Source organism: Centrocercus urophasianus, unplaced genomic scaffold (genome assembly GCF_019232065.1).
Source record: "Centrocercus urophasianus isolate 14NV4802_14NV808 unplaced genomic scaffold, USGS_Curo_1.0 seq_2, whole genome shotgun sequence".
Classification (NCBI taxonomy): Eukaryota; Metazoa; Chordata; class Aves; order Galliformes; family Phasianidae; genus Centrocercus; species Centrocercus urophasianus.
Genome location: NW_024884755.1, coordinates 9,155,380 through 9,227,468, shown reverse-complemented (window position 1 = coordinate 9,227,468; position 72,089 = coordinate 9,155,380). Strand labels below are relative to the sequence as shown.

At 41.4% G+C, this 72,089-nt stretch overlaps 1 protein-coding gene across 2 annotated transcripts; it reads left to right on the top strand.

Annotated features, from left to right (window-relative positions):
• The first annotated feature begins 28,372 nt into the window (after positions 1–28,372).
• Positions 28,373–57,100, top strand: CDH5 (cadherin 5). 2 transcript variants are annotated; one of them, XM_042821649.1, is made up of 12 exons: positions 28,373–28,568; positions 44,245–44,445; positions 46,747–47,035; positions 47,126–47,242; positions 48,172–48,336; positions 48,729–48,916; positions 50,208–50,461; positions 51,022–51,164; positions 51,937–52,061; positions 53,016–53,124; positions 53,400–53,645; positions 54,463–57,100. In XM_042821649.1, exons 2-12 carry the CDS (start codon positions 44,257–44,259, stop codon positions 54,954–54,956), a joined length of 2,319 nt encoding a protein of 772 aa, XP_042677583.1. In that variant the 5' UTR covers positions 28,373–28,568; positions 44,245–44,256; the 3' UTR covers positions 54,957–57,100. The 2 variants fall into 2 exon arrangements, with proteins under 2 accessions (XP_042677583.1, XP_042677584.1); XM_042821650.1 differs by lacking the exon at positions 28,373–28,568 and adding an exon at positions 39,370–39,445.
• Positions 57,101–72,089: the final 14,989 nt, after the last annotated feature.

The window sequence follows — 72,089 nt, the reverse complement described above, 5'->3', positions numbered from 1 at the left end:
TAACATTTGATCCCCAATTTTTTGTTTGCCTTAGAACTGTCAATTAGTTTGAAGAAGGCCATTTGATCAGCACGTACTCCTTCCTGCTAGCAGCACACAGCTCAGCTCTTTCCTGACTTGAAAAACACAGGCTGCAGAAGTCTGCATATTCTCCTCTTCACAACTTCAGGAAAACAAACAAACCAAGCTCCCAGCTCATTCTTTTACATCCTGGGCAGAGACAATATAAGCCAGACTCACCATTCCAAGACCACATTCCAGATCACCACAAGCAGGGAAAGCAGAGGCAGGCACATTGCTGAGAAAGGCCTCACACAGCCTGCATGGCAAGGACAGGGCTCAGCCCCAGCCTTACATAACGAATACTGCAGTGTCCTCTTAGCACATGCTGTGACTTCTTCCTGCATTCTTGTAACAGTTCTCCTCATGCAATAAGATGTTTATCTTTTCAGATATTTCCAAAAAGTTGTCTCATAAAACTTATATACCACAGACGTTTCATTAACAACTAGCATTTTATCTGCAGCTTCTTCTTCCCCCAGGTGACGAAGAGAAGAAGTCAACAGCTCTTCAGACAACTTGAACTTCCTTTGCCAGCTCCATCACAGTAGTCTGTGTGGCATTGTGGTGTCCTCAGGACACACAAAGCTCAGATGTTCACTTGGATGAACTAACTTTGCTTAATACCTTACACTGCTTTGCATTCTTAGAATATCTTATTTCTCCTACGTACTACCAACTGCAACCAGAACAAAAGAGCAAGAAGCCATTTTCCATTCACATTCAAATTACTTTTGATCTAAGTTAAAAAATACAGTATGGTTTTACTGCAGGTTTTAAGGGGAATGCCAAACAGACTGCAGTCCAACAAGAACATGAATGTACTGTCACTTTTGGTTTGTTGGTTGGTTTTTTAGGAAGGACTTGCTCGAGTCCACTGGTGACAGCAGGGTCAGACTCAAGCCCAGTCACTCCCCCAGAGAAGAAGAGGAAACTCATTTCTGAGCTTCCTCCCTGGCATCCACAACAATGCGCAGAAAGCTTTGCTCTCTGTTCCAAGGGGAAGCAAAGGAATCCTGTTTTGCTCATGTTTTCCCAAGCAGTTTCCTGTGAATATTTATAAGGGAGGCTTCACGTCAATATGTTTTCAAGCAAACCCAAAGAGTAGATCAAACAACATAAGAAGGCACACACTAAATGCTGAGGTACTGAGGCCTCGAGAGAAATAAGCCACAGAATTAACTTATAACTCTATTTTATTTTCCAAATTATGTGCCCTGCTATATGTAAGGCATGTATTTAAAGTCTTTTCATTTTTCTTCAGCCTCCAGAAAATAAAGTCTGAAAAGTATTCTTCTCCTTAACAGTTCTTTCCAATATTTTATATTACACTGTCTGAATTTCTTCTACAATTATTCAGATAATTTATCTACCAGAAGTGTAAAACAGATAATTGGCCAGCTATGAAAATACCAGTATTCTTATTCAATATGTGCAGTTATTTCCTTACCTACAAGAAAGCAACTGAAATCCTTATCTGCCTATTACAAAGATTTCAACTTCCTAAAAAGCTGAGATAAGTAAAATTGCCATTCTCAAAGGTCCACTTTAAAGCAACTAAGTTACATTTTGTATTTAAAGGTGAAGTTTCCTCTTTCACCTTAAGGGCTTTACATTCTCATCTTGATGTATTAATTAAAAGCACATTTATGGTGAATTTTTAATTATCTCCCTAATAAATGGCATCACAAGGAATAAAATGGTCTCTTCACAAGTCTCTCTTGACTCTCCCGTGTCTTGGAAGCAGCACTAATTCCACAGCAAAATAAGAACGCAGATTGCTGGGAGGATTGTGAATGCTGATGGGCAGAGACCAGATGGCTGTCTTACACTCTCTAGATTAAGGCGTGCTGCAGAATTCTGCATCCAGAGCTGGCCACACAAAAAGAACAGAGGAGGCTGCTACATTTCTTTTCTTCCACTGAAACTCAGAGGGAAAGGAGCACTTCTGTGAGGTCAGTCTCTATGTTCTTCCCTAGGGCAGCTTTGTACCAGAAATTGGAGGTACTTCCACTCTGCAGTGCTGCAGCCATTTGTGTGTATCGCGCACAAATCCTCACCAGGGAAATGTGGGTCTGGGTTTGCATCACAGCAGCAGTGAGCACGGCCTGCACAGGGAGGCAATAACTCAGCACCTCCCGAGCTGGAACGAGAAGCACCAGCAGCGCTGCAGGAACATCAGAGTAAGCACCAGGACAGCTCTGAAACAACAGCCAAGATCAACTTGTCTCATCTCAAAAAAAAAAAAAATATATATATATATATATATATATATATATATATACACATATAGAAAAAAGTCATAGTGCCCAATAAGAAGAGAAAAGGTGTGCTATTGTACAATATAACCTAGGCATTCAAATACTGAACATACATGACTCCACTTGTCAAATGTAGAGTGATGACAGCACACAGAAGGTGGGAAATCAGACATTACTATCCAAACAGTAATATGTAGACTTTTTAATTCACATTTACTTATGCATACACAAAAAATGCAGAAGATGCCCTCTCACCTTAAGAATTGATTCTTGGATCACTTTCTAAGATCTGCAGTGGAACACAGTCCAGACTCCATCAGACAAAGTTTAACAGACCCAGGTTTATGAAACCCCAAGTGCTAGAAGCTCCTCTGCACCGAGCTGCGGTCTCCCCCTGAAAGAGGTGGCAAATGAAGCCCTTTGGGACAGGTGGACAGGACAATGCTCAGCTTTTCATCATTCACCCATCCCTCCTGCAGAACACTCATGACCCAATCAAGCCAATAATTCATATTTCTATCTAGCTTTTTCTGTATTATATGAGGAGAGAAGTATAACTAGTTCACTCATAGCTGCAGCTCCAGATCTTTTTTTTTTTTTTTTTTTTAAAACTTTTAAGCCAATTGGTTTAATGAACTAAAATCCTGTTCACTGTTTGCAAAACAGACTGCAGCCCATAGCCGCAATACCCGTGGCTTGGTGCCAGTCCCTTTAAATACAGAAAACAATATCAGAACACATTACTGCTACGTGGGATGCTTCATTGATTAATAGAGAACTTTTGACTATTTCTGTTAACCACAGCCTTGTCCTTCTAACCAATTTTCTCCACTTTTAGTTAAGAAAGTTACTTCTTTCTATATGCAAAACAACAAGCAGCAGTAGCATTTTTGAATACTTCCCCAATCCAAGGTAAGACTCTAAAGTATGGAATACAGCTACATGCAGAAAAGCATGAACAGAATACAAGACCAAGACCATAGCATTAAGTGACAGTTAGACTTTAGGTTTGTTTTTTCTGTGTGTGTGAAATTTCACTCGTGTCTGTAGTCAAGCTGTAGATAATTAAGAAGAATTGGTATCTCCTAACTTGTACTCATAGGTGTCCATTGACCAAACTGACGAGTAGGTAAGTAAATAATTATTTTAATATATTCAATGATCAGCATCACCATAGTATTTTGCTAACGTGGAATGTTAGCCATTAATGATGGTATTTCCAAACATTTCCCTTCAGCTGCAAAGACTTCAGAAGTTCTGAAAGACTTACACGCTCACTAGTTCAAAAGTTATTGTTTGTTCAAGGTGTTAAACAGCAAAAAGTCAATAGTATACATTATGTACTATCATTACATACTGGCACAATTCCCCTGCAAAAGAGATTAGTCTACATTTCCAACATGTTGATTTCCTAATAAAGCATATTAATTTGTCTATGACAGTTATTGCCTTAAACCACCACAAATTAAGGATGAAATAAAGTATTTTATTTTGAATGTTTTCATTTATATTCTCATCTGTTGAAGTACAAGCATTATTTTTATCCAAGTTATGCCGCGCATGAATCAGATTCACTTGCTTGTAAACTCTTAACAGCTTGTAATTAAGTAATGCAGAGTAGAGATGTACTGCATGCATACTGCCCTGGCATTTGTGCAACCTCCCTTGCAGACCTGCACAGTATAGGCATACAGACCTCTATTATTATACTTAATGCTCACAGTCATGCAGCCTACAGAAGGAGCCTAGGCAGAAGCTCAGGCATTTGGCTGACCTAGGCCTGCTGAAGGACACTCCACTCAGGTCTGAGAGTCCTCAACACATATTAAAAAAAAAAGACACTAAATGATAAAAAGGGTTTTTTGTTGGCCCTTTTTTTGGTCCTGACTGGCCATGTTAACTCACAGCTTCTCACAGGAGCACCGCATGCCAGCAGCACAAGTAACCAGACCGCGGAACCATGCAGGGCAGCTGCTGGCTGAGTCAGTACCACTGTAAAACATCTTCATCATAAATTACGGCCCTAAATTGCAAGAACTCCCCCACAGCACTGAAGCCAGCGCAAAGCCCTTCAGTTGAGCACTCACCAGCAGAATTTCCATCCTCTCTAACTTGTGCTTTATTACCCCTCAGAGTAAGCAGTGCGCCAACTGCCACAGAGCAGAGACTGAGTCCTCAAAGCTGCACTCTGCTCCCAGCTCCTGCAGTAACTCAGTGCCAGAGCACAGATCCTCATTTTCACATTCCTATCTCATTTGTGTCATGGGTCCAAACTGGAATGAGAGTATTACCATGGCTGATACTAGAGGGAGGCCACAGATGCACGCAGCTAACTGCAGCACTAGCTGCCAAAAGAAGCCATTGGTTTCCACAGAGACATAGCACAAGGCATTGCAGCACACCTTCCAGCAATGTAGAGGGCAGGTGAAAGCAGGGCAAAGTGACTTTATACAGACTGAGCTTCCATTTACGAGGCAGTACATGGTAATAAGAATACATCTAAATATGTATTTAAAACACACTGATCTCGAAGAAGCCAAAATTTAGCTCTAATGCTATTGATATTACCAATCTGATGAGAATTGCATCAGAAATTGCATCAATAATCTCCAGCACTTGCCATCCACTGAAGTGCCAACCTCCTGACAGATAAATTACTGAGGTTATATCAATATGGGAGCTTCTCTGTAATAAGCAGCACATCTGTTAGTAGCAGGGCAAACTTTTTAGTATAATATTGCAGGAGATGAAAAGGTGCAAAAAGACTCACAAAAAAAAAAATAGTAGAGCACTCTTTGCCCAAAGTAGTTTAACAAAAATCATTTACAAAATCAAGCTGAAATAGTATAGATATTAGTAAGGAATATGAAGGGGAAAATATGTTGGATGATGGATTATTTGGATGTTTCTTATGCTACCTACCAGAAACTCTGCTGAATTTTCAGGAATAAAGTACTGCTTCAAAGCAAAACAGATACCTACAAGTTCCATTGAGACCTGCAAGTTCATAACACCTCGCTGCACAAGCGCCACAGGGAGCGCTCCAAGCAAGGCGCTGCTCGCAGGGATCCATCCCCTGGCTCTCAGCAGGATTTCTTTTGCAATATGCACTGAATTTCCAACTAAGTGTCTTCCAGTCACGTGTTCTATTTCAGGCGAGTTTAGGGCTATACTGAATAGCCACATCAGTGACAAGAGAGCATTTTTTCCAGGAGTTGTATTTTTACAGGATGCACATACAGTTACAGGCTCATGAAGGAGGTTCTGTCAAGGGGCAGAACACAAACCACAGACCTGTAATTAAGTCTCATGCACTTCAGCTGCTGCCTGCTCCCACAGTCCCAGAAAGTAGCCTCTCTTTCTCCCTTTAACTGACTTCCTCTATGGAGGGGTTTCTCCCCCAAGTCTCGGGAAGGCTCTCTCCTCCTCCTCAAAGAAAGCAATTAAAGATCACTACCCCTCCCCAGGAGGTCTGGCTACCATCCCCACATATCCTTTCCCACAGCTGTATGAAGATGGTTGGCCTGTGTCAGCCAGGAGCTGCTTCTCTGTCCCAGCCTGTGCCAGCAGCCTGGCTGCTCATGCTCTGCACCACAAGAAACCTGTTCTCTGCGCTTCCAACCTATCTAAAATATTTAATGAATATTTTAAATGAGTACCAATGGTTAGTTTGCCTCCTGGAAAACAAGGGGGAAAACATATGGGTAATATGCAGCTTGTTTTGCAAAACAATAACAGAGCATCTGGTAGCTTCTCCGGAAAAAGAAATGAAAGCTGAGGGATATTTTACAGATCTTGGAAGCACACATGGAATGGTGCGCTGTTATCCAGCATGTGTCTAAACATACACAGTCTCCTAGCACAGCTTGAGGAAAGCTATCTGCTGCACTCATTGTAAATCTCTGACAGGCACTCACAGCCATTCAGTGCTAGCACCACCAGATCCAGGCTCCAGATCCTCTGGCAGTTCACAAGGGACCATGATGAGCTGCAGGCACTCACACCTGCCCCAAGCACCAGCCATCAGGAGCAAATCGCTTACCTGTTAGGGGCAAGAGGCCTAGCATAGCATTTGGACTCTTTTTCCACTCCAAAATTTTAAAAAAAAAAATCTACCTGTGTTCACAGTTTATCAAGTCTAATTCTCCATCTCGCTGCAGAGAATAAACAAATTCCACTTGTATGATTGAAACCTAAGGCACCAAAACAAATCATCCAGTTATCCCTTTTATTGTATTAATGTACTACTTCTACACCTTTATAAAGCGCCAGACTCAACAAGCGCTGCGCACTGTGCACCACATACTGCTTGTGCACACACACACACCCCAACAGTATGGTGAGCCACACCATCAGCTGCTACAGCAGACCTAAGATTTGCCTTAGGACTGCAAGAAAGGAATACTAATTAGAGAACTGCAAGACAACTCATCCCACAGTTGTTATAAAATACTATAAAAAGGATGGATGCAGACAGAGGGAAGGGCATGCAACTAGAATGCAGTCAGCAAGGACGTGATCAAAGCTAGGACAAATAGACTGCAAATACCATATAATGTGCAAACACCTCTAAGGTATGCATAAGAATCTGTGAAGCATCCTCACAGCAGGAGGCTGAAAGCACATTTGGTGCAGCCTAATTTGCCAACATATCACAGCCAACTAATAAAAGCATTTCTCAAAGACAAGCAAGTTCTGCTGGGCTGGCCTAGCACCATGTAGTAAAATTAAAAAGCTGTTCTTCATACAGTACACAGCATCCATCCAAATCTCTGTTACACTTTCAGCCATGCATGTAATTCATTGCTAGGGCACGTTGCCTTTTGCAGAAGCCACCAGCATAAGGGGAGCCATCAGAAGGCAGCCAGCTCCACACCAGCAAGGGCAGATCCAGCTGCAGGTGTGGTGCACCCAGCACAGGAGGGCTCACTGCCCAAACCACCAACTCGCTTGTGTGAAGGAAACACTTTACCCCCAAGATGCAGCTCATTTCCCAGAATCATGCAAGAGCTCCCTGCATGTACCTTGAGCTGCCGAATACTCAAGTTCATCTGAAAGTTAAAACAAACAGGAAAGGAGCATAGTCAAAAAGTTTTGCCTCATCCAAAACCAGTCTTCTGTACAAGTATGTGTAGCACCTCTGCTTACCAATTTCCAAGGAAGAATTAATTATTAATAACTTAATGCAATGAGCACTGCTGTCTTCATTCTCCTCACAGCTGTCAGGAAGGCACAGATGCACCACCACCTTCTGTAATTGGAATCTTAATTTTACAAACAGTGCAATAGACTGTATTTTATCTCCTTTGATCCCTATGTAATACAAACAAGGCTCACTAATCAAGGCTCCTTCCCCTTTGTTTGCCCTTCAAACGCAGCGGAGAGCCTCTTCTTGCTGGATATTGCTGTTATGTACACTGTACAGTGAAAATGTATGTGATACAGCAGATGCTGCAGACAGTTTCTGTCCTCACTTTAAGGTATCTCCATAGTGCCAACTGGCAGCACATAACAGCTTGGCTGGGTGCTGTTCTACTGAAGATACCATTATGTACCAACGATTAACAAATCTATCAACAGTTTTCCTTTATGATTCCTGGTGTTACCAAATTTAAATACACTGCAAAAGAACAATAGCACCTGGACGGTATACAAAAACATATCTAGCTGGCAGACCTGAAGCACAAATAAAGCAAAGCAGCTCAGCTAAACCACAGCACGGATGGGAGCACAAGCAAATCCTAACTCTGTGTAAAGTCCTTCAGGCAAAGCCAGAAGCAGCAATTATTGCTGGGGCTGTAGAACCCCAGCCTCAGTTGGTAATTTGTCACTTCCTAACTATCTGGGGCATTTGCCAAAGGGCTGAATTTTCTGTGAGCATTTCAGCCACAACATTTCCACCATTTCTGAGAAGGGCCCCTGAGGAAGAACAACCTACTGTTGCCAAGGTTAACTGTAAATTTTTACAAGCTTTTCTTCCTTAAGAGCAGAAGTGTCCCTGTGCTGTAGAGCAAGGAAATAAAACACAATAAAAAGCTTTAGTTTTCATGATAACCTGCCTGTTTTTCACTTAACTTCATAGGTAAAGTTCCCAACCACTGAATATATTTCCTTCTATATGGTTTAGCTAAAACACTTCAAGGAAAGAGCTTTTCCTTCGTGCCTTTTTTTTTTTTTTTTTTTTTTTTTTTTTTTTTTGTGTGTGTGTCTCTTTATTCTAGATAGTCCTAGGAAGCATGAAAGATAACAAAGCTTAGAATTAGTGAAAATAAGCATCAAATAATCAGGGACAGAAGGGAAGAGCAAGAGGTAGAGGTAACTGAGACTGGCTAGAGGAAAAGAGACAAATCACAAAAGGGATGAAAAGTCAAACAAGAAGTTTGGGCTACAGCAGTACAAAAAGAAACACAGAACAATTGATGAGGAAGCAATATACCAAGGGAACAAGCATTCTCTTGACAAAAAGCAGCATCAATGAAAAGTCAGAAAGACAGGAAAATAAAGACAGATTTGGTTGAAGAGACAGGATATTGGTGTGGATGATGTGAGGAGTAAAGACAGTTATTGAACAGTCAGAGGCTCTGTATCAAGTTTTGCTGGTGAGCAGAGTACCTGCAGTAGGGAAATCAGGGCTACCTGGCAGTGATTTGGGTTCGGCAGGCGAGGAACAAAGGTTACGTTTGTACACAGCTCACCTAGAGAATTGGGCTTTTTTGGAAAGGGAAGGAAAATATTAGAGAGTTTCAGGATAAACAAGTGGTAGAACACATTTCCAAAGAATACATCACATGCATTGCATGAATATAGAAATCTTCATTATTTTTGGAATGGTGAAAAACTATTTAAGCATAATAAGAAAGCTAATTAGAACAGTTATTACATTACACTGTTAATTCAGCTTGCTCAATCCGCTGATAACTTGCAACCCAAGATTAGGGCAGCTTCAGATGATCTATTTTTCCCCCAGAGTGTGAGCAGCTCTTAGCCAAAGCCAAAATGGATAGCTCTGTAGTAAACTTGGCCACTTTTTTCAATCACAGTGATCACAGAAACAGGATTTCTCTTTTCCTATGCATGGAATTGGTAAATACAGGCAAAAATAACCTGCACCCCAAGCTTACTTTTCTATTAGAGCCCCAGGGACAGGAGATGCCCTTCTTGCAGGGCACCAGGGTCAGGCCTACCCCACTGCCCCATTCCTGAGCCTTCTGTGCCTGCAGGTCTCTCTGCCCTCCCTTCTCTTGAGGTTGAGAGAAACCTGGTAGAAGAAGACAAGGAGGCTTTGGATCATATTCTGCATTCCCTACCTAAATCCCAAGGGTTCAAAAGCTTTCAGCTGCATCCTATTCACATCTTCGCCTTGTCAGACATCCCTTGATGAGAACAGAACCTGACAGGAGGAGAGAAAGAAGGAAATTACATAAGCAAAACAAGAGTGTAATTAAATTCCCTCTGCAGATGAGCTGATCAGGTCTAGGCTGTTACTTTACTTCATTCTGTCACATTCTGGACTCTTTTTTAAGGGACTCACAGCTAGGCAAAATTAAGAGGGCAGCTTAACATTTCCTTTTCCAGGGAATGCCAGATGTCTGGTCTCTCCTTTCACTCAGGCTGTTTTATGCTGTTCCTACTAACGTGAGCACTGACTGGATGAAGCAGAAAGCTTATTTTTTCAAAGTACTGAAATAAAAGCACAGCTGAATTATGCAGGAAGAAAGCATGCTTCCAAGTACTAGCCTCCATGGGTACAGCCCTGAGCTGCCTTAGCCATCGCTTGCAGCAGTAACAAAATGCCACCTGACTGACACTGGTGGCGTTTCTCAGGCATCTCATCAATCACAGCCTAAGCCTCTCCCAGTGAGCAACTTAGGAAAACAAGGCCATTCCTCCTGCTTGTCCAGCTCAGATGATTTTCAGTAGGCCCATTACTCCATGTTACTGATGGAAGCTCCGTTACTTCTGTTGCCCAGCTTTGAGGTACAAATGACTTTCACTTCAGCACACAGATTGAGCCCTTATCCCCATTCACTTTTCTAACTGGAAAAAGGCTTGAAGCAAATTTGAGAAAATTGATTGATGCTTCTCTCTTTCAAAATAAAGCAGTTTATGTTAAATTTAAAAAAAAAAAAAAAAAAAAAACCACAGAGGAGCTTCTAAGTTCATGACACCACCCAGGAAGGAAAGAACACAAGATCCTAATAAGAACACTAAGTATAGTCCTATTAAATTGCCATATTTTTGTTTCAAGGTTATTCAGAATAACACAAAGATTTACCTTACAGTAGGGAAGTAAGATGACTCCAGGTATTTTACCCACAACTAGAATATTATTCTTACATGCTTAAGGGGCTAAAAGAACCATAACAAACTGCCAATGCCAAATATTCTTAATTACATTGTGACTCTTACAATTGTGATGTAAATGAAACAAACAGCAGCAATGACTAAGTGCTTTTGACACCATGCCACAATGGTTACAGCACAACCGCTCACAAGGAGTTCAGTGCATTGTGTGCCATCACTTCAGTATCAGCCACTACACTAGCAAATTACATAAAGAAGTATCATTGCATATCAGTCTGAGCATCAGCATCTCCATCATACAGTAAGATTTGCTACTGATACGTTACACATGCCCAAATGATATCCCCAGTTCTAGTATATAGGCCAGAAATTGATTTTTAAAGAGACAACATTCATTTAGGAAGAAAAAGAGTTCAGGTAAACCAGATGAGAACTTCTAAGAATCAAAAAACAAATCTCTAAACATAACATTGTAATGCAACAGAAAGTGCAGCAATAACAGCAAAGTAGCAAGGTCCTAAAAAACACGAAATGAGGGTTTGCTCAAACACAACAGCTGTAGGCACAGAAACAGAGGGGATTAAAAAAAAAAATCTGCTTACTTTCAGAAGGCCTCACATAGGCAGGGATCTCCAGCAAGAAGCCCTCGCCTCCATGGCCAACCCTTAAATGAGGGCTGGGAAGGGCTGCATCCTGGCTCCACCCCTTCTGGTCACTCAGGTGCACTGCATGCACGGAGCTCCCCTGGTTGGCTCTGCCTTCCCACCAGATTCTCAATCACTGCTTCAAGCTGTGACTTGGCATTTCCATTACACTGAACCACAGCAGACCTCTGTATTTCAAGTCCAACAAGAAGGCTTCCACGCAAACATATTTTTGCTTGAAACCCTACTTGTAGCATGTGCAATCTGAGATATTACAAGGCTACTATGAAAAGTGATGAAAGAATAGTTTGAACTAGTGATCTGATCAGCTAAATGGAAATTTCACCTTCCTTCTCAGACACTTAGAGCAGCTAGCCATGAAATTACAGCAGGCAATTTGTCCGAAAACTTCCGAAGCAGAAGTCCAATTTATTACAAAAATTATGTCTAATTTGTCTCTCAGTATTCTGATCAGCTGAGAGCCATATTTAATTTTTGAGGTGCAAAATAAGGGAATTAGAAAGTTTTAAAGTTAGGAACAGAAAGCATGAACTTTCAAGGAGATTGGTAGGAAAAGGAAGTGAATCTTTCAACTCAGAAATGCAACGTAGGCAGCAAACTCTCAGTATTTAAATCAACAAAGACTACAGCACAGTGAAATCAGGCTTCCTGCATTGTCAGTTTTACTTCTCAACTTTTAACTTGACGAGATTTTTTTAAGCTACCAGGAGAATGTCAATGAGTTCAAAAAAAATGAAAGCAACAACAAACAACCACATTCCACAATAGAGCTGTCTCTGAAATTCAGACACCAATTGATCTAGTGTGTTAGATTTCCAAGCACTTAAATTCATTACTTAGACACCATCAACTGTGCTCATACAAAATTAACACCTGCCTACATTCACTCATCACAGTTTAAGTGATCATTATTAGGAGCCACCAATGCTTTCCTGAGGTTGAGGAAGCGATCTATAAAGGATCGCTTGAAGAGGAAAACAGTTCCAACGCCTGATTCCTCAGCCTGCTTTAAAATCTCATCAAAAGCCAACTTCAGAAGGATCAGTTCCTCATCTGTGAAGTATGCCTGAGACTGCAAGCAGTCACACTGCCTTACACCACTGACATTATACAGAAACGTGATTGTGATCAGTTTAATATAACAGCAGGTTTGGTTCAATTTCACGGCCACAAAATGATCTCTCATTATAGTAGACACAGAGTTGATTGGTCTTAAGTTAAAAGGCGTTGAATATGCAATAGAATGGCTTTACAAATACTGCAGCATCCTTAATGATACAGATTTTGAGAGAGTATCACAACATATACTTCAGGGAGGATTTTGTACATGCAGTTAGACAGATGGCTGGCTGGCTGCCTATCTGTACAGTTTATTAACTGTATGAGTTACTAATGATCATATTTCCAGCCAGTTTTACCCGCAGCTTCTAGCTTTTATTCTCATGCTGTGGCATAGTCCCTGTGCTCCCCTCTGGCCTTGCACAGCCAGGCTCCCCGTGCAGGGCCGTGTGAGGCACACAGAAAGCTGTGCAGAAGCCAGCTGTGCACCTCTGTGCCTGCAGAGCCCAGCCACAGTTACAGGGGGCAGCTGTCCAAAGCCTGCCTTCCAGCTTGGGTGTTATTTAAACAGCAATCTTTCCAGGAAAAAAAGACAAAGCATTAAAGCATTCCTGCACCATTTAAGAAGGTCTAAGTAATGAAATGGAACAAGATGGTCTTTAAGGCCCCTCCTAACCTAAACCATTTTATGTTTCTATGAAGTAAGATTGCTAAATGAGTTAAGGCTTGCAGTAAAACTTGTCACTTCAAGGAACCCACTGCTCTCCAGGTTCCTGAGTATTTGGCCTTAGGGCTCACACAGCTGAGCTACTTAATGAGCCCATACTCACATCAGAAAGAAACAAATGTCTGCTTTGGTTAGCACATACTCAAACAGCCCATCCAACTCTAGTGAGGCAGAGAAACATCAGAGGATGCAGAACCCAGTACAATGTGCTGAAAATTCAAACAGAGAAGCTTTTGGGATGGAGCTGTTTTTGGAGAACGACTTGCAGGCTTATAGAATTGGGGGCTTTTTGTGGTTTGTTTATGTTTTACCTTTATATATCTGTCTAAAACCAATATTATATTTGAACTATGATGTAAAACGAAATACTTCCTTGGAGAGGCTGACTAACAGCAGTGTATTTCTGTAAGATACAATTCACATAGAGAAGACCAAATCAGAGCACAATGTTATCCGTTCCATCAAATCTGGATAATAATTTAACTGTCAATAGAAGCTGGAAAGGATGTACAGCTTATATAATCCAAACAACTGTAATACGCACAGAAGTAAGGAACAAACATTATCCAGATTATTAAAAAAGCAGCCTGCTGTAATATGCCTATATAGTATAACTTGTAGAAATATTCATTTATCTGTTTGTCTAATGCAGTGCCTGACAAGTGAAAATTATACTTTGCACCATCTTATTCACAACAGAGAAGGTCAATGCAGGACATCGTATTAAAGGTCACTTTCATTCCTTGAAATAATTAAGTGTAGCACTTGCAGAATCCTTCTGAGGGGATTTGCCAGTGCTGTTAAATGACTCCACAGGTAACTCCATTAAAATAAATCCTCAGGCAGTGAAGACCTAACAAAACACAGAACAAAACAGCAGCCTCCTCTTTTGAGCAAGGGCAGCACTTTCTTGTCCCAGGCTTTTTAGGTTCTCAAACCAGCAGCATCCATTGCACACCATTTTGTTTTCTGGCACATGTACGGCACAATAAGAAAATTCAGTTTTCTTCTATTTAGAAAGAGGCTAACACCAGATTTTCTTATTGGAACAAATCTTTAATGGGCTGGAAATAGAATACAGCCTGCACTGTCCTCTCACCAAAATCTCTCAGCATCACCAACACGGCTGGAGCCATCCACAAATCTATAATGGGAAGCCCAGGAGATGAGAGCAGGAACTGAACTGAAATCACCATGTTCCTGTGCGCAGATGTTGTGCTGGACTCAGAAACCATCTCGGCATGTGAGAGAGGTTACATTGGGTCAGAGTAGATGCAAAGACCTCTCGTGATCCACAAAACAGCAACAGAGAAATGGTGTTTGCAGCCATAATGAGCAAACCCAGAACAACTTCGTGAATACTAACATCTGTGACAGAACAGCATTTCCTGCCATGGCTTGGGTTGTGGCATTTTTAATAGATAATGATATATGCACAGAAAAGACAAATCCTCCATATTTTAAGAAACAGTCATAGTCTGATGGCAGCATCATGGTATGGCCATACCAACTATAGGAATGCAGCAGTAGCAAGCACTTTTTCCCTGATTGAGGTAATAAAGGTAGCAATGGGATGTATCCAAATTATTCGGTGGAGAAACTCTCACTTTGTACATTTTGGTGGCCTTTGTTCATGCTGACAGCTACAGAGACACTGCTTTGCTTGAATTACAGCAGGTAATTTCTCAAAGCAGTGACAAGTCAGAGAATCCTCGTGCCCATCCCTCTGGCTGGGAGCAGCAGGCAGTCCCCAGGCAGGAGGCAAGATGGTGTGGAAGGAAAGGCTTCTACCAACACAAACTACTGCAGCACAAACATCTGACATTTTTCTGCTGAACTCTGCTGTCCTTTTCATAGCTGTATTTTTTACCCTTAGACACATTACAAGCATAATAGAGAATGCATAAATGAATGCACAATCATTACAAATATTTATATGCATCCTGCTACTGAGAGATCAGCCCCATAATTCATGTGTGGCAAAGCCACAAAATTAAGAAGGTCTTCTTACCACAGCCATTTATAACTCAATGGGAATCCATTACATTTTTATTTCTCATGTTACACAAAGCAATTTATGATTATCTGTATATCACATCATGTTTTAAAGGTGATGATAATATAAAAGCAGCCTGACCTCAAAATGGAATAACTGATTCAAGCAAAATGCTACTTCACAAAAACTGTATTTGTTTCTTAGAGAAACATGTAACTACGTGCAATACTTCATATATTTCAGTTATGACATTGATTTTGGAAAATCGTTTCTATCAAAATGATCTCTTCCTTAACTCCATTTACTTAATTTTCATTTTAGCAAAGAAGGTGTGTTTTTTTGTGTGTTTTTTAAATGTATTTATTTAATCACAACCATTCAACTTCAGCCTATTTCAGAAGCTTTAAACTTGCACGTTCTCTCAACTTCTCATTCTGGCCATTCCCAAACCAATCTGTGATCCCAGCCAAATGAGAGTTCAAGACTGTTGCAATTTGACCAGCTCCTAACTGTGCTGTGAGGCTTAAGAATTTGGTGCACTCAGCCACACTCAGAATTGCTACTATGACATCAGTAAAAGAGAAAAAGATTTCATGTCAGATAGTGGAAATGCTCAGCCACTGAGAAGTATAGTAGCATTTTTCTTAGTAACTATCCTATGTCCTCCACAGAAGCTGCAAAAGCAACCAAATGTGTTGAATACAGGGCACAATATGGATGTTCCTTTACTACTGTTATTATTGATGATGATACTAGTTCTAATGATAAAAGCTCTGTCATTTGTTCTGTTCCTTACCAGCAATACCATTCAGTTCATACCTTTGCAAACCTACCACATTCTAAGTTTCAGATTCTCAAGTTTGCAATATTAAGGACAGGAAAGTCATATTCTGGTTACTGACTTTTTTTTTTTTAATCTGTGAATTCTGTTCTCTGTTGAAGAGCTGCCTTTCTGTGAACATAAGAACATCCAAACAGATTCAAAACATTGACAGCTTGCTAAACTTTATGCTTCTTGACATCACAAAGAGCTCAGTTTCACCTGCAGCAGAGGTATTTATATTGGCATAACGAGTTATGCAAGTATAGCTGAAGTCCAATTACACTTAATAAGCTAGACTGTAATCTAAAAAGAAGATGAAATAATGGCTATAACATTTAATGTGCCACTTAACTGTCACATTAATAATAAATCTATCAGTAAAGATGATGGAGGTGCAATGATTTAGCAGCTGCAGTCCAGACCACTAGAGCCTTGCAAGGAATGGATACAAACAGCATGGTGGGAGCAAGGCATACTTTCTCTCATACAGGAAAGTCTCTTGAACTTCCTGAATCAACCCAGCTGAGACAGCTCACAAGGCTACCCAGAGTCAGTCAGTCCAACAGAAAGAGGATCTCCCTCTGTTTTCCAGGCATATCTTAACAGGATTTTATGCAACACCAGGGAGATCCGCTGGTTGGTTACTGAAGACAGACAGCTCTTCTTCAGCACCAGACAGGATCCTTCCCATACACACAAGAGCTAGCAGAAAGGAACCACTGTCAGCCAGACCTGTTGTCCCTGAACAACTCATGGTGTCTCATCTGTGTGCCAGAAATCAGAGGAGACACAGTGAAGGACCAAGGCTAATAATAATAATAATAATAATAATAATAATAATAAAAGAAAGGGGAAAAAAAAAGCCAAGAAATAAAAATTCAAAAAAAAATCCTTGAACATTTGGGTCAAAAGAAATTTGTTAATTTCTTCTCTCTTTAGAAAACCATCTTGATTCTTAAGCTTACCCATGCTATGTTTACCAAGTTTTTAAGAAGACTCTTCTTTTGTTGTCAGCGTTGGAGGTATACTTAGAGTTGCATGATATCTGAAGCAACGAAATATTACTTCGAGCTTTCCAAAGCAGTTCTGCAACAGCAGCCCTATGTGAGACACATTCAGTTCTTAAATTTCTTTTCTAACAGAGGATAATCTACAAATGCTTCATTCATTCTTCAAGTTTCAAAACATGTAAAGACACTGGGTTAAGTGCTTTGATTCTGTAAACATCTTGCCATTTCACACAGATGTCTCAGAAACTAGAAGTGAGAGAAAGTATAGTAACTACTTGCTTCTCAGTTATGCATTTCAGACCTTCTCCATCTATCAGGAGATTATTTTCAGTTTTTTCATATCATCCTGACTTCACTGTTCTTTATACTGAAGGAACAGCTTCCTCTTTTCATATCAAGCAAGCTTAATGCTGGACAAAAGTGCAAATTCATCTCCTGCAGTCTAATGCTTAAACTCTGACTGAACTCTTCACTCATCAAGGAAAACCACAGTTGTCCAAACAGCCACCTCCTTAAGTAGAGACAACAGCTTGAGTTCCACTGCTCATTGAAATGGCTGCCAATACAGGTTTAGCAGATGCTACACAGCCCACATACTTGAAACCCTTTTTCCTTGGGCACTGAGTATTGCCCAAGGCACTGAACACTGCTCTTCAGACACATGCTAGAACCAGTGGAAAGCTCCACGGTCCATTACAAACATCCTGAGCTATGTGATCATTCAGATTAGAAAGCCTCTGAAATGCTACAGAAAAACATGCTGGTTTACAATTAGCTGCTCCAGGCTGCTTACCGTATAAATTTGTGCTTGGTGCACTCTGTGAAAAGCTTTCTCAACAGAAGCTGAAAGTCACACTTCTATCTTTAGTACCGTCCTCCCCCAGAATTGTGGTACAGCCACAGATAACCATCCACTAAGTAATCTTACATGTTATGCTCTCAGGATTAAAAAAATGTGGCTAAGATTACTCTGGCTTTCAGCTCGCATTCTTGCACCCCTCCTGAACTCCAGCTTCCCAGGAGATTCTGCCCAGTGATTGATACAATGTGTTTTTCCTCTCCTTCTCAGAAGTGGATTCATTCGCCACGTGAGGCGGGGTGCATTCCTTAAGCACTGAAACCAGAGCTGATCAGCGCAAAACAGCAGGAAGGGAACAGCAACGCTGGTGATAACAGACCTGGTCCAGTTGCATGGGCAACGCACAGAGCCTGTCCCTGCTGGGCAGGACTGCTGGTACTGAGCAGCTCATTGCAGCTCCCTCTCAGTCTGTAAGTCTCAGCTCCCTTTCTGCTAATTATGAAACATTAACAATTAATAGTATTAAGCTGGAATATACATAAATCAAAATTTTCTCTCATTTTGAGGCCCACTTGGGGAAGGCATCAAGAAAGAAGGCGTGTAGTCCAGATTAATATTGGCTACATAATGAACCTGACTTTACAGACAAAAATTATTCCAAGTCTTTTCCACATAGCATTTGAAAGACAGAGTTTTATCTTCTCCATTTATATTTTCCCCTACACTCATCCTCTTAACTCGCCCATATAAATGCCAAAGAAGATGTTTTAGAAAATATAGTCCAGCTTTCACTACAACTGAAGTGTCTTACATTTCATTATATGTCCCATCTTTTACTTTCTACATTATAAATGGAATTAGGATGTAATTAATACACATCAAATAATATAAGCACTCATAAGATTAATGCAAAAAATTCCATTTAAAATCATAGAGAATTAGTAACAGGGTAGAAGGTTTGCCTTTGTACAGTACAGATATTCACGCTTACTAAAAAGTCCTCAGCCGTGGCAGATTTGACTTTTTCAAGTACAGCTATTAATTTTGGACAGGCCACAAAGCAGAAGGAACAGAATTTCATCCATACTGGCAGTTCCTATTGGTACTAATGATTTTATTTTTTTTAATACAGAAAAAAGACAGACAGATGCCATAGCCACAGAAGAGCATCAGGAGATGTTTACTCGCTGAAGCTGTATTTGCATGCAAGCTGATTACCATATCTTGGGTCACAACAGGAGAGAATCTCAAATGTAGGCAAGCTAAGACAACCTGGTGTAGGAAGAGAATACATACATCAAAGGGAGCACATTTTATTTTTATGTGACTCTTCTTTTTCCTTCCTACAAGGTCTCCTATTTCTAAATGCAATTAGCATTATAACTCTATTTCAACAGAGAAAAACATTTTTCTCATTTACTTTATATTTTGCTTTGTTTTCTCAATAACCACTTTCTACTGCAAAAACAAACTAACTAAAAAACAATTCATATAGGGAAAGCCCTAATTTAAAAACACAAGGTAGCCATTTTACAGTGGCATTATTTCAGCAGTACAATGTACATCCTGCCCCATGCTTTGTTACACTAAGCCTTTGCATGGATGGGTGAAAACAAACTAGAATTACAGTATTCAGAGAGAAAAGGAAAGTTACATTTTCAAAGTAAAGTACAGCATTTTTTCAAAGGTGACCCAAGACACCTGAGCAGGTCAATCACCACTGCAGAAGTAAATCCACAGTTTCAACTATTTGAGTTACTGTGAAGAGTTTCAGCAGCAGCCACAGTAAAAGCCGTTTGTGCCTACACCTGCATAACTGTCAGAGATCTGCTCCAATAGTGTCAATTGACTCATAAAAAATTCTTACTTTGTTATAGGCTCTCATGTAGTACATTAAATATCTCAGCCTGCCCATCAGTGCATCTTCACTGTCAAATCACGGTCTGAAGCACCCATCACTTCAGCCCTGTTTTGACCCACACCTTAAAGGAAATCTACTTTTTGTAATGACAGCAATGATACCTATTTTTTGCCCTCCAGCTAAGATAGGACACAAAACCTTTGCTGTGATGGTCGGAGTGTTTACATGAAACAAACACTGCAGCACAGACGTGCTCGGCTGTTCCCGTGCTGGGGAAGCTTCCTGTGCATGGCTGCCTCCCAAAGCAGAGCTGCTCACCCAAAGCAGGGCTGCTCACCCAAAGCAGAGCTGCTCACCCAAAGCAGGGCTGCTCACCCAAAGCAGGGCTGCTCAGTCCCATCGGACACCTTGGAAGCCACCAAAGAGCAGCTACTGGCAGTCCGAGCACCCTCAGGTTTGTTGGCTCGCTGTATTTCACTGTAAAGGTATGGGTGCCTTCTCATTTCGGATGGTCTCCACTTTAAAAACAGGCTCAGATGTGGTGTTACATTTCTGAACACTTCTGAGCTCATTTCCTGCGTGGCTGCCCAGCAGTGACAGCACTTGGCTAGCTGGAAATGGCACGTACCTCATCCAGCCTCCATGGGAGCAACCTCTGCCACTCCGAAGGAAGCAGTACCAGCACTGCTCATTGTGCTGCTGTGCACCTGCAGGCCCTGGCCAAGGTCAGGAGCGGAAACAACAAAATTCTTTAAGAAAGTCCATTCCTTTGTCATCTGAACCCAGGCAGGAAGCACTGGAAGTCTCACAAGAAAGTTTCTCTAATGAGATCTCAACCCAGCCTTACAGAAGCCAAACAAAGCTTTGAAGAATAAATGCACTAACATCTGGCTCCCAAAGTCAAACGCTGTAACGGGGCAGGTCCTCACCTTCCTGCAGGTTTCTGTGCCCCAGCCCAGGAGCACCGAGCAGCCACTGAACTCTTCCCACCCAAAGGTGCTGCGAGCCATCCCTAACACAAACACCAGACATGTCACTTTAAAGTTACTTGAAAGATATTAGAAAATACTGAGTATGCACTGAGTGTGTACATCATATATAAAAGGTGTTTTCTGAAAATCAACTGTTCTAAAATTATGCTTTCTTTTCTAACAGTCAGCATAATTTTCTGCTGCATTAAACCAGTGACAAGTCAAAATAGCTGCAAATCTACTTGCAGTAATTCATGAGCATTTATCTTTCCTGTTGTTTACTGTAAATATATCTCCACACAACAAGCTCATTTAGCAGCATGTTTTCAGGAATGCTCTCAGGCAGATAGATCCCACTGTCTGTGCTCAGGCACAAACTTTGCAAATTGCAAAACCATTCATTTCCTGTCTCTCTGAATTTCCAAAATTTACATAAATCCTGAGAAGTTCAAGCATGGATTTAAATCTCTTAAATTTTCCATTGTGCTCTTAAATATACATGTTCTTTCATTTGAGATTCTGTTTAGATGTTATAACCAGCTCTTACTCTTTTTAATCTCTGTTAAAGTGCACAGGGATGGGCATGGCCCAACCATTTGTACATTCAAGATGAAATATCAGAAAAAGAAAATTGTCCAGGGCAGATATATTTCAGCATGAATCATTAATTCCCAAAGCTCGAGCTTTTTCATTATTCATTACGCATTTTTCATCCTGCATTATTCCATCAGTTAGCAGAGCAGCAGTGAGATATGTACTGAGCAGAAGCGCCAGCACATGGCTGGGGGTCCCACCCCACGCCTTGGTACCAGCAGACCAAGCAATCCACGGGTACCCTGAAGATTCAAAATGATTTTAAAAGATTTAAAACGTCTTTGCATTTTTCACTGCACTGCAAAGACGACAGCCATGGAAATTTGGTGTTTCATAGACTAGGCCCTTCAGCTCAGTGACTTGTTTCCCTACACTCGTTGCAGGACATCTCAATGTGCCAAAAGCACTCAAGCCTAAGCCTTTGGATTTCCAACAGATTTGTGCTCCCTCCCTAGTTGGAAGCTAAGAAGTTATTTAAGCTGTAATAAATACATTCTTTCGGTTAAGAATTATATGTTATTTTATCCGTTCCAGCAGAAGACTGAGATGATACATTCCACATCTCACTGCAGTGACTAAATTCAAGCTGGTGCAAATAGAGCTCCTTTACTGCAGAGAGCAGCATCGTAGCCCAGAATGGCCTCCAGTGTTTAACTAAAGGGAAATACTGGCTGCTGATGCCACCACACGGATGGATCCGTTTCAACAGTATGAGGGAAAAAATCCATACTGACTGATTTCCAAGCCATTAGGAGTTCTTACACATCCACTCAGTGGCTAAAAGAGGCACAGCGCAGACTGCAAAGCAGGAACAATACATAGGGGATCACCAGTGATACACTTAAACCATCTGCATTTGCACAGTGTTTGGCAGCAAAGCCAGAAATAAGGCAGCCTAGGTCTGGGGGTGTAATAAAGGGAGTGCATATAAATGAGTAAAAGTCACTGAACCAATTTACAAGGCATTAGTGCATTGGCTCCTAACTTAAACCCCTGAGCAAGAATTCTTTCAGAGCAGCTCCCTCCACCCTCCTTTTGGCTCACGCTCAGCCCGGCGGCAGATTCATGAGCAGCTTGTACACAAGCACATGGAGCTGCTTCCCTTCTTCCAAGTGCTGTTTTAACACAACACATCCCAAGCCTGAAAACCCATGCTCTTGGGAAGAGAGTGGCAGCCAGCAGAGACGTGGGTCCGTCTGACGTGTGCTGCAGGGGGCCGGGACGTCTCGCAGGCAGTCTGTGCTGCAGCAGGACCCCGACTCCATGCCTCACACGTCTCCATCCCAGCACCTTGCCTGCAGGCTGCCACAGCCCCTCTCCCTCACAGGAAGGCAGATGGCAGGGAGAGCCAGCCCCAGAGTGATCAGCCACGTTACTCTGTGTGTGTGTGTCTGTGTGGAGAAGATGCAGGAGATGCTAACATCCAGGCGTGACTTCATGCCTGGAGAACAGATCATAGGAAAGCCAGAAGTTCAGTGGAATAAGATGAAAGGAAAATCCAGAGACTTCAAGGGGCATCAAGGAAAGCATTTAAGATATGGGTCATCTCACGTCCTGTAAACACACAGTGTAGCTTCCCTTCCAGGAACTTGTGAGTTCACAAAGACTCATCTGGAAGTGAGCAAAGCACTGTGAGACACGCTCCATCTCTGGCAAGGTTACACATGGGTATAGTGAGACAAGAACAACACCGAGGTACAGTGGTACCCCAAATGTACTCTGAAAGCAACCCCAAGCCTGACAGCTACCCTCCTGAGTATGCTATTTTCACCCCAATACTTTAAAATCCTCCCTTTCAGATCAAACTCCGGCACTTGATTAGACTCACATGTCCCAACATTACAGACCTATTTGTGTGATGTAGCTTGTGGGATGACATCTCTCTGAATTCTGGAACTGTTCTTTGGCACATAGCTTGCAGATCAACTACTAATCTGAGTTTCTATCTCCTCCAAGGCTCTCACAGAACAGTAAGAGGCACAAAAGTTAAGTCTTCTTGAAGGAAAATCTGCATTTTTTTCATCCTTTTTAAAATGTATCTGAAACCTCTTGGTCTAATGTTTCCCAGCAGACGCTCAGCCCCAGAGCCAGCAACAAGTTGGCATAACAGGCCAGGAGCTGGGATCTGCAGCCTTCCACCATCCCACACCAAAGGTCACAGGGAAGTGTTTCAGCGGGCAGCACTTGACTATTAATGGGGAGGGTGCCACAGGAATGGCAGTGTCAGGATGGGCAGATCAGTTACACAAATAGTGCAGGAAGGAAGAGAAGAGGCCATATCCCTCTCCAGCTCCCTGTTCCCGATACGCTGCATCCTCTCCCGAGAGAAAAATCACAGCACGCAGCCAGGCATGAGCAGCACATCCAGGAACAGAAAAAGGGGTTGAAACAAAAGCCCTGCACACAGCTTCTCCCGGCCCAGCAGCTCCCCAGCACTGCCTTTCCATCCCCTGCTGCAGCTCTTGTGGGTGCTGGCTGATCTCTTTAGATGAATGCCATGGGCATAAAACTGTTCGCACTGCTGACTTCCCAGAAAAGAAGATGGACGTTACTCCTTTCACAGGAGCAGGCATAAGAGGGAGAAGCTTCGACCCCAGACACAAGCTTCCTTTTTGCATTACCAGTCAGAGACAAAAGCTTGGTTCTATAAACAATCACAGTGATAACAAATGAAAGGCAGCTATTTTTATCAGTTTTGTTTAGGTAGGAAAAGTTTGTGTTTTTTTTGTTTGACTGTTTTAAAGGAACATCTTTAATGAAAGCAGGAGTGTTCTTTGGACTAAAAAGTTTCACTGAACCAAGATCATCAGAACCACACCTGGGAAGTTTCTGACTGGCATTACATCACTGCATCAGCCCTTCTGCTAAAACCCAACCATCCCACCAAGGTCAGTGGGCCTCAGCTGGCCTGCAGGCTCCTTGCTAAATCCCTGTGCATTGTGTTTGCAATGAACCATCAGAGGGATTTATTGTTCCTTTCTTCAGTTCGATGGTAAGGCAGTTTCATTTTACAGCTCCTGCCCAGAGTGCTACTAAGACTGTTAGTAAAATTTAGATGAGTTTTCTTCCATCTTTATTTTCCTCATGTTTCCAAACAAGGAAACCAGGCAGTTCAGGATCATTCCCCACCAAACAGCTAAGACTGAAGTCCTGCTGTTACTTCTGTAGCCACAAGTTCCTCATCTGACAAGAGATTCGTCTGTTAAGGAGTGCAGGATTTGACCTTCCAGGAGAGATCTGCCTTAATGAAATGCATACAGCACGGCCACAGCGGCACTCTGGAAAGCACTACAGAGAAAGACTATTGCATGTCCCCAGCAAAGCTCCAGTTCCACCAGCTTGAGCTAAGATTCCTCAGCTGCTTTCTAAAATGCACCTTGCAAAAAACTACAATGAAATTGAGAGCAACATTCTTTTGTCTAACAAATCTGACAAAAGGAAGCTGAGTCAGACTCACTGCAGGATGCAGACCTCCATCAGTGACAAAGGGAAAATGGCTCCCAGTGGAAATGACTGAGAGCACTGCGCTGCTCTGATTAAAGGCCCCAGAAATAACCAACTTTTCGCAGAGATTAAGCTTTCCACATGCAGCAGTAATTGTTATTTTTTAAACTGTAAGCAGCATTACTTCCAGAGGCTTCAGACAACTGTTAGATATGGTTGCATATTTCAAATGGGTGGGGATTTCACAATTATTGTCTAAACTGTTCCAGATTAGCATTTCAGCTTTATTTTTTGTAACTGAAGGAAAGAGTGCGCTCTCTTCTAGCTGGCCACAAAATACAGACACAAGTCTTATCACCGTGACTGAACTTCAAGTCCTGGCAGACCTTTGCACAGTGCCTGCAACACGCTGCTTCTGGGAAGATGGACCACAAGGTCTCACCCTCATCAGTTCTTAGAAACATCACCAGCTGTCTTTGGCTGTGATGACAACTTAGTAAGGGTTTATTTCTCAGATGAATTTTTACTATAACTATTAGTACTGGCAAGTAAAAAAATGCGTGCTTACTCAGTGAAAGGCATGGGCTATTCTACCAAGTTGGCTGGAATTTTTGCTGCCTAGGAAAGCAAAGAACTTTTTCTTACAGCTACAGTTCCCACTCATTCTTGGAGAACTTCACAGCCCATTAATCACATTGGGCAGCAAACAAGCATTACAAGGAAAACCTGAAACAAGATGTTACCGAAAGCTGCTATCATAAAAGTCATATTGCTTTCCTGGCTACAGAGAAGATAATGAAATCTGAGCTTTAGATCACCTGAACAACCTCCTCAGCAACATACAAAACGTAATTCGGAAAAAAAGATGAAACCTCCAATCTCACATTTATTCTATGCAATTGTAAATACCATCAATTTATACAAACCCACTCCCAGGTATCCATGTATAGTGAGAACAATCAAACTTAATAGATTTAGCATACTAAATGAGGGCTCTGCTTCTGCCCATTATGACACATTACTCCTTTCAGCAGTTACAAGATGGCAGTTACTAGTTTAGATTCACCGAAAAGTCAAATTCAAACTACACACCAGCACCTTCAAAGCAAACTTGAGATCTACCCCAGCCAATAAAGGAAAGACTATTTTTATCTCTGCTAGCCTGAGTAGTCTGGAATGCTGTTCAGACACCAGCAAGGAAGTAACCATGTAAACGTTCTTAGGAAGAGACGCTGATCTGAGCCACGCACAGCTAGCCCAGGTGCCACGGAATCAAAAAACAGCAGCTAATAGACATCCGTGGGAAAACCTCTGGGAAAAAAAGTGAGTGAGCCATTAGCAGCAGCTGGAGATAACCAGTCAGAAAACTTGGACAGCACTGCTGAATAGACAAGGTAAAAGAGTTGGTGTCATGTGGAACAGGAACCTGACAGCAGCAAAGGTGTGAAACACAAGTACACAGTTAGCACTCCTATTGCTCATGCCACCAGCTCTGTCCACAAAATGAGTCACATGGAGTAGCACGAAATTCCTACATGCTAAGGATACTCTTCACTTTTTACCTTTCATTTCCAGAAGTTTTGCTATTAGGTAAGATAGGCATCCAGAGGGCAAGTACATCCGTTGATGTTGCCTGATCACACACAGGATGCTTCCCGTTAGCAAAACTTGACATAAAGTACTGATATTTTGTTTAAAACGTTATCACAGTTTGCAAAAGCATCCAACTATCAAGGGCTTTTTTCTAACTCTTATCATTTAGCACTGATGATGAAAAGTCTGGAAGTCCAAGGTCTACAGGAAAACTGGCTTGGTAGCATCTTGAGTCAGCAGCTTTGAAAATCTGATGGAATTCACTACTTAGAAAGTGTGATAGTGAAAATATCTGGGATTAAGTAGAGGAAATGAGGTGCTGTGAACCATTAGTTTTCTATTGAGAGGGATGCAATTTCAAATTCAATAAAATTTCCATGCACATTACCTCATAGCCAGAAAGAAACTTTAAATAATCACTTCAGTATACATTAAATCTGTAAAACAGAATATGAAAGATCAAGAGATTTTAATAAGATGCTTTAAAATTTAAATGAAATTATCTTCCTTATAGCCCATAGAATGGTTTTTGGTAACTCTACTGAGCTCTGAAACAGAGGGTGCTGAAAATGTCTTTAGAAACATTCTCGTGTCTTCCTTGAACTTTCCAGCAGAGATAAAACAAGTACCTAAAACAAAGCTTATTTAGTTGGCATTAAAACAGACCCTGGTAATCTAGGCCTGATGCCTCAGGGCACAGAAAACCTAGGTCTATTCTCATTCCTTTCTTTGGGTAACAGACATGAAGGGCTCTCTCATCCCCATCCTTAGTTTAGATTAGCTAAATAGCATGCTCACTCCCAGGTCCACAGATATGAACATCAAAGGCAATGCAACGGTCGTAAACACAGTTGAAGTCATTTGCAAAAGTAAATCATATCTGGGACTGCTGTCTGCTGTGGGTACCACTTTATCACTGAGCTACATCCTGACCTGATAGCTGCAGTTCCCTGGAAAACTCTTTATCAACATCCTCCCTGCTCTTCTCTCAGCAACAAAATGAGAACAGCTTATTTTCTTGGAAGGGGTCTTAATACTCTCTGGTCTCCCTAAGTAAGACTTTGAAAAATGCCTCCTCATTTGTCGCTTAACTTTCTGAATAACAAATGTATCAAAATTTTTAAAACATCCATCTCTGCAGCTGTATACCATAAGAATGTGAAATAACACAGCCACTTCTAGCCTTTGAGAAAGGTAGAAAATCAATCCCATCACCTGTGCTGAGTTGTGATGACAAATAAGATCTAGAGAACATTTAACTGTGGATCATTATTATTTAAAGTCCTACTTAAGGTATGTTGAACATTCGCCTATTTTTATTAAAACTGCCTTTGGTTGTTTTTTTAAGTGGGTTTTGATTTAAGTTTCACATTTCTCAGATTTCTTTCTGCATTATTTAATTTAAAAAAAAAAAAATCCTCTTTCAGTTCTTTTGTTCAATATCAGAGCTACACCTCTGCCTCCAGCTTGTGAGATGTAGATAGGAGTCAGCCAACAACAGGTGCAAGAAGAGGAGGCATCTTGGTCCTAATAAGGTTTGGGTAGTCAGGCTAGGCTGTAAGAAAGCCCACAGGCTCATCTGACTGGCCTCACTGAACAACCTGCTGATGTAAACTTCAGGCAGGTGACATCAGAAGCACCGTGCTCTGCACAGCCAGCCTCAGTACCACCCACCCTGCTGGCTGCCATGAACGGCTTAGAGGCAAAATGCTGAATCTAATCAAAATGCTTCAAATTCTCATTCTGGAAGGCCCGTCCACACCGTCTTCCATCTGAGGTCATAATTTTACCCATGAAAAATACTGACAAATCCCATTTAACACCCAGCCTTCTCAGCTGTATGAAGACTTCAGCTTTCCAATTTGCACGTATAAAAACCCTTACAGAGACATCTCCAAATTGCTTTAAAGCACCCTGCTTGAGCAAAACAGTCATAGTCTGTGCTGATCAAATATCGGACACTATTTAAAGTATCATTTTTTATAATCTCCAACACTCTTTATAAAATGACACTCAATACTAACTTTTGCCCCAACTTTTGCCTTTCTCTGAGAGCTGATTTCCTTTTATTCAGCTGCCTCATTAGAGGCAGTAACAAATAAGTCACTAGAGCAATAATAAGGCTAAGTTTATCTTGTTTCCTCCACTCCCTTTTCTCACTGTATTACTAAGAGTTGGAACAATAACAGGATGCCGGGATGCAGGATGGGAAAAGGCGGATTCCAGCTGGAAAACCTTGGAGATTGGGTTGCTGAACACTCCCAGTACTGCGTAACGAAAAGTGAAGTGGATTTTTCTGTTTGTTCTTCTTTTTCTATGTACTGCTTAATGTTTTGGGACACCGCTGAATTTAGTTTGCCTCGTTTGGGAACAAAGTGAAGCTCTACAAACTCTGACTCAGGTAAGGAATAAATGCTATTTGCCGTCCTTCAGCTGTGGAGGTAATTGCAATAATTTTTTAACTGCACCAAAAATGTCTTCTACTGCTTTAAATAATTTAAGATATACCAGTGGTTAGGCTATGAATTTCATACCTATCTACAGCATCCTTCGGGCCTAATATTCATAGAACTTAAAAGTAAGGGAGGGCAACAGCTGAGTTTTTCAGTTTACACTGGAAGAGGAAAATCTCTAGATTTCCTGGGCTATACCACAGTTTTCCCAGGTCACGTAACAGAAAAAAACACATGCTTTTTTTTGTAGTTCTGTTCTGTAATATTTAGATAATGTTGCCAATGTTCTCTCACAATGGAAAAGGGACTGAAATGATACTGCAAACAGCAGCTGTAAGCCATTTATGAAACAATTCCACTTGCAGCATGGAGGTTACAGGCTTAGTACAGCTTGTAGTGAGCAGGTGTACGCTGTGCCGTGGTCAGTGTGCTCCAGCAATGGGAGGGCTGCCCTTGGTGTTTGAAAAGCTATGGTTTTAAGTGATCAACCCAAAGACAGGAAGCCCCCCCCAAAAAAAACCTGCCATCCCTGGCTTATTGTACCTGCTGAGGGTGCTTAGGGTTGGAAGGACAGTTTAGGCAAACACTTCAGTGCAGTGGTCTCCTAAGTCCCAACCCTGGGCTATCAGCTTTTACAGCTCCTGTTCCAGAACACCAGCAATTTGTACTTGAGAAGTTTCTTCATCTCAGAGGTCCAAAACACACTACTTTTTTTCTGACAAGGTACTTTACAAACAGAGGCTGGGTGAAAAAAGTTGGTTGAAAAGGCTTATCTTTTCCTAAAGACAGTGCAGCAAGAACCTGAGCCAACAAGTTTACCATACAGCTTGCAAAGATGAAGCATTTACACAAAAGAGATTAATTGATACTGCTTTTTATTGAAGGATTCTAGTCTGCAACAGTGGAACTGCCAGTGTGCACAGTACCTTCCTGTGCTGGTTGTCATGCTGTAATAAAGATAAAGGAAGGAAAGAAATGCAGGAAAAAAAGATATGGGAGAAGATTAATTTCTGTGAGAAAATCTGCTCTATTCTCAGCTACCGAAAAATCTGAAAGTTGGTTGCTACTGCAGTTAACGAAGGTGCAGTTAATCAACGTGCTCCTGCCCCCACTGATTATAAATCATCACATCAGCATTTGTAAAAGCATGCAGTAATATAAATGTTCATGCCGGAAAAAGAACTAGACAAAAGCAAGGTTGCTCCAATGATTTACAAAAGCTTCTCATTTCCAGTTAATTTGCGCCTTGTAACAACACTCAGTGTACCAGAAACATACAGCAGAAACACTGACTTGTAATTTACCTGAGATATCTCGAGGAGTCATTTTCTGTTCTTAAATAAAGAGTGACCATCAGGAGAAAAGGACACAGTTTTAATTTAGTATATGAATGCCTCAGAATAGTACAGTGTACTGCAGTGCTGTATGTGAAGTCACAGCAATACATAAATGAAACGGAAAGCAAAAGATAAACTCAATTAACAAATCATTCCTTGTTTAGCTCAGTTATTTCTCAGCGTTACAGCCACACCACATTAAGTACTTCCCCACACTCCACACTTTAACATAAGGCCATAGAACTGTTATTTAGACATTACAAAGCAAATGCAAACATTGAAAACATGCCATGGGCCAGCTGTGTGTCATTCCAAACCTGCAGCGTGCACAGAGCTGGGCTCAGGGCTACAGAAGGAGCTCAGGTAGAGAAGGTTACACCGAAAGAGTTAACAGGTTTGCTGCCAAAAGAAAACAGGTTTGTTTCACATCCTGCCTCTGTTGGATAAAACAGCTGAAAACAGGATATAGGTAAAAATCCCTGGTTTAAAGGCTCTCCTGATTTATAGTTGGTATGGAACAGAGGATTGCACTATGCATCCACAAGTCAATATTTCAATTAATATTTCAAATGAAAAATAGACAATCTTTTCAAAAAATCTTTTTCTGTTGGTCAGGTTACATTTTTACAGAAGGCTAGCTCTCACATTAGGCTAGCTAATATTTCAAAATTTATAAAAAAGTGGAGGTTCACAGAACAGAGATAACCGAATCTCCACGGTTGTCGTGTGTTCATCACTCCAGTTTTGACTCAGGTACTAGAATTTTAATTCAGAGGTTCATATGTTAGTGCCAAGAAGAAAATGGGATTCCTCTGCCTGTGAGAAATGCGTTGAAAATGCTGAAAATGAAAATGTTTCAGTGCATTTTTTTGAAAACAAATGTCTTTCTTCTTGCTGTCTTTGGGGCTTTACAAATCGAAAATCCTACCCAGTGTAGCCCTTCTCCTTTAGAGCAAAGCAGAGAGTGATTATTTCTGTAAAGTGGAGACTCGCTAGGACAGAGAGATGGCCAACTCCCAGCCAGAGAGGAGAAAGTTGTGGGCAGGTAGAAGGGCTCTCTGGCAGACTTATCTCTAGACAAGAGGGACAGCTGGGCCACTCCATACAAGATTAGGAGCTACATGTGAAGGAGTTATCAAGCAGCCTCTGTGAAAGGGTGGAGAGTTCATCCTGAGAAATGGCTGATTTTTCAGTAGGAAGACAGGCATGGTTACCTGGTACACACTGCAGAAGTTGTAGACACCATACCAAGGATCAGTGGAAGGGAAGAACTATTCTCCTGCTCCAACCTTGCTACCTGAAATACCAGGAGTTACAGAGCACCGCCACAGCCAGGGGCAGGCCAAAAGGAGGAACCTTTAAAATTCTTTATTCTTGTTTCAAAATACAGAAAGACCAGTGCTCCTGTTCCAGTCTAGTTGTCACCAAAACCTTCCTGTTCCTGTGGGATTTTGCAACCATACTGTGTCAAAACCTAAGGAGAAAAAGCCCTCTGTTTCTGTAACGCGCTATTTTAAAAAGCCTGCAGTCTGCCTTCACAAATCAGCAGCACTCCATCCAGCTCTTCCTCACTGCAGGCAACCCCTGCCGTGCTCCCTGCACTCTCCCCTCTGCTCCCATACCCACCCACACCATCTGACACCACCTCCTGACTCCTCGTGATACTAACAGGGTGCAAAGCAGGTTATCTGCAGCACACACTGATCCCTGGCCTTATTGTGTAGGACAGTATAAAGGGAAATCCCACTTCCACTGAACGCCTGGAAGATGCAGCCAAATTCTTTCTGTCTTTGTCCACATTTCTGAGTAATGCCTTGGCAGGAGCATTCTTTCCCCTTCCTTTTATGATGGTATCTGTTCTTAGTTTGAGTTCTGGAAATCCTCTCTTGGAGTGCAAAGTGTACCTTTGCGCTGCCTGAGGAGAATAGGGGCCTAATGCTGCTGTCATGCAAATGACAGGAAATCCTGCCATTGATGGGAAATGTTCCTGCGCTGACTTCCACTTCAGAGCCAGAGTCTCCACAGGCACAGTCCTAGGCTTCCCCCTTCCCTTTGTAGGACCCCGAGTTCTGCACCTGAATTTAGAGATTTGCAGCATCTTAATGGATTCTACTGTCACTGTCTTTCAGATAGGTAAGAAATGTCTGAATGAGAACTAGTTTGCTTGTGTTAGGGCTACACCAACCAATCCCTACTACCAATAAGGTATTGTTTTTCACTACCTTATTTATGAATCCACATCACAATAGTACATTGTGCCTGTTTATTCAGTTCTGTTAGTGCTTTCATTAAAACAAACAAATACTACTACACTATACATACTGCAGTATCATCCAACTTACCAGTGCACTTCAATAATGAAACATATCCAAGTGGAAATCGAGAATCAAGGCCAAAAGCAGAGAGTAGGCCACTTTCAGAAGGACAACAATGGGATGAAACAGACTTGCTTTGCACATTTCCAGTGCCAGCAGCAGTACTGATAAGTTTAGAATTGGAATAGTTGCATCGTCCAGTAACTGCACTTAGAGATTACTCAAGATTCTAACAGGAAGAAAGCAGTACACTTGTCTTTGCAATACATTGCACCATTTTCCTTCTGTAAAATAGAGAGCTTTATTACCTGCCTTATATAGATTGATCTTCAGCTTCATTAAATGAACATTCCAATAAACAGCTACTAACTGAGGGAAGTAAAAATTTCCACCTCAGCACAGGAAATACCTCCACTGCACTTCGGATTCGGGCAGCAGAGCCACAAAGTGCAGTTCTGCTTGGAATGGGTGCTTCCCAAGCAGCCAGGCTGCCCAGCACCAACATTCCAGGTGTTCCCATGCCAAGCCCCAGCATGGCCGCAGTGCCAGGCTCCTTGCAGGGGCTCGCTGCCACCACCTGTGAGCAGAACTCTCACTGGGTCACCCTGATGACAGCCCTCACAGCTCTCACTTTTATCACCTCCATAGAGACTTATACAGTGTGTAAGTAACAGCACTGACAGCACACACCATTGCAGCTAGGTTCAAGTGGCAAAACTGCATTAAGTCACTGTCATTTCCAGATGGAAACAAAACCTAACAGAGAGCAATCTAGCTCTAAAAAATGTCATAAAACACAGGACAGCTTTCCTACATCTGAGGAATGAATTTCCTAGCTTTGCTTTTTCAGCACTGTAAGCGGGATATTTGCTTCCCTAGTTTTATTTTGGTTTGAAGCTGAGATTTCCCTGACTCTGAGAGCTAAACTGTAAGTAAAAACATTGAAAGGCTCATTGTAAATTCATAAGAACAGCAATAATATCATTTGTATCATCTCACAACACATGGGGATTTTAACAATGGAAATGTTCCAGGAAAAGACTGTAACTGTAGGGGTTGGCAGAAAAGGTCTTGAAGTTAATTAAGCCTGGTCTGGAAGTCTAGTTGAATAAGGGCAGGAAACAGAGAAGAATGAACTGACATTTGAATTAGACATTTAAAAAGAGGGAAAAACACTGAATACTAATAACCAAACAAAACAGATCCAGACACACCCTGTTGTTTTAGCCTTTTGCCCAGCCAGAAAATAAGAGATTTATGTGTGCTTTCTTTATCTACCACAAAATTAATTTTCAGAAGAAATATCAACGCATGAAGTTACTGAATAATCTGGTCAAAGGAATTGGCACACACATACAGCTAACATGTTTTCTCTGCTTCAGATTACTGCTAGCACGATAAATATCAGCTACAGTGACCTGCCCATGATGCTCATGTTAGAGACAGATACTTTCGCTCCTGAGCTTTTGTTGAGAAAGATGTAAAGAACAAAATTCTATCTTCTGCAAACACAGCTACATTGTACATATATATATATTGTTGTTGTTGCATGCAGTGCCTCAAATGATGGGGACTTTTCCTTAAACAAACCAATTCAGTTAGAGCTCTGTGCCAGGAAGCCTCTCTGATACAAAAGCTTTATGTGAAAACAAAAGGGAAGTAGAAAAGCTCCATAATATATTATTCTCAGAGTCATCTTATTTTATTCTAGCTTGGACAAACTCCTAAACATTCAGTAGCAGCTACAGCTAATCTCTGTGTACAGCTGAGCTGACCAGGAGCAGAATCAAAGCAGACTGATTCTGAAATGTGCACACAATTTATTGTGGAAAACAAAGCCTCTGGTTGGAGATGCTTGAGGAATCTTTATAGCAATCACAAACACCTCCAATATATCAGAACTGCTCCATCTCTGCAAGGGGATGAGCCTAGTAATTGCTGAAGGATTCTCCTGCCCCCTTTACACCCAAGCCCTGCTCCCAGAATCAGACAATGCACTCTGCTGCTGCCAGCACCTACATCTCCACCTCTCCTTCCAGAGCACCTTGGGGAACAGAATCATTAACTGGCTGAAAGAAAGCAAGGAGAAACATCTACAGACACTTCAGGTAGTGTCAACAAGACTGATGGAGACTCAGTTCTCCTGCAACATGAGTGAGACCCTTCTCAGAGACAAGTAAACCAAACAACAAGATCATCACTGAAACTACATGCTTTCTGGATGTGTAGAAGTGAACAGATTATTTGCCTGTCTATAATGCTGGCACTTCATCACCATTTTCAGCATTTGTCCTTATCAGTAATTATCTGGATGGAAAATGTTTTCCTCTTAACTTTCTATTTTGTACAAATAATTCATAGGGAAAAAAATGCTAGCTCTTCCAAACTCTGCACACAGGGCTTATTCCACTCATCTTATTAGCTCATTTCAGAACAAAAGGGCTATGTTTAAAGCAAAGTAAAACCCTCAAAATAGCTCAGATTTCAACAGCATTTGGCAACTGTCATCAAAAGATATCCAAGAACAAATTTTCTGTCATTTAATTGTTAGTTTCACTCCAGCAACATCTGGGGAGCAAAGAAATAATATTACTCGTAGATCCTACGAGCTTGATGGTTTAAGGAAATGGAACCCTTTAAATCAGCAAAGCACAGAAATCTATATGATGTGTGGCATGATTATATGAGGTGATAATATTCTGTACCAAAAATGCAAGCTCCACTTAGAAGCTTGAACATGCTCACTGAATCCAGAATATGTGTTCTCCTTAGGTGTCATTTGACCCTCATCACTGTGATTCCAAGGCTCAGGAGCTGTACAGAGATATAGGAGACTTGGTCATGGCCTTAAACCCAATGTTGTTCACGCTGTCAACATCTAAGAGAAAGCCAATATCTTCTGTTTATGACACCATATTTACTTGCTATAGAAGTGTCATAAATTAGTTTAATAATTTCCTTATGAATCGCAAACAAGCTTCAAAAGATTACTGCACTTACTCCACTTACTGCATATTTAAAACATTCTAAATCAATTTGGGGTCACTTTAGTGAAAGCATCTGTAGTAAAATATTGTATGACTACAGTCCCATGCCCTTCATAGGAACTCTTCAGCAACACCAAACAGAAGCATTTCAGTGATTCAAGTACCATCTCAGTTTCAGATTTTCAGTTCTCTAGTCCCTCTACCGTCTCCATTATGACAAATAACATTATTGTGAAAAACGAGTAGAGACACTGATTCTGCACCTGGCATGATACATGATCTGCATGCTGACAGTATGAAATGAGGAAGATTCTTAAAACTCACCTAATGATTCAGTGTGGTGTAACAGACCTTTATGAGTATTTGTCTCCTGAGAGAAGTGAAGGCCAACATTTTCACTAAGGCATACCTGGATGCATTTATAAAAGGAAAACAGTCATCCATTAGAGCAACAATTACACTGCAAAAGCAATCTGGATAGAATAGCAGAAACCAGTCAGTGTCCATTTTGTTCATTTTAATGCTATCAAACTATTGTTTTGCGTCCATCACAAATGTCATCCTTACCACAGCAAACAACCTTTGCATGAATAATGCACCACTGTCACGTCAACAACAGTAACAACTCATTTATTTACTCCAAAAATAATGCTTCCTCAAAGTCCATGAGGAGACCAGCCCACAAATTAAAACATGTATTTAATTTGCTTCTCAATTATCAGATTTGCAAGTAAGAAACTCAGATAAAAACCACTTTACCACAGATGGACAGAAAAATGTTATACTTCAAGATTGGAAATAAAATCGTAGCGTGTGCACATGCATCACAGAAGTAGTCCTTCTTCATTTGATAACTTTACTATTTGAGACTTCTGACGTACCACAGTTTTAAAAAATAACCTACTCCTGGCCAATCTGAAACTTACAAAATTTCATATATACTGCACAGGTATACAGAACTACAGTCACATGCTTTATTAGATCATGTACAGCATTCATTTCCACAAGCAGAAATGTTTCGGATTCCTGGAGGTATCTAAAATGACAAAGGTTCCACAAAGGCTGTCATTCCCTAAAGAATGCAGAACAACCAGGCACAAAGCCTGGGGGACAGACTCTTGTGCAAGGTCTGTTGTGATAAGACGGGGAAATCATTTTATACAAAACAGGGGAGATTTAGATCAGATATAAGAACAATGCTTTTTATGATAAGAGCAGTAAAGCACTGGCACAGGTTGCCCACAGAGGTAGTAGAAGCTTCGTAACTGAAGACATTCAAGGTTGGACTGGAGCAGGCTCTGGGCACCTGATGGAGCTGTGGGTCTCCCTGTTCATTGCAGGGGAGTTGGACCAGATGGCCTTTAAGGGTCCCTTCCAACTGAAATGATTCTCTCATTCTATGATATCTTCCAAACTGTTCCAGAAAAGGGTACTGTTTGAGGTTTCCTAAAAGTCAAAATCAGAGCTGATTCACAGTGTGTGTGGAATGTAGATAGATAAATCAAGACCTAAGCCAAACAAGTGTCTATCTGTGAATGGGAAATTAAGTCCAAACCTACACTAGCAACACACAGTCAATAGTTTTACAACTAATCCACTTTTTGTCAGGTGGGAGTAATACAAGAATGTAGACAGCACTCTCCAAACTGCAAATATGTTTTTGTATGTTTTTCAAAAACATGATAGAAACTGAGAAAAACGAACAGAAGTTAAATGCCCTCTTGCTTTTGTGGGCCTTGGTGCCTGAGCATCCCATAGGCTTGACTCTGAGCTTTCTCAAAAAAATCTCTATTTGTGAAGGATTTCTGCGATTGTATTCTGTCTTGCTAACAGGCTGTATATGTTACAATTCTACTGACAGTTACCAGGATCCCTGTAACAGGTAGTTCTGTAAGGAACACTATTTGAGTTAAAGCAATACTTGCAACAAAATCATTTCTTTTTGTCCTGGAGGTTATGCCTGAATATAAGGGGTCAGATTCAAAGCAGTGAAAGCAATTTTTGAAGCTCCCTTCCTACTCTCATCCTACAGCTTTGGGATTTCACGTAAAAAGGAAAAAAAAAAAAATCAACCTTCTCTGGACTTTAGAAACAGCATGAATTATGGCCCAAGTACCTCAAGGAGATAACTTTTGTAAAGATCCCCTTAAGATTTGCTGTTCTTTGTTGATACTGAAGACAAAAAGCACTTAACCTCAGTGTCTGCTATCACTCGTTTGTCCACAGTGGCATAATTCCTCCCTTTGTCCACAGTGGCATAATTCCTCCCTCGTTACAGTCAAGAGCCACTTGCAAAACCAAATGAGTTGTGACCCTACTCAGCAGCAGGTCGCTACCCCTTCAGTACAGCTGCTGGGCAGTGACTGGCTGGCAGAGACAAACATGAACTCTTCCAAAAGACTCTTCTATGCCTAAAGAAAAGCCTAGTCAGACTAGCATGAAACACAGTTTCCTGCCTGCTGTAATAGGTGACTGCATTCATAACACTACGCTGTTGTTCAGAGAACACAAGCAGAGCCTCCTACAGGCTATTCTCCTCTGACTCATGCTGACAGTCTTGGTTTTGTTAATCTACCTAGCTACCATTATCAGGCACATCACTGATACAAAAGAGACTCCAGTGAGGCTGGAAGAATTTACAGATGCAAGATCAGATATGCAGCCTGATGCATCTTGCTTCCCTTTCAGGTTTGTGATGAGGTGACTAGTAGCAAAATGCAAATCTATATACTCAACAAAGGAGATCACTGTGACCTCTTATAACTTTCTTCTGCACGCATTTCTCTAAACTGTGCAGGAAATGCCCTCTTCAACCATGCATTTGATAGTTTCAGTTCAGAGCCTTCCTCAGTACTTCCCGCAGCTCTTAAGCCCCCAAGTCAGCAGGTCACTTGCTGAAATGCTAGCAAAGCAATCAGGGAGCTCTGGGAGGGCATTAGTGTAATGTTTTAGTATTGCTTTTCACCATCCTTAGTGTATGGCTGTTCACTCATCAGTGTGAAGGTAGCTTTGTTTCTTAAAAACATGTACGTGTTTTTTTAAAGGCCAGTACTAGTCTTTGCCTCCCCCATTTTTATCTAGTTCTGTGCCAGAAGCAACTGAAAAACCAGGAGCCCTGTCTTGCTGCCTGCCATCAGTCTGGTGACCTTTGCTGGCTGCTGTCCATTCAGGAGCACTGTATTGGGCCATCTAATCAAAAGAAACGAATCTTCAACATAGACACCATATTCATGGTGTTTACAGTCCCTTTAAACAATAACAAACAACAAATAAATTTTCATTTCTGAAAGAGGTGTCTGTCCTGGCCGAGGACTCCATCCAGCCATTAGATGAATGCAGCTGTATTTTCTACCATCTAAGAGAAAGAGAAGTTTTTTATTTTCTTCAGAAGAAACATGAGGAGACAAACTGGGGGCCAAAATCAGACACAGAATCACCTCCTGAGCTCCACTGCAGAGCTCCAGTGCTAAGAAATGAGCTGCACCCCATGCACACAGCAGTGCTCACACAACACAGAGTGACGTGGGCTTTTTTTGCAGTTGCACATTTGGTTAAAATGCTGCTGAAGCGGCTGTTCATTCAAAGCTATCACAAGTATAAAATGCCATTTAATAATCAGCTTTCAGGCAGGCATTTGCACTCCAGATTGTTTAGTCATCAAAGTGGCTATTTACTTGAAGGTACTATCATGCATATAAAAAGTCATTTCATAATCAGTTTTCAGGTAGGCATTTGTGCTCCTGGCTGTTTAGTCATCAGTGGAAGCCACTTCTCAGGTGTATAAAGCCGACATAAAGAAAATCAACACTGTAACACTAAGCAGCCAGGCACCGGCACGTTTAAACCAGCTCAATAAGCTGGAAACCAAAAAGCAGCACAATGTTCTCAGGAAAGAGCCATTTGAGAATGAATTATTGTACATTGTTGAGAGGATGTGACAAGACAGCTTTAATCAGAAACAAGAGAAATGCAGAGGAATAATTTACACAAAGAAAGAGCAATAGAAATGCTTGCTCCAAGTTGAACGTTGCACAATTTCCCAACGTGTCACTGAAGGTCGAAGATGTGGTTCCCATTCTCACTGAACTGGCTATGTGCCCTTAACTATTCTCACACTGTAAACTCACCAGAGCAAAGGAGGACTGCGTTCTTGCAATTTAGAAGCCGCTGAGTACATGCAGCGCAGGTAACAATTCTGTCTGTGTGATTACTTTGCTGCCTTGTCTCTCCGGGTTTGTCAGAGCAGGTTAGAGCAATGTTGTCTAATTAAGAGATCAAAAAAATTGGGAGAAAAAAATCCGAGACTGCTGTTAGTGCTGACCTCAGTCCATCGACAGGAGATGGCAAAGAAATTTAAGTCCTCTGTGCTTCAAAGGTACCTTTTGAAAGGGATACAGCTTTTCATCTAGCAGCAGTACTTGTCACAGAGATCTGAGAAGGCTTTATCCATTCATGTTAGCACAGCCATTTGCAGTCCCTGAAATGTAGCAGTAAGTACTGCTGGGGCTACTTTCTTCTAATCATGTTTTGTCTGCTTACCAAATATGCTCCTTTTGCAAAGCAAGCTAAGCATGCATTAAGCTACAGGCATTGCAAAGAAAAAGATAATTCATCCTCCTCACACTTGGTGGTTACCTTTCTATTTCTCACTGCCTACTGCATTCACACATTTACCTTTGGTCTTACACATTGTATAAATGAGAATGTAACAGTAAAACTAGATTCTGCAAGGCAGAGTTGTTTTGTTAGCTGACACTGAGTCAATCTGCCCTCATTAAATCTAATGTGGCTTCATTACGAATAGGAAGTGCCCAGATCTTGAATCAAAATAAAATTTTTGCACCTGAACAACATCGAAGGTTGAAGAGTTGGCAAATTGAACAGAATTTTTGCACAGAGCCACCAAGGGAGGGGGCAGTGGAGGGGACAGGGAAAGGCTTGTGACAACACTTGTGACAATACAGACCCCCTCTGGGGCCAGACCCAGGGGAACAACACCTAAAATCCCCTCAGCGTTCACCTGAACAGGAGATGGGGGGCAGCTGAGCCGAATGCTCTCCCTCAGTCTTGGCATTAATCACAACTGACTGAATGCAGAACTGCAGATATTTAGTGCTCCCTGCGCTTAGATTGCTGCAGGTGGGACAGCTGGGATTTGACTGACAACCAGAAGCAGCAACGTTTCCAGTACCATGGAACAGAATACAACCTATCTTGTATTATTCTTTTATCAGTCATTTTGTTATTTTTTTCTCCTCAGAGAAACTCTCAATTTTGCAAGGGATTTTTCATTTTAATTTACATTGTTCAGTTTCTAACCAAGATACTGTAAACAAAAATCATCAAGTTTCCAGCTCAACAGTCAATAATCATTTACTTCCCAGCTTTTTCTAACAATCAGATATGCAAGTTATCTGAACAATATAGACAAAAACATTTAAAGAGGTATTACAGGGGATCAAGAAGTGCCCATTTCTTCTCTGGTGTATAATACAGACTTCTAAGCAAATTCTTCCTAAGCTATTTCATATCACTACTTCCGTCTTGCCTGGAATCCACCTCAATTGCCACAAAACAAAAACTCTCTAAGATTAGTACAAGACCTTAATCTGATCAACACATCAGTTTAGCTATAGATACATGCATATTTATCAAATTCTTCATGTAGAAGTTTGGTTTAACTTCTATTTAACATGCAAGCATAGAACAAGATTTGTGACTAATTGACCTAGCCTTATGTGACATAAGCATGAATAGGTAATTTCAGAACAAGAATCAAGCCAAGTAAGGGGGGAATGCCAGAAAAAAAAAAACCAACAAATGTTCATTAGAATATTCCATCAAACGTATTTTCATTGAATGGACATTATTTATTTTTGTTGCTCATCACACTTGTTTGATTTCTTACTCAAACAAATTGCAAAATGCAAACTTTTAATCAGTACAGTATTGTCTGCATCTTGACTTGATTTTTTTTAACAATTACTTCCAATCTGCAAAAGAAACTACACTGTATGTATCAGGTGTCTTATAAATCAGTTTGAGTACCAAAATTTCTTAGTTAAATGTCTATAGTGCCCTGCAGACTAAGAGTTATTTGCTGAAATAACTCAATACAAAAAATGAATAATGTTGGCAGAAAAAAATGTCATTCGCTGCAAGAAAATTTAAGAGCGTCACGAGAAGCTTAACTATTTCAATAAGCCATTCCCCTGCTAACTTTAAGGAACACTTACAGTCCTTGCTTAAAGTAAAAAAAAAGTTTGAATTATTGGTAAGAGAGTGCAGCAGGGCCCTGCTACCAAAAGTCTGCACATGCTGCCAACGAAGGGCATTCTGAAATGCTTTGATGAACTAAGCCACAGATCCAAGAGCTGCAGAATGGGGAACTCACACAGTACCACAGAGGAACAGACTGCCCTATCAAGACCTGCATACTGAATACCCCTCAGAAGGACAGGGCACAGTGCTCAGTGTGCAGTGTTACCCCTACTAAAACAAGCAATTTTGAGAGGTTCCACAGATGAAGCTGAAGCCGTGCTGTGCAAGAGGTTCTTTGTCTCAGCCTGACATATGAAGGGCAGCCCCAAGCTGCACCAAGCTGCTCATAAAGGAACATTTACCTCACCATGGAGGCTAGACAAGTATTGACAATCCACTAATGAGAGATTAAAGGAAGGGAAACCAGCTCAAAATCCGTTAACATGAAGACAGGTCCACCGAGTGGAAGGGTTGGCTCAAGCTTCAGCCAAAATATGCATTCATTTCAAAGACTCAGCCTAATGCAAAGAGGTATTATTAAAAATATGCCCAATGGACATCTTAATCTTCTCATAAGTGCTTTCTGTATTGATGGTCAAGCTTTCAAACAAGGTCTGAACTGTGAAACACGTAGAGAGTAGCCACTTACTTCAAGGGAGAGTTTGCGGAACAGATCCTCAGGAACAGCCATGCTAACACCACTGCCCCTGAGCTCCTACACCCATCCCAGTACCCTCAGTACAGATTGAAGCCTTCAGTGCCTAACCAGCAGTGCCCCTGCCTGCGCTGCGGTTAGCAGTGACATCCTCAGTGCAGGCTGGCAGCATCCTGACGACTCAAGCTAGGGGCACAGCAGGCCCTGAACTTCACGTTACTGAAAACAGGGCCATTGCTAGGAAGGAATTACCACGAAGGTCAGCAGATCTCTTTACAAACAAAATTCATTTCAAGATCAGTATGCTTTAATTGAGATTTGACATTTGAACTAAAAACGTGTTCTGCAGGTCTGTAAATGTATCAGTTGCAGTGAAACAAATAGCAGCCCAAGTGGGCAGTGTTGTCCTCAGTTTCACCAGCTAACCTCATCACAGCAATCATCCATGAGATCTCACAGGACCACAGCAGTGAGAGGAAATGGCAGATGAAACACTACCATCTGTTTTTACTGAAGTACAGACCATACTAGCTGACGTTAGCCAAATGGTTTTCCTTTGGTTACCACTTTTTGTAACTTAATGAACAAAAGACAGAGCACGGCAGCATCAAATTCAGTGCCTGACAGTTCCAGTTGTAGAATATTTGAGAAATACAAACAAAACAAAGAAAAATCAATAAATCTCACTCATTTTTTCTAAAAATAAAGGCAAAGTAAACACATAGAAGAGAAAGAAATCGCTGATTCAAAAACTTTCATATAAATCCCTAAAACTGCACAAGCCATAGCTCAGCTATTAAATAGAAGCTTCAAAGGCAGCCTATTTAGTCCTTTCCTAGACATTCATAAAGGAAAGAACATTCCACAGGTCATGCACAACTGTAAAGAGAGCAAAATTTCATGGTAAATAAAATCTTTTTAGTGATAATGCTGCTGCACCACAGGGTAACATTGATTACCTAATTACCAAAGTGTAATTTTGACAATCTCAACAAATCATGCCAAAGATATTAATTTGATCTAATATCTAACAACATGCGTGATTTCAACTTCTCTGTCACAATTAACTTTTACTTTTGATGTATGTACTGACAGCTCCTAAAAGCTAATGGGAAGTCATTTATGTGGAAGTTAATGTCTGATTATTGAAGCGTTTAAGTTCCATGACAGTGCTTTACTTTGCAAAGGGAAAATTTAGTGGAAAAATGAATCAGCTTTTCTACATGAAATGAACTCAATCCGATAACCAGACCTAAAGTTTGCTATAATTAACTTACGATGTAAAAAAAAGGGTTTTTCCTGAAAGTAACTTTATGCATTACTCTTTTGTATGTGCTAAAATCTAAGAATAACGGATAAATGAGCTTCATTTGTGCCTCCACGCATTTTCAGACACAAGGAATTGATGCAATAAACAAGCCCTCTGAGGAAGATAATTTGCTACATTGAACCTTGAATAGATTGAAATTTTCATATGAATCATTTTTTCCATCAACAAAAAAAAAAGTTTTATTTTAAATCAATAGTTTCTATATGAAGATATTGACTACAGAGTATTTTGTGTCAGGTCACGTCAAAACACTGCATTTCAGTTTGTCAAACTTTAACGTTTCACTTCAAGTTGAGTTAACATAAACTTTGATCTGGCTCAGCCCTGGTGCTGCTTCCCAGGGCAGCTCTCTCCCACGAGTTACAAGCAGTAGCCAAACTAAATTTTCTGAAATGCACAAAGGGGCATCTTTGCTACTGAATGTTCTCTTCAGATGAACTGTGTAGCTCAAGAGAGTGCTGAGTTTTATGATAGCTTTAAAAACTTGCATTTTTTATTTATTCAATTTTTGAGTGCTTTTTACAGCTGCCGAATCATCTGGTTGAAGCTGTTTTGTGTTGTGGAAGGTTTTGTGCCTGATATTTCAATTTCTGATTCTAAGGCAGATTGAAAGAAATACAGAAAGTAATCAAACTTTCCTCCAGAAGGAAATTCAGTTTGCTCTTCCATGCACGCTTCCTCTGATGAATGCGATTCTGTTGTTATTTACATGGTTCTCGTGCTCTGTATTACTCCCTAGGCTCAGAAGAAGATGAAGAAGCTTATTCTGCTTTTCTCACTGTTCTTGGCTCCAGCATTCTGTTATAAAGAAAACCAGAAAACAAAACAAAACTTTTCTTCAAACAATACCAGTCATAAACGACTGAAGAGAGACTGGATATGGAACCGAATGCATATCAGAGAAGAGATTGATTCACCACTACCACATCACGTTGGCAAGGTAAACAGCAGTCTTTTAGCAGTGAATGATTGGAAATGCAGAGAGCAAATGAGCGTCCTGAGAAGTATTACCTGTTTGCAGCTTAGTAGAATTAACGGGGAAAAACCAGGAAATAGAAATGGGACTGATGTACTAACATCACAATCCTAAAATGGGTGCAGAGTGAATCAAGAACAGCATCAAAGGAATTCCAATTCTTTTGAAGAATATAGATAAATTTTAGAGAATGGCAAGCATGGAGCATCTGCAGTGAAGAAACAACTGCATTGCATGCAGGTGCAGATTTAGGAAGAAGGTCTGGCAGATGATGTATGTCAATGTTTTTCTGGTAGCTCTTTCAAAAACCTGGGAGATCAGCTAATAAAAACATACGTATCAAAGAACATATAGCTTACATCCCTCAGCACGGACACAAAAGTAAAGTGCTGTTTAGGAGTACTGTTACACAATCAAAAAATTTGTTTCACAAACTGAAGGAAAACAATTTTTGAAAGTAATAACAAGCATTGACCTGACTGCAAACTCATTTTCTTCGGGGCAGTGCTCATAAAATCCTGTGATTAACTGCACATCACCCAGACAAAGTTCTCCCAGTCTAGTCTTTCAAATTGAACTACTTTGACACTTCTCAGATAAATGCAGTTCTACAGTTTCCTTCCATGTACAACAATCAGCATCTGTCAAGGCTGTTATGGTAAAGTGAAACAGACCTTTCTGGATCAGTGCTGCTCACTGGCAGAAGGCATGAGAGAGAAAAGAGGCCACAGGGTACTCAGCTACTGCAGGATATCTGTGTTTCATTTCAGACCAATTCAGCAGTGGATTAAGGAGAACACTTTTATTCCTGGTGCTGTCCTAAATAAGAGTTATTCACGTTGTACTGTGCTCTGTTGTCTTTCAAAAGTGGAATGCGTCTGATTACTTTTGCAATGTCTGTGTTCAGTGCATTGCATTTACAGGATTGAACACTCAATAAATGCTTTTAAAAGGCCACAGCACCAGCATGGCCAAACGGAGTGACAACTGCAGGAATATGCTGATAAGTCTGGATTTTATCTTTGATGATCTTGGAGGCTTCCTTTTGCATGTTTATCCTCAGATTTTAGGCAATCTTGGAAGCTGTACCTTTCACACCAAGTAAGTAAGTAAAAATTAAGAAAGGAGGCACAGGCTGTACTATCTTTGAGACAAGGATGAGATTCTTTCTCCTGCTACATCTCCCGACTCGCAAGCTGTTGTTCAGCAGCACCAGCAGTTAGAAGCATGATTAAGTGTGTGGAACGAGGAAAGAGAGTTTTAACAGCACACTTCAAAGCAGAAAACATAAATGAAAGAATGTTCAACAGTAAATGACAACTACAGGGTAAATCAAATCCCGAATACCAAACAGCTGCAATTTATGATAACGCCAGTAACAAAAGACTAGAAAATCTTGGTCAAACCCAACAATTATTGATAAATAGCTTGCTGAAACAAGAATGCTGATGTAGTGCACAGAAAATTGTGGTTTAAACTTTCTAGCAGTGTTCTTAGAGGAGTGTAGATAGGTAAGAATCATCAAATTAAGTCCAGATTAAAAAAATAATAATGTACAAAATCATTTGGGATTGGATTAAATTACGTATAAAAACGGATTCACGTTTATTCCTTTTACCCCACCCTTTTTTTCATAGAATACAATCTTAAATTTGAAACTGTGGGGTGAAAACTTAATTTCACTGTCATAACCATGAGTCTAAAGACCGGCTATGAAGAAATGGCACGTGACTAAACACAAGAAAGCTGACAGTTATAGCAGGAATTCTGCTAAGTGGCAAACAATGGAGAAAAATGCTAAACAATGTTTTCAGTAGCTGCAAATAAAGATTTGTTTCTGTAAATCTGTGAAATCCAAGCAAAATTCCACTTGGAATTCAGCTAAATTCCAAAGATTATTTGCAAACAAGTGTAGCTCAAACAAAGTAGTGGCTCCTATTTCTGACACAATGAGGCTGACGATTTTTATCTGTAACTGCACGAACAATTTATATCTTCAGGAAATGTGACTCACAACCTCAAAATAAAACCTTCCCGATATATAAGCAAGCAGGTTTCAGTCTGGATGAAGTTTCATCCTGTAACTCTGGATGGCTGTGGCTGCACTGCTGGTTTGTCCAGTAATATGCCAGCTGCCATCAAAATTCCCAACGGTTTCAAACTGAGTCTGAATAAGAGGTCAAGTTTGTGTGTATCTTCTGGTAGAAACTGTTTTGCATTCAGAAGCCAGAGTTCACTTTTTTCTCTTTGAATTATACTTTCTAGCTCACATCGAGCGTAGGGAACAAGAATGCTATGTATATTATTGAAGGTGAATCTGCCAACACCATCTTTAAAGTGCAAGGGTACGACGGCGACATATATGCTTTTGAGAGGCTGGACAGAGAAAAGAAGGCAGAGTATGAGCTGACAGCGCACATTATTGACAGAAGAAACAACCGATCACTGGAACCACCATCTAAATTTATTATCAAGGTTTATGATATTAATGACAATGCTCCCATTTTTGTACAAAAGGTATTCAATGGATCTGTCCCAGAAATGTCACGATTAGGTAAGGTTCTTCCGTTACTCACTTTCCATCCTTTCCTTGGCTGAAAAGCAAAATTTATACTAAATGTGCTGTTTGATAATCCTTTTCTAGGAACCTCAGTTACCAAAGTGACAGCTGAAGATGCTGATGACCCAACAGTTGCAGGTCATGCCACAGTTACCTACCAAATCATTAAAGGAAATGAATATTTCACAGTTGATGACTCTGGTAGGTCAGATATGCAAGTGTCAAATGTTGACCTTATGCTGATAAGAAAATTCAATTTTAAGCTATTTTCTTTCTGGACAGAGGAGATATAAAGCCAAAAATTTACTTTCAACTGTAATTTGGAAAGATTTTTCATTCATACTAACACAATGTCACTGTCTACATCTGAAAATGAGCCAATAAAGAGTCAGGATTTTAGGTATCATGAGGTAAATGACAAGATCAGGTCAGGCAGCTCCTACTGATTAAAAGACCAATAGGAGTTGTCTATGTTTTCAGTTTAGCACAGATATCATTCCTTTGACCAAACAGAAAAAGAGGAATACATTAAGAAACAGCATTCCTAAAGAATATCTGACAAACATTCTTAAAAAGCAAAGAGTAGATAGTGATTACAAACCAAGAAAATTCCCTACAGCTTTCCAGACTTGGCACAGGAAACTTCTCAAGTCAGCATACACCTGGAGCAAGTCAGCACATACAAACAATGCATTTTATTAGGCTAATTTTGAAAGTTTATTTCTGGTGTCTAGTCAATAACTCAAACCTTTGCTTACCTAAACTTTTTTTGTTTAAAGTTTGTCCAGATATAAAAATAAACTCATCATCTCTTGTAAGCTGGTTCTCTGGAGCAACTAAAGCAGATAAAGAGGTGATCAGACATACACTCCAGATGCTGTAGTGACCAAGCCTAGACATTATCAGCTGGTTTCTGAGCAGAAAAGATAAGCTTAAAGAAATGTACTGTACAAAATCTCCCAAATGTTTTATTATAGAGAAAAATTTCTAATAGTTTTGCCTTAGAAAAATGTAACCGTAAGACTGCAACTTGAAGCTGAATGTGTGCCATAAGGTAAAAACTTGCTTTCAAAATTAAGAGATGTAGAAACATTACAAAATCTAATCATATTCAATATTATTTTTTTAAGGCATCATTTCCACAGCCAGAGCTGATTTGGACAGAGAGAATCAATCAACATATGAAATCATTGTTAAAGCAAAAGATGCTCTCGGGCTTACAGGGGAGTCAAGCACAGCTACAGTCATTATCAGGTTAACAGACATCAATGACAACTTCCCAGTATTCAAACACCGTAAGTAAAGCATCATTTGGAAATCAAGAAATGACACGAAAAAAAGAAATTTACATCAGGCATCACGATTCAATTGTTCTTTAAAGTGAACAAAAGTAACTCACGTATTCAGACGGCTTTCTGCATTCAGCACTTCCTCCATTTACTGGTTGGAGCGTATCTAGAGCAGAAAGTAAAAATCAGTATTAACTTTGGTAACTTTATGAAGAAACCTGACAATTTCTAGAAGTATGTAAAAAAAAAATTGCAGCGCTGTCTGTAGAGATCAATAACACTGAATTCTCAATTATTCTGTGTATGTCTGTCTATAAACTAAGAAAAAATTGTATGTAAGTTCCAAGTTCCATGTGCACCGTCATTATGACCTGTTTGTTGATTTTTTTTTTAAACAGCATCATTTCATTTTAAAGTTCCTGAAAACGTTTCAGTAGGAGGAGAAGTTGGCCGAGTCGAAGTTGAAGATATTGATGAACCACAACACAGACATACAAAGTACAGTTTTGTCAGAGGAGATTACAGGGACACCTTTGAAATTGTAGCAAATCCATTCACCAATGAAGGGATCATTAGACCAAAGAAGGTACTTCTCCCAGTAACAAAGAAAGATACCATTTTGTTTTGCCATGTTTAACAAGTGTTTGATTGAGTGTGGAACTGGCAGCAAGAAAACATGGAAATGCATGAAAGCCACAGCACAAAAGGTATTCAACCTGAAAACCTCATTCTGTAAGCCCTGTGAGGAGAGCAGGTGATTTACCAGCCCATTTCACTTGCCAAAACTGGGGAAATCTGCGATTGCTGCAGAGTGCAGTGGGGATTATGCCAGATGTGCAGGCTACATGCTTCAGGCTCCCCCCAAATTCTAGATATTTGATGCTTCAAACAGTCTGTGAAAGCAAGAGTTGAGCTGACCGACTCAAAGAATCTTTCCCTTCTGCAGCCAAAGAAAAACCAAAACAGGAATGTGAACGCACACACACACCTCTATTACGGTTTGCTTTGTTTTTTAATTCTCAAACCTACTTAATTTTTACCAAGGAACATTCCTGCACTATGCAGAGCACTTCCAAGCCAAAAGTTCATTGATTTCATTGATTTATGGTGAAAGAAAAGGACAGAGGACTATAAATAACTGTAAGTAATATTCAGATTGACGTGAATGTGTGTGTTTTTTTTTTAACTTCCAAGCATCCACATGTAGCTATCAGCACTAGAAATACTATTAAGAAGGGAAACTTCTATATAGAAAAAAAGCAACAAATATCCTGAGACTTGTAAATGACCAACTGTATGCCAACAGCTTTCCATCACCAAAAACAAGCCCACCCTTACCTCAGGGCCTGAGGCATGTGATGCTATCAGCCTGTGCCAAAGAGCAGCACAGCAGCAGGGATCTCACACACACACTGCCTGAGGCAGAGACAGCCTTCACCAGACAGTGGGCAGTTTGCCTCAGTATCTCACAACACGCTTCAGGCACAGATGTACAACAGAATTTTAGATATGCAGTCAGGTGAGGTGCAATTTCAACTGAGAAATAAGCACTGTCATTTCAATGTACAATGTCCACTCAAACAAAAATACAGACAGCACGATTAACTACAGCACGTTTCACAGTGCGTTTTTATAATCTTGGGTGGTAGGGAACGGGGATCCAAGCTTTGAAACACATGATAGCAGATAGCATGAATCTGTTCAAAACCTGAGGTACAGCCACTCCATTTATGAAAGAGAAGGTCAGCTCGGATATGCTTTCCAGAGTCTAGTCAAAGTGCAATCTGCTAGTATTTTCCAAGAAACGTGACAGCACAGAGCTTTAATTTGCATTTTACCCAGCCATCACCAAAGAAGAATGTCTGTCTTTCTTCTAGCCCTTGGACTTCGAGAAAGTAGCAGAGTACAGGTTTGACATTGAAGCAACAGATCACAACGTTAACCCTGCCTACTACAAACCTGGTGGCTCCAAGAGCATTTCAACAATTACCATTGAAGTTACTGATATAGATGAGCCTCCTGTCTTCACCAAACTACCATATGAATTCAAAGTACAGGAGAATGATCCTGAAATAAAAACACTTGGCTCTGCTTGGGCATATGACCCCGACGCAGCTAAACGGAAGATCAGGTAACACAACACCAGCTTTAGTGGTTCTATTGTTAAGTAGAGAATTTGCTAACGATTCCAAGAATTTGACAAAGTATTGAGACACTGACCTTATTTTTCAGACATTTGCAAGCAAAAGAAAAATCCAATCTGACTTTTCAGCCACTGCAGCTATGGATGCATACAACAACCAACAAACACGAACACGTTACTTATGTACATAAACTCACTAATAAAACACTTGTACATTTATGGGAAAATCACAATCCTGGATATCTTTACATGGTTATAATAATCTGCTGTTAAATTTTTTGTTGTAACAACTTTCTTGAGTATGTGCTTTGTAAGGAAAAGAAAATAGACTTCTTAAACAGTGAAAGCCAATAATCTGGGAACCTCGCAGACGGATACGTTGTGCTCTCACAGCTTGAATAACTTTAGGGAAATGTTCTGAGGCTCCCTGGTCATGATATCAACGTAATTTTTTATACAACCACTCTCTGGCCTTTTCCTATGAAGAACTGAAGTGAAGCATAATATTCTAACTCTTGTAGTGATGCATCTCTTTTTAAACAAAACAGATTTGTTCGACGAAAAGCTAGTCCTAATGGAGACTATGTGAGAGTATCTGATACTGGAATTATTCAGCTTCCTAAGCCCCTAGATAGAGAGTTCAGCTCCTCATACAACATCACTGTGGCAGCCCAGGAAATCCTGGAGGATGGTAAGTGCTATCATTTCTTTACTTGAAAGAAATCAGTGGGTGATTTTACAGCTGGACTGTGCCTTATCAGGAAGGAAACCACAACCTGACAGCTTCTTTCCACTAAGCTAAGAATGAAATGGATGCTTGCAGGGTTTGCACAGCAATCTTCAAATCAGATGAGTACCTACAAATAGATCAAACAGTTTTTAAGACTTGGCCCCTTGCTATCAAAGAAATGCTTTCAGCTTGTCTAAAGGAATGACAGAGGCATGAGGAGAGGAAGAAGCTTGGGGAACAGACAGGAACCTGTGTTTGGAGCAGAAGTATGCCAGCCTATTTTCGCACTCACACAGAGCTACAAAACGTGCCCAGCAAGCTCCCCAGACGTTTATGCACGGCTCAGCTGGTTTTGGAAGAGGGGTGGGCTGGGGCAGTTCCCAGTTAGATTGAAGGAGGTCGGACTCTTCTGCAAAGTGAAGGATATTAATAATACTGGGCACTCTGTGCCTGCGGCCTTAGGGCCAGAGAACAAGGGACTCCACAGTCACAGAAAATGAAGAATCTGGGAGCCAGAATGAATCGTCATTTTCTTCTTCATAGCTCTTCATGGTTTAGGCCACTATGAGAGTTTTGAGAAAAACATCTGAGTCTGTCAAAGGAAAAGCTTAAATGAGTGATGGAGCTAGCATCATTTTTGGCATGTGAGAGTCACAGAGGTGGGCACAATCCGTGGCAAGGGCTTTACAGCACCAAGACTCCAGCCAGTGCATTGCCATTGCTGTCATTTCAGGCCGTCTTTCTGACAGAGAATCACACGCACACGTTCACGTCATCGTCACTGATGAAAACGATAACGCTCCAGAACTCGTTTATCCTGAGGAACCCAGAGTGTGTGAAAATGCTGCGCCAGGAAAGGTAAGGCAGGAGGAAGGGTCTTCCTTAAGTACAGATGGGCTGGCTGCACAGTTCCCCTCCCTATGGGCTTTTAAGCCGTACATTATGTATGCTTCTAAGCATGTACATATGAACGCTGGGCATTACCAACTAGACAAAGTAAAGCAATCTTGCATAGCAAAAGTTAGCAATTCCAAGAAACCAGAAGTTAATAAGAGAAACACTGCTAATTGTGACATTACTATAGCATCTATTGATGAGAGCACCTGCATGCACTACTAGCAATAATACTTGCAGGCTTAGATGTTTGACCTCAGATACAAGTAAATACTTGCATAGCCTATATGCATAATGTTTGATTAATTAAGAGATTTTTTCACAGACTGGAATCTGATGAAATCATCTGTTAGAACATGCAAGGTATTATTTCATCTTTAACCATAATTTTTAAATTACCTTTGGGACATAATCATACACGTTTTTTATACTTCATACATCTAATGTATCTCAGATTGAGATTTCAAAACATTGTGTCATTGAGGAATGCCAGTCTCAATGGCAATCAGTCAATGAGCCTCATTTTTTTAAACAAGTTAAATACTTGAGAGAGTGTTTATTTAGGTAACTAAATATTTAAATAAATAAGCATTTAGGTAACTAGAATATTTCGGTAACTAAATGAACATTCAATAACATACATCTGAGCATAAGACTTTTTCATGCTTTAATGACACAAGATTTCATCTTTTGTTTCCTATCTCTGAATGAAAGAGAAAAACAACTCATTTTGGAGAGCTATGTGGAAACTACTTGCCCTGTAAGAACTGGAAGAGAAACTTCTCAAGATATCTTTGCTCTGCCCTTTGCTGAAAGGTTATACTGGATACACAGCTCAGCACTAACTTATATACTGCAAGCGTTTTTATCACACAATGTACACTGGAATTTATGACTTCTCCCATCTTACCTTTATAGGTAATCATCAGGATTTCAGCTACTGACAAGGATGAAACATCACCTAGAGGTTTCTTCAGATACTCCCTAACCACAGAAGATAGCAACTTCTCCTTGATTGAGAACTACGGTAGTGTATCCCTGAAATGCATTTTCTCAGACAGCTACAGCGAGACAGCAGCTCAAGGGGGAGGAAGGCTGTAGCACAGGTCTACAATTGGGCCACAAGAGCTAAGCAGATATTTTGAAAGGCTTAACCCACTGAAAACAATGTTGGCACCCAAGCTTCTCAGGACTCCCCAAAGGCTTGCTCTATCAAAGGCAAAGGTGTATCAAATGACTTATAATCTATAAGGAAAATCAGGTAGCAATTATCACTTAACTAGCTATTGTTACTTCTTCCAGATAACACAGCTAATATCACTGTCAAGTATGGACAGTTTAATCGTGAACTTGCCAAAATCCACTACCTGCCTGTCATCATCTCAGACAATGGCGATCCTGACCTCAGCAGCACAAACACACTTGTTATCAGTGTCTGCAAGTGCAATGAAAAAGGCGACTTCACTTTTTGTGAGGAAAGAGCTAAACAAGTTGGAGTTAGTATACAAGCACTGGTCGCAATTTTTATCTGTATCTTCACTATCATTGGTAAGTCATCAGACTTTGGTAATATTCTTCAAGGTGTGGGAATTTTATTTTTCCTTTTTTTTTCTTCATTGAGGTCCAAAAAAGTTTTGTGGCTATAAAATGGTCATGACGGCAGAAAAACTCTATTTGATTCATTTCACTTGCTCTATTTGGCCTGGTAGTGTAGTTGCAACTACAAGCATGCTCATTCTATTGGAAAGACTGGCTCACTGGAAAGGTCACTGCACGTATGCATAATACACTTGATTTAGTGTCACTAGGCTCACGTGCAGCTATAAAAAGGAAAACTGTACTGAGGCAATAACAACAGTATTCCTGTATCCAAAGGCTGAACTACTCTGGAAACCCCTTAAGCAGTACAGTGAACGTACATACATAAATATGCAAATAAGAAGGACACTACCTATTTCTTTTATTTGGAACCTAATCATAGACTGGGCAACATTCTTGTATTGCTTGAGAAGAAGCCTCCTTTGCAGCTATCACACAAGCAGCATTTGATGCCTGGCACTAAATATGTATGTGTCACCTCAAGGCAGCCATCGATAGAATCCTTCAGTGCACTTGCAACACTCTGCATTTGCACCTGTGATGCCAGCTCCAAAGTCAGTTGTGAAATCCTCGCAGAGAGTTGCTTTGAGAATGTACAAATCCTACAGATCAGCAGTATTTTAAGTTTTAAAAATAAATAAAATATCTAAAAAACCCTTGGAAAAAGCCCTGAAATGCATGTTTGTTATGCAATACGTCTAAAATGCAATTTGTTTTACTTTGTTACTTCTCTATTTACAATTGCTCACATACATTTCCTTCACAGTGATTGCAATGCTGATTCTTCTAAGGAAGAGACACAAGAAGGATCTGAGTGGACTCAGGAGGAACGTGGCAGAGATCCACGAGCAGCTTGTCACTTATGATGAAGAAGGTGGTGGTGAAATGGACACCACCAGCTATGATGTGTCTGTGCTCAACTCTGTGCGCAAGAATGGAATAAAGCCAGAAGTGGTGCCTTCTGCATACGCACAGGTCCAAAAGCCTCCTGGAAATACAACTTCTGGTGCTGGAGAAATGGAAATGATGATCGAGGTTAAGAAGGATGAAGCTGACAACGACAGGGATCTGCTGCCATATGACACACTTCACATTTATGGCTACGAAGGGGCCGAGTCCATTGCAGAATCTCTCAGTTCTTTGGAATCAGGCTCTTCAGACTCAGATATTGATTATGACTTCCTAAATGACTGGGGACCCAGGTTTAAAATGTTAGCTGAGCTGTATGGATCAGAAACAAATGAAGATTTTGTGTATTAAGTTCACATTAGCCACAAAATGTTCTCCCATCCACTACAGATAGGTATCAAGAGCCCGCCAATGGCCAGAGAAGAATTCACAGCTCTTCACCCAGGCAGTACTAGGATTTCAAACAAGAAAACCTGATAGCAGTAGGGATAAAACAAACCACACAAATAACGTACTGGCTTCCCCAGCACTGCTCTTTTTGCCAACATTCTATTCTTTCCCCAAAATTGCTGCTTGGGGACCCAGAGTCTCCTAGGACATGACTCCTCTCCCTGCCTCGATAGATCCTTCTCTTTATGAAGTGGTATTGTCCCTGGCTTCTCCTTCATTTCTCTCATCCTGTGCTGCTTTCATCAGCACGAGCTCAGGATGACCTGCTGGAACAAACAGGTTTGGTGGCAGTGGGAAAGAATGTTTTTATAACCTCCTGCATCTCCAGCCTGCCTGGCCTGACAGTAACATCTTTATTGATACTCCACGCTTATGCTTACCCAGCAGAGGAAAGAAGGAACATATGGTTTATCACTTAATATTAGAAACAATTCCATCACTTTCAAAAAAGGCAAGATTTTTCCTTCTTTCCAATCTATTAATTATTCTAGCTTTATAGTCTTTGACTACATACATGAGTTACTGCAGATAAAATTAGACAGGATTTTTAGAGGCATAGTCTGGTTTCATCTCTCATTTTTAACAGCCTGATGATGATTTCAGGCACCTTTCTGGAGTGCGAGAATTTCCTCTAGCCAGCAGCAGAATTGTCTTTTCTTTCTGTAAATAGGATCTCAGTGCTACTCAATGGAACATATCCTGCAGGGCAGGAAATGTGGACATCAGGGGAATGTCGAGACTCCAGTACTGTAAATCTTTCTGGATAGCAGCATAGGTCTTTCTGGATCTCTAAAAAGGTTGAGTAAGTTTTTTATTCAACATTATTAAAGGAAATGTACTATTTCAGGGACACACAAAGGATGGGCCTTATTACTGTGAAACTGTTTTAATTTTTTTTCTAAGCAGGTACTGTAAAACGGGTAGGAAAATATTGTAGAGTTCCAAACCAGGACACTACACACCTACACATTTGTCTGCGTAAGAGAACCACAAATGTAAGTAAGGTTTTGGAGCGGCAACTGCTCTGTCCACGGAAAGCACGTGTTCAGCTTCATGTCTGATGAAGAGACACACCACGAACAGAATGAAATTTCCCATGCCTGACGTTACCCAGCCAAAGGCATCTTGTTACAAGTGGGTCTCTTAGGACAACAGCCTGACTCTGGCTTCTGTCAATGCAGATTCCTGTTCTCTTCAGCAGGACCAGAGCCCTACTACACAAACACTCAGTTTTGCAGAATCTGTGCTACAGCTGTATGTATTAGTTTAGACCATTTGATTATTTAAATTTGGGAGCTAACCACATAATACTAAATCTTTTTTTTTTTTTTTCTTCCTAAAACAATGTAGTGGAACCTCATTAGTTTCCTTTTCATCTGTTCATGTCCTTTCCCTCCTCCACAGTGCTTTTGTGGCAGGACACAGCAATGCACGATAATACACTCTCTTATCAGTCCGCACAGCCATAGGAAGCTGTCTACTAAAACATCTGCTAGACACAAACACATAACTATCATCAGTGATTCAAATCACTAACATTTTCAAATACGAACAAAGGGAAAGCTAAGTAGAATCCAGCCCATCAATCACATCACCTTTGGATCAGAACTCCTATAAAAAAAAGGGAATCTGAGGATGACAGCCTTGATTTTATTTGTAAATGTGTGTCCATTTTCTACTGTTTTGCTTAATCCAGCCAACAGTGTATGTTATTGAGGTTCCACATGTTAGTATATTATAGAGAATTCTAACTAATACTACTTACCATTTAGGGTTTTCATCAGTAATTAATGTATTGGCAATCAACAGGTAAAGTTAGTTATGAAACTATTTAGTGTAGTAAATAAAGTACTTCGGTAAGCATCACCCAGATAGTATTATCTGTAATTGCTGTTTTCAAGCTTGTTTTATAAAGCTATTTTAAGGAATGCTGTATCAATTTCCACTGTATAAAGACATTTGCACTGGATATTTTCTTTTAATATTGCTGTACTGTATTTTTTCTTTGTTCCTCTGACTACATAAAAGCCACTCTCACATTTGGATTTTTGTTGTGTTTGTGAGTTTCACAGAGAAGACAGAACTGTGTGCTACAGCGACCATCCTCACCACTTCCCCTCTGTGCTAGTGATCACTACCCCAATATATTGCCAAGATTATTATTATAATCCCATCGATTTTCCCCAGATATGACACTTACAAATTACAAAGCTTGGAAAAAAGTTCAACTCCTTCTCTGCTAATTCCCACGAGGAAACTCCACATCAAACATGCTTTAGCACAAGTTGTACTAAAAACAAAATGGATGTGCTAATTGTGGTATAATAAAATGCATTTTTTCAAAGGAATTTGATTAAACAGCTACTTGCAACTTCTAGCAGAGATTTTCATAAAGATTTTCTTATTAATCTAATTAATATGCATTTTAAACTCTTATCCCTAAAAACGTACCTTAAATTATCATTTTATTACATTCACACCGAGTCCATGCCATTTCATTAAGTTTTTTACTCCCACCCCACCATAAATTTTTATGACCGGAATCCTTGATATGCACCAAAGCAGCAATGAAAAGTGGCCTGAATGCCAACATCAGGTGCATGGCCATGCTGCCCAGAGAGACAGCAATTCTGCTGTTCAGAGAAAAAGGAGCTGTGTCAGGTGCTACCTCATTGCACTCCAGCATTACTGATGCAGGCAGTAAAAATGAAACAGAAAAAAGTGAAAACAGATTCATTATAAAAGGAAGAGGAAAAAAAATGTTTTTGAGTTCTTGTTCTTTTTCTTCAGTGAATGGACACCTCCCTTCCTTTCTTTCTGCAGTGAAGGCTGTGCTGAGCTGTGCTCTGACCTCAGGCATGGGCTGCACCATTGGCCACGGCTCACAGGGCCAACAAGTCACATGCAGCAGTGCTGTCTATAAATGTATTTGCTTTAAATGGTTTCACTCCTGACACGCTGTGCAAATGTCCCATACATGGGAGGTGCGTACAGCAGCAGTAAACACACTGATTCACCACCCTGTTTGGCCAGGAGCAATATACTGCTTTCCATTCTACCTCAGGTGGGGCTAGGACAGAAGAGTCATTGTCAATTTTTCATAACTATTTTGTCTTCCTAGTTTTCTTATATATCAAAATTGGGGAATAAAAAGTGGGGATTCACTCCTGTGGGTGTACCTCATCATGCTCTCCGGAGCAGAAGAAATCACCGAGCGGTACTTGTGTTGTGCAGGAGCCATCAGACCCACCACAGCTCAGCTCACCCAGCTTCTCAGAGAGAAGCATTTCCTTCCCCCTCTCCCCAGCAAGGGCTCTCCCATCTGCTTTCCAGCCCGACTTTACTCATTCTCGTTAACCCTTTCACCAACTCCACAATTAATCACGAACTTCACCCGTACCGCATTCTCAAGCCAGGGCTCTGCAAGAGGCAGCCCCAGCGGGCAGAACGCAGCAGACGGCGTCCATCGGGCACCCGCACCACGACGAGAGCCGAGGCCGGCAGGGCGCTCCGGCAGCCGCACAGCGAGAACCGCGAACCGAGCCCCGCAGCGCCGCGCGGTGGCGCCCGGCCCCAGCGCTGCTTCACAGAGCGGCTGCCGCTGTGCGAGACGGGCTCTTGTGCCGGCCTCTCACGGAGCGTTTCATGCACGATCGGTAAGGTTTCTAATTCCAGAGAGTTCATTCGATCGGCTTCACGCTTTACCGCTGACTTCACGGAATTCCCTGACCTTCCCACAAGCCAGAAAAGCTATGAAGCCTGGGTTCTGAAAGGGAAAACAGTGACCTCACTGAGGCGGAGTGCAGAAGGGCGCAGAGGGCGAGGAAATAGCTCGGGGGAGAGGATGTGAGCTCCAGATGTCTCCTTCGGAAGGCACCATCCTCCCTGCCCAGCTGTCTCGTGGCACGGTGAGCCGCGTGTCCCTGCTGCTGGGCATGGTCTGTCCCCGCCGCTGGGGAACCTTTTCCCTTCCCTGCAACTGCTTATGAGGATAATCTCGAGCATTTCCAAATCGTTTTTATAATCGGTGATTCTCACAAAACAGTTGGGTTTTGCTGCGAACAATTGTACGAACACATTAGTCGCTATTTGTGCATCAGAAACATGCAGCAAAGCTTTCCAAGCAGCCACACAAACAAACTGAGGAAAAAAGACACCAGAAGTTCCCAGTGACAACCTGGGACATACCCACAGAAACAACTCCATGCAGGACACCCCAACTACCTGAGTTTTGAGTGGCTGACAGCTTTCTAAATTTGGAGTATTTTGCACCACAAACACAGCAAGCACACAGACAAAAGCTTGCATTGCCCTCCTAGCAGTGCAGAAATTAAATACAACATAAGCTCTGCCACAGCAGCCAGGTAAGGACCCAGAGCAGCAAGAACTACAGCCTTTGTGTGTAGTATGGCCCAAGTGGGTCAGAGACACAATATGTCCACAGCTGGTGCTGCAGCCATCCTGTATGCAACACCAAGGGAGCAGAAGCAAGAGGTGAGGTGAGCAGGGATCCACCAGGACAGCAGCCTGTACCAAGGCAGCACCAAGCAACAGCCCTACAAAGCAAGCACGGGGCAAGGCACAGGGCAGCTGGAAGCACTGGGCAGCAGTGCTGCATCTCCTCACACAACACTGCTCTCATTACAGTGATTTAGCAATTACCACTCATTACCTTCCATACAGGCTTGGGTCTGGCTCTCAGCATCAGCATGGACCTGGCACAACTTACTGAGCTGGAGCATCACTTGGAGTAAACACTAAGCATCGAATCCTCACTGAAGAGCTATAACAACACAGACACGTTCTTGATTTTCAGTGAAAAAGAATTAGCTAGAAAGATTAAGTGATCCTCTTCAGTTCAGTAAAGCAACAGTGAACATATTCCTGTAAGATAAAGTATCAACCTAAAGCAGAATTGGTCTTCCTGCGTTTTGTCACAACGTCCAGACTTGTTTGGATGTCGATGCAAGCAGGCATGGCATTTTACAGGCTCAGCTGTGGATAATGCATCTGCGGCCACACGCATCCCTGTGAAGGAGCTGGGAGCACACATGGCTGCCACGGGAAGGACACCTGGCAGAACACACAGTGGTCACCAAAGACACCTGGGCAGAGCTGAGGGCATCAATACGCACTCATGGAGTATATTTGGAAAAGGAGGGCTCTGGGTATATACCCGAGCTGCGACACAGGCTTCAGTCTTCATCTCAGATCATGAAGGCTTGGAGCTTTGCTTTTGAATATGAAGTGTTCCAAGCACTGCTCTGATAGGTTGTCTGGCTACTGACTTCCCTCCACATGCCCTGCAACCAGACATACACACCTCCCCACATCACTGCAAGGGGCAGTTAATACACCCAAAAATATTCTAAGTAACATTCTCTGATGCTTACACATTTTAAGGACGAAAGCTTTAATACTTTTCATTATTTTCCAGCAATTTCCAGGCACAAGAAATGTTTGCAGTAGATCCCAAGAGATCTATACTTGAAACACGTACTCATACACATGCCTGGCCCTGCACGATGTATAGCAATTCCCACTGCAATTAACAGAGAACTCATAGCACAAGTAGTGCCTGCACTTCATAGGTCATGGTGAGCAAGTGATGGGTACGCAGAGAAGATGAAGGACAGTTGGAGCAAGATAGCCACGTACACCTAGAAACTAAAATTACAAAGGCATTTAAAGAAAGTGCAGTAGCCACACAGAGTATTTATTACATGAAGAAACACTGTTGAGAAACACAGCACAGATTTTGTTTTTATGAGATGCTAAATGTACAACCAACATGCCTCACATGGCTCCATATGGGGATTATGCTTTATGGGACTTACACAAAGCTCACATTTAGACTGGGGACTCAAGTTTCAGTGCCTTTGCATTCCTTTAATTCTGCCTCTCAGAAATGTGCTTATTTAAGTCATTTGTATTACTTACACCAGACTTTTGTTGCAGCTGCCCAAATTATCCTATTTTAGACCACAGCCAATAATGAAAACTCAGCTTTTGCTTCCATAGCTTCGGGATTCACTTCTTTAATCTCTGCCCATCTCTGATATTTTCAGCCACCAGGTTCAGATACTGTCTGGTCCAAATCCTTCACAGCACAGAAGAGGGCTCATGAAGAACATCACCTCCAGTCAGTATTCTTTTGACCACAGAAAGCTCACCCCATGATAGTTCTGGAAACCGTAAGAAGCAGCCAAACAGTTGAACAAGCTTTCATTTTGATGACAGCAGCTGTTTGGGCTAATGGCCAAGGGATGAGCATCAGCACACAGAATTTAAGCTTAGGAGCTGGCATATATATATGGGTCTGACTATACTCCATTTGGGTAGAGAATTAAAAATAACTTGCAAAACCAAGGCCTTACACAACCTGTCAGATGCACTGCCTTTTATTTTGATGCTTCACAAAGGTGCCTAGACTTGCAGCCCTGCAAAAGGATCACTGGCTGTCTCTGACATGAGAGAAGCTGGAGCTGCACAAGCTGGGAAAAGAGGATCACTATGGAATACTCCTAGTTCACAGCAGCACAGATACTGCTATAGGGCACTCATCTCAAGCACAATTTGCTTGCAGCCAGCAGTATTAAACATATTGTCTCCAAACCGTCTATTGGCCTTAATAACTATGCTGGGAATGGCATAGTTATTTGGCCATTTGTTGGTGTCTTCAGAAGCTAGAGTCTTCCTGAGGCTTCCTCACTTCCAAAAAATGACACGGACAAAGCACCCGAGGCACTGCTAAGTACCCCGAGTGAACAGAAATGGAAGTTACTGAGTCTCTTCCATATCCCCTCTGTGATAAACCAGGCATCTTCTCTAAGTCCCTTACCTGATGGAGTACTGGGGATGGCAGAGCCAAACTTGCGGCAATTGGATTCCCTTAACACAGAGATCTTCTAACACCATGCACTGAGAAAAGGATGGGCAGTGCGGGGAAGGTGCAACAGGAACGAGGTACCTGTGACTGCCAGCCCACCATGATGTGTGCCACACAGTGGCACAGAGACAAGGCTCTCCCTGAGCACACGTGCTGTGATCTCACCACAGATCACCTGCCTGTGTCCCATAGCAGGGCTGTCTGCACAGCATCAGCGCTGCCCTGAGGATCCCAACACAGTTATCCTGCCCTAAGCACCCCTGATGAGCTGGGTTCACATGATAATCTTTGGATAAAAGTTAAATCAATCACACCACAGTACACTGTGGGCACCAGAAAAGATGTGGAAGCAGCGTTATAGGACCCGGAAGAAGCATTTAGCAGAGAAATGCTGGTGGAAGCTTAATTACAGTGGCACTGCTGCCTGCTGCTCTGCTGGGCAAGCTATTGAAGCCCTTCCAATAATGTTTTGCTGTAATGGGAACAGTTCAAGCTGCAAAAGAAGGTTTGCTACGCAGAAAACATTACAGCAGTTGATCCTATTCTTTCCAATGCACTTATTTTAATAGATTTTTTTTTCCTGCTGCACCAGCTATCAGTTGTCCTTATCTCTAGAGAGCACCATTCCCTGTTTTCTGCCACTTGCAACTAGCTGTGATTTTCAGATACAGCTTAGAGGAGTTTCACTCCACCTAAAATCAGCCATTTTCGCATATCTCATTTTTTGAGGGTTTTTATCAAATGCTGAGCATATGATTGCTCTATACTCAAGTCATCTTTTCTGCTAGGAATTTACCTTACCCAGAAGCCTGACAGAATACAGAAGCGGGTGAAGGAAGGACTGAGAATCAAATTGCTTGAATCACCTAGAACAAGAGTTTTCCAATCCCTGACATCAGATAGTGGAAGGCCAGAAAAGAATTGGAGGCCTCACCATTTAGTCTGGAATTGCTCAGCTTCATGCTTCTTTGTGTCCTCACCATCCTCCTTTCCCAAACAGGAATGGGTTCCTTCCATCCTCCCTCCCACACCTTCTCCCTCACCCCACTCTTTCCAAACAAGACCCCAGATCCATTTTCTTGTCACACCTTTACTCATACAAATAATTCTCTCATACACTTCCCCACCTACTCACAAATAAAACCACAAGGTTCCTACTGGAATTTATTAAATTTCATCTGCCTTTCTCTTCTACAATTCTATTTCACATCAACCAACTCAAGAAAGACAAGGCAACAAACCCCACAGGTAAATCAAACCATCTCTGTCTGTATAAAATTCATACGTGCCAGTCACACAGTACCTAGTGTAAAAGAACAGGGCACCGTGGCACAAATTTATTCTGCAAAGAGCAGATCCATTCAACGTCAATCAGCTTCAAGGTTCAGATTGACTTATCTTCAATGGCACAATCTAAGCCAATTTGTGTACAAATGTTATTATCAACTGTCTGCCATTTACTCTCAGCCTCAAATACCATGTTTAAATATTAAGTCATTTTGATTAATCCTATCTCTAGCAACCCAAGGATTCTGACTTTCCTAAGAGCAGTCCTGCTTTCCACGTAACTGTCTAATGACATGCCAAAAATTAGCAAATTATTTGCTTGTCCAATTGTTTATTTTTAGTAAGGTATTTTAAAACACAGTATATGAGTGTAAGCCTTTACTTCTCAAAGGAAGAAATGAAGTCACCTCACTTAACATCTATTTAACCTAGCAAAATACAGTACAAATACATTATTGACATGACAACTTTCTGTTGTCTTGGGTCTTGTGTTAGTAGCATCCTTTTATTTGCACTAGTAATTAATTCTATTCAATGTCAGGAGGGTAATTTTGATAAACTGATCCCTTTGATAAGAATTTGTGAGTGAATTAACCTGCCTTGGATGTCTTTACATGATAAACATTGACATATTAAATGTCAGACACACGAGTATAATTTTACCGTAACTCATGTAAGCTGCTAAACTCACGTGCAAACCCATATGCATAAAGGAGATAACATGCCCACTTTCTCGGGGTTTCCCTAATTCCTTGTGCCCGTTCCTCCATGGAGCTTACCAGATCTTGTAGAGAAGCACCATGCATTTCCCAGGCCTGTGTTCCTGTGCAGCCATACTGCCTAAGAGCTGCTCCAGGGTAGGCAGACTGTAAATAAACCTATTTACAGCAGCACTAATCCCTTTCTATCAATAAAAGGAGAACTCTTCTTTACTCACCTGCATCTTGGAGCTGCTGCCCCACAAGTTTTACATCTGCAGTCATGTAAATGCAGCTGAATGTTGGTTCCTAGTTGGCTCCAACATGTTCATTGCTCCACACAGGAGCACAGCTGCATTCAAAAGGTAACTGAAGGGAGATGGAGAAGTGAGCGTGTATAAAACACCCTACATGGGTGGGATGCATTTTCATTCTGTTGTCAGTTCACACTGTCAGAAACAAAATGATCTTGAAAGTAATAGAAAATCAGTGTAATAAGCTGTCCTCAGCATGGCTTTGAGATCCATTTAGGGGAGCCCCACCGGTAAAGTGCATATATAATTACAGCCAAAGCTGTATTTAGCTTCAAACTAAACGCCATCGTGAGGCAGTGTATTAAATAATGCATTTCCCCAGTGCTTTTTACTGAGTATGTGAACGTTTTCTGTATTATTGTTTGGATAAGAAATTCTAGCAGCTTCACAGCCAATATGCACGCACATTTGAAGATTTCAGTGGAGCAGAAAGCATCTGCACCCTTGGGAAGTGACCACTGATACATAAGAATCTCACCATATTTCTGCTGCACCCTCCTTCACCTGGGATGTGAACTGAGCCCTAAAGCAGAAGCATCCAAGGGATGCACCAGCACTGCAGCCCCCCAGCACTACAACCTGGCAAGGTTTCCCCCAGGCTCCAGGCAGGAGCCATTCTGTGGCCCACAACACGCTTATTTCACAGGTGGATGCACAGCAGTGAGCAAGCAAAACTCCCTGCTGACTGTGTCATTGTTATCACTGCAGGCATTGTTAGCTAACTGTATATAAAACATAAATGAGGGCTCCCTCATCTTTTTACACTGTGTACCAACTCCCTTCCTTCTTCCCTTCCTCTTTTCCTTCCTGCCTTCCTCCCTTCCTTCCTCCCTTCCTTCCTGCCTTCTTTGTCAGAGGCAGTCCCCATGTATACACTCAGATCTGTTCAGGTTGACTTAAATGTCAAGTTTCATCACTAAATTTTTTATCAGTATTTTCCATGCCAGATGCACATATGTATCAGCTGGCACTGCCTTTCAAACTGACTAGGTAACAGTAAATCAGGAGAAGACCGCAGTCACAGCGGTGATACCAGCTGTTTTCTGGACAGTCATCGCTGGGATATCATGGTCAATTTAATGGGACATTTCACAGCAGGATGGAGATGTTCTCCCATTTGAAGTGTGGTCATAGACAGGAAGAAGGCTAGAAAAATTGACATAGCTATGTCTGTATTTATTCTTGCTCTGTTATTAATGGTTGCTGCATTTACAAAGCAATAAATGCATTTTGCCAGGACAGCAAATATATGGAGAAGTTTACAACCCAAGTTATCTGCCCTTCTTAAGCCCTGAGAATTTGTAAGCAGCCTTTCTGGTGGCACAACATGCTGTAAAGAACTCTACAGCTGTTACCTCAAAGTTCTGTAGCACAGAAGTGTACAGAATCATTGCATGCATGTATTTATAAATATATAAATATTTTTCAATGCTATTTTACATTGTAGATGTAGACATGTTAAACAGTTTAACACCTATTCATTTTTTGTCTTAAGTCTTAATTTTTGCACAAAACAAAATGTTATCTTTATTTTGTCTGGAGACATCACACACACAAATGTATTACACAGAAATGGCCAAGCCTACCACGGTGTAAATAACTCACTCTGAACACAGGAGGTGGTGACACTCGTGAACCGGCTGTTACCTCCTGAGCAGCTCACTGCACACACAGGCAGTTGCAGCCACCACACAGCAGATGGCACAGCAAGCAGCTCGCTGCTGGCTGACAGGGCTGCGAGGTTTCCCCTGAGTACCACCACAGAACGCTACAAGCTAAACACTAAGCGGGAGTGCAAACCCCAGCTCTGCATTATGCTTAGTGAGTGTGGATACAAAGAAACAACAGGCGGACACGATGCAGACAACTGTAGGCAATGTAGCTGAACTTGGGAACCTAACTGGCAGAAAGCAACAATTCTCCTTCACGGTAAAGAAAAAAATGGAGCGTATTGATGCTTGGGTTGGAATTTGCATGCTGCTTCATGTGCATGATTTACTCATTCACAAAAGGTGGTTTCTGGTAAGAACTCTCAATAATCTGAATAAAGCAGTCCCTACAATACTGACCTACTCCAAATAACAAGAAACAAACCATGTACTGGAATGAAAAAGTTAATTTTCAAGCTAACAATCAAAAAGAGCACAAAAAACCTTCATAAAGCCCAAATGCCCTTTGCTTTCTTTGTTCTCCACTTGGCCATCAGTACATTTTCAGGTAACCCTGGAGCAAATTTGGATGTGTAACAATGCGGGGCTGCTCTGTACAACTTGTACTGAAATAGCGAGCGGCAGAGACGCCACTCAGGGCGTGTTTGCACCACTTCATCTTTTCCACTGGGCTTTTGAGAAAAGTCAATTGTCCTTTTAAGTGCTAAGGAACACAAACCTGCCCTTTCCTTCGTGATTACAAAGCACTGACTCAAGCAGCCTGCTCCTTCCTCCTCCCATTCCCTTCTGTTTCTGTGCTGAAAGGTAACCCCAATTACCAGCTTCCAGTAGAGGCCAGTTATACCAGTACCTTAGAGCAGTCACTCACAGCTTCTTTATAATTTTATGCTCGACTTCTGAGGATGTCTTGTTTAATCAAAAGGATGCACAAAGGGTGACCAGGCATTGATGCCACCCATCTCCTAATGGAGGTCTCATTCAGCAGCCCATCTTGTGCTGCAGCAACCCACTTCAGCTCATTTCTTTCTGGCACCATGCTTTTACAGTCTGTGCCAGGCTGTTGTTTGCTCTTTCCACTGCATTAAGCACCAAGCCAAGGCTGTCAGAGACAAAGTTTTATCTGCCCCTAAACCCCTGTACAATCCTTTTGAATAGCATAACCCTCAGGGTCCATTTCTTCTTCTTTGCTTTGCTCTGTTCCTTTTGTCCCCAAGCTTCACATTTCTCCACAGTAAATTGCACTAGCACGAGATGCCTCTGCTGCCCCCCTCCCCAAACCATTTATCACCGTGCATCTGCTCCCTAGCAAGCAAACTGGTTTTGAGGTTCTAAATTAATTGTCAGTTTGCTCATCCTACCACAGATACATTTTCAAGGTTAGACCTATTAAACAAGTGTATATGTTACATCCTGATTTTTGTTAGCTAACAGTTAATTTTTCTTTTTTTTTTTTAAAGCGTCTTTCTAAGTGGTGCCAATCAGTCAGGACAGTAGAGAAACACACCTGGAGGGTGCCGGTGGAATTTTTTGAACTAGTTTCTTATGGAGTCTGGCTGCATCTACATCACCCTCTGTGCAAATTGGTTCCTCTCCCAGTAATTCTTCTGGCAGAGCCTCACAGCCGCAGAAGGCACAAGACTGTGCAGCCAGCATTACTACCAGAGCCTGACCTTATCCCATTTCAACACACAATGAAACCCAGAGCAAGTTCTACCAGGTTTCCAAGAGCTCGAGGCTGTATCCCCAAGTGTCTGACCCCCAGTCTCCATCTCTTCCTTTCTTCCTTCTGTTATGAGAAAGGTTCAGGGTGCCCCATGAGGAACTTTACACTGTACCACACTCGTAAGAATTCTACCATCCTTCAGAGATCCTACAGATTCAGAAATACTTCATAAACAGAATAGTAATAAAATCTAGAGATGTTGGTCTGTGTATTCATTGGTAAGACAAAAGACAATGAGTTATAAGGCTTGCCCTACACCAAGATGTGCTAAATATTTCTTGCTTGCACACAACGGTTTCAGAAAGATAAGATCAACTCCAAATACATATTTCATTTGCTGCCGCAATGTTTGTTTCTCTTTTGTATTCATTTTTGCTTTAGTTTAACAAATGCCCAGCTGGATTCATATGCCTGCCTATGCAAGGAATCCTGAAGCCTTCTCCCCAGGAGCTCTCTATGAAATACTTATTAAAAAAACTGCTGATAGTAAAAGACACGTATTGTCTTTCAGAGTCTGCCTATATGCAACAAGAAATATATCACAAAAGCCCTACCTTCCACAAAGTTACACAGACCAACCAGCTTTGCAGCGTAACAAAACCAGCTTTGGTGGGCAGTTTCCCTTCGTTTCACTTCCCTCCCTCACGCAGTGGGCACACAGCTGGGGGCTGGGCAGGGTCGTACCTGACACACACAGGCCTGTGCTGTGCTGTGAGACTCCAGCAGGAGCAGCACACAGCTGTTACAGAGAGCCCACGGCGTGCAAATGGCCTGCAGCATTCCTACGGGAGGATTGCTGTCAGTGCTGCTGGCAGCAGTGCTGCCTAATTCCAAGTGCTCTATGACATAACTCAGTATTTCTTTGTATATCTCTGTGTATGCTTATATTTATGGATCTCCAGGGATACGTGTTGCGATTTGTTAGTAATCCACTGCCTATCTTTCATTCCAAAAATACAATTAGAATTTATGATAAATCTAGGCAAGGACTAGTGGAAATAAACACAGTCTGCATTCACTGTCAGATGCTTTGAGGTCCTAGAAAGGTCAATACAAAATAAATTGCATAATTAACTGTAAATTTAATTAAAGAGTCACAGAATGAGAGAGAAAAGAACACTGAGATCAAATTTTCCCATTTGCATCCTTAAACATTAACTCAGCTGGCATCAGGAAGACTGAGAAAAAAAGACAGAGAGGGAAAATGTTATAGGCTTCCCAATAACAATCTTGGACCTAATTATTTCCTGGTGTGTACACAGAGGCATTACAAATACACATGTGCAGATGGCAAAGATAGCATAATTCACCATCCTCCTCACAAGTCTGCAAGCAGGTGAATAAATAAGAAACTGAACCTGGATCCATTCCAGTGCCTAAGAGCACCTTTCATTCCACAGAGAAAGACAGTTGGTAGCTCTAAAAATTAGAAAAATAGCCTCTGAGAATTTGGGCATGACATAAAATTCCCACAAAATACCTTCTTGACATAGGAACTATAGACGCAGAACCAGGAGCCTCAGCACCCCGGATCTCATTGCTTTACAGGGCACGTAACAGAGGATGACTTCTGCCTTTGGGTCTCAGTACTTCTATAAAATATTTTTTATTTGTATGTTTCATCTCTATTAATAATTGAAAACGATTTTTCCTCTTGACAGATTTTATGCCCAAAGAACTAAATCACTCGATTCAAACCTCTAGAAAATATATTTAATATAAATATACCTGTCCTATAAGTGCTAGCTGAAAAATGTTATATATTCAGAGTTCCATCCTTTTCATTAAGATAGCTTTGGGTACAGAAGAATTTCCTTTTCTTAGTAATTCCGCAGTATCTCCAAACTCAGAAAATCCTTAGCATCTTGCTGGGAATTCATTTTGGTTTAATCATATTCAAATCCACTGCTTGAAAATTGCCAACCTGAAAACTATTCTCACCCTAAGATTTGTTAGAAATGTGAATTAGCAAATATTAAATAAGCAAATGAATTCGAAAATCTAACAACCCATCCTCACCCAGCAGGAATCTCACTCACTACAGACCTTAGAAACATAACTGAGCTCATTGCTTGCCATTACTCCTGCTTGAAATACAGCAGTAAGATGGCAAAAAACACTCAGAATCAGGAAAGCAAGATGGGGGCACTGATGCAAGAAATCCAGAAGTATCCCACACAGCGGCCTGAACAAAGAGAAGGATACAGCAGCTGTGCTAATATCAGGCCACAATACCTACATAATATCCCAGACTTTTCCATTAAAAATAAAATGAAATCCATGCCCACGAGGTTAACCCGACTCACTGCACTCACGCAAGTGGATCCACAGGCAGTGAAACGATTTCATGCATGTGGCAAATAGGAGTTACCTTGAACCTGAGATCAGCAAACCTGTTCCTCTCCCACATCAGTTCAGGGGTAAGTGACCTATTTCAAGCCCATCGAATGTCACATGGTGTTTATATCAACCAACACATAGTGCAACATCATCAAATAGCCATTATACTGACATCTCAGAGGATCTTTCCTGCCTGAACCCAGCTCACTGTGTAACAGCATGAACAGACAGTTCTACTGAGATGCAGGGAAAACCTTTCTACCAGCACAGTTGTCACTGGGATAGCGCCCAGAGGATGAGAGGCTCCCAGCTGGGAGATGCCCCAGCCTGTCGGGCCCGGGCTCTGCACACCCCCTCTCACGGGGCCGCTGTCAGCAGAGGATAAGCAGGCCCTTACAGAAGCCCTTTCAGCCTTCACTGCTGCACGGTTCCCTGACATCAGTGAGAAAGGCCCTTCCATGGCACAGGGTGAGTAAGGACAGCAGAAAACAGTGGCTGCATAGATTTATGCCACACCTTGCTTTTTTAAAGGAAAATTATGTAAAAATCTCTGAAAATACAAGTTTAAACAAAATGTTGCTGCATTTCAAAAAATTAATTTGAAAACAAAAATTAGGCATTCAGATCCTCCATGCCAAAATGACTGCTTTTTTTTATAGTTTAAATATTCTTGGAAGCAGAATAATGATGTTTATTCCTTCATTTTAAACAGAATAATTTGAAAAGCTTTCCATCAGAAGTTTCTTGCTATGGTCATTACATTTCAGTGCTGTGCAAGCTGTGAGAGCAGGAGGTGCCTCCTACCAAGCTCCATCTCGAGGCATTTTATCGCACAATAATTGTGTAATCCAACAGACATCTACTTCATTACCACCTTCTCCATTAAAAAAAAAAAAAAAATGTGATGAATAGTGTCCCCTAAAGCCTCATTACAACACATACAAGTTTTTAGTCAAAAAGAGACCTCATATAAAATCAAATGTAAAACTTCTTCTAGCATACAAAACCAGGCTGTATCAGAGTGCTGGTGTGGGTGGCACCACAGCCACTGCTCACAGGCACCAGCCCCACACCAGGCTGCTACCGCCCCCAGCCGCAGGCACAGGCAGCAGGAGGCAGGGCTGCACTGTGGCACTTTGCAGCCTCTGCTCACTGTGCAGGTTTGCAATAGCATTCCTGGATTAAAGGAAATGTAGAATCATCCAAGAATAAAATGATCTGTCCTCAGCGAGGCCTCTCGCACCGCCTGCCCTTTTACCACTACGTGGGATAACAACCACAGCTTTTTAAACTTTCATCTACAATGAGTGCCACCCCAGACATTACAGAAATGTACCCCAGCTCCTGCTTTGCAAGATCCTGATTTCAAAAGCTTGGGAAAAAACTTCGTCAAGAAGAGACACCATTCAGAGAAGACACAGTGCTGTGAACCACTGCTGCAGACAGACGCTGCTGCTGGGGTACTGCTCAAACTGTGCAAGCGTGGCCCCGGCCTGAGCTCAGCACAACAAGTGGTGTAGCTCAGATGCATAACTGGACCAGAAGAAAAGGAACGCATGGACTGAAAAGTAAAATACTGTCACATCTCCATACACATTTACTGCAGATTTGGAAATCAGTAAAGTGAGCAAAACTTGCAACAGCTGCATAAATCCAGGATGAGCACTGCTAAATACCCAGAAGTTTGTTACAGTGAGGCTTCTGTGGCCTCTGCTGAATCATATATTACACAGTGCTGAGTGGCCCAGAAACAAACAGCTCTGTGTCAGGGGCCACACAGCTCCTCCTGGGGACACAGGACACGACTGTCACAGAAAAGAGCCTACAGCCAGACCCAGGCAGGACTGTGATGCTGCTTCCCCAGAACTCGAAGTCAACTCAGCACCTTGTCAGCTCTTTTCACTGTCTGTGCATAGATTTTGCAGCCAAACATGTGGCCCGCAGCCTGCTGAGTCAAGGTTAATGTGGACACTGACTAACTGTAAGGCACCATTTGGGAAAGATACCATCGCCACAATCTGCAGAAGTGCTCAACATTGGAAATTTTGAAATTTAAGGTGGAGAAAATATTTTAATATCCTTAAGCACAATATTATGCATGCAATTGACTCTT

What these genes read in the sequence shown, in the direction of transcription:
- CDH5 (XM_042821649.1), top strand. Translation starts at nt 44,257, where the DNA reads ATGAAGAAGCTTATTCTGCTTTTCTCACTGTTCTTGGCTCCAGCATTC. An exon ending in GGATCATTAGACCAAAGAAG is followed by an intron (nt 48,917 to 50,207) that starts GTACTTCTCCCA and finishes TCTTTCTTCTAG; the next exon opens with CCCTTGGACTTCGAGAAAGT. An exon ending in CTCCTTGATTGAGAACTACG is followed by an intron (nt 53,125 to 53,399) that starts GTAGTGTATCCC and finishes TACTTCTTCCAG; the next exon opens with ATAACACAGCTAATATCACT.